The sequence below is a fragment of the Somniosus microcephalus genome, chromosome 1 (genome assembly GCF_052327205.1).
Source record: "Somniosus microcephalus isolate GS21.2 chromosome 1, FLI_Smic_1.0, whole genome shotgun sequence".
Taxonomy (NCBI): Eukaryota; Metazoa; Chordata; class Chondrichthyes; order Squaliformes; family Somniosidae; genus Somniosus; species Somniosus microcephalus.
Genome location: NC_140987.1, coordinates 109,006,800 through 109,078,888, shown reverse-complemented (window position 1 = coordinate 109,078,888; position 72,089 = coordinate 109,006,800). Strand labels below are relative to the sequence as shown.

General features: G+C 43.9%; 2 protein-coding genes across 8 annotated transcripts in view; both read right to left on the bottom strand.

The window, feature by feature from the left end:
• LOC147124286 (methylglutaconyl-CoA hydratase, mitochondrial-like) overlaps positions 1 to 2,128 on the bottom strand; it is a 610,977-nt gene extending 608,849 nt beyond the window's left edge. For 2 of the 4 annotated variants that reach the window (XM_085984589.1, XM_085984596.1), the window contains exon 1: positions 1,843 to 1,891. Coding sequence is in view for 2 of the 4 variants with exons in the window: in XM_085984606.1 (XP_085840732.1) it covers positions 1,843 to 2,080 (238 nt within the window). In the remaining 2 variants the exon portion in view is untranslated. Of the gene's footprint in view, positions 1 to 1,842 lie in introns of all 4 variants that reach the window. The other 2 variants (XM_085984606.1, XM_085984603.1) reach the window with 2 other exon arrangements.
• A 25,469-nt stretch (positions 2,129 to 27,597) lies between these two features.
• nfil3 (nuclear factor, interleukin 3 regulated) lies at positions 27,598 to 40,291 on the bottom strand. 4 transcript variants are annotated; one of them, XM_085984562.1, is made up of 3 exons: positions 39,462 to 40,009; positions 38,063 to 38,275; positions 27,598 to 29,669 (listed from the first exon to the last, which is right to left on the bottom strand). In XM_085984562.1, exon 3 carries the CDS (start codon positions 29,393 to 29,395, stop codon positions 27,896 to 27,898), a length of 1,500 nt encoding a protein of 499 aa, XP_085840688.1. In that variant the 5' UTR covers positions 29,396 to 29,669; positions 38,063 to 38,275; positions 39,462 to 40,009; the 3' UTR covers positions 27,598 to 27,895. The 4 variants fall into 4 exon arrangements, with proteins under 4 accessions (XP_085840688.1, XP_085840702.1, XP_085840683.1 ...); XM_085984576.1 differs by lacking the exons at positions 38,063 to 38,275; positions 39,462 to 40,009 and adding an exon at positions 40,109 to 40,291; XM_085984557.1 differs by lacking the exon at positions 38,063 to 38,275.
• Between the last annotated feature and the right edge of the window lie 31,798 nt (positions 40,292 to 72,089).

Below are 72,089 nucleotides of genomic sequence, written 5' to 3'. Positions count from 1 at the left end.
GTCAGGAACATTATACCAGGTAAAGTGTAGATTTGTGTCCCTTAAGACTACAAAGTCTAATTGCTATTAATTTGCATTCTTTGGAACTGAATTTTATTTAAGAGACTCCAATATTTTGCATTCCTGGAGAAATGCTTTTTGCTTTTCTTTGAAATGTGATGCATAAATTTGAATGATGCAAAGTGTGACATAAATGTGATGGGCAGAAAATTGCACTAGAGGTACTGTTTTTTATAACATTATTAGTTGATCTCCAGTAGTATTGCTCAGAGGACACCATGTTTTATAAAGAAGTGAATCTATTTTGGCATTACTCACAATAAATGAGCTAATATGTTATTTGGGAGAAAGGTACTTGTTTCTAAAAATTTAGGAGGAGGACGCGTCGGAGCAATGAAGGCAACTGGGAAACTGAGCATTTGTTGGGGGGAGGGGAGGTGCTGCAAGGGTAACTGGGAAAGAAGAGTAGCAAAGGTTTCAGGGTTAGTGGGTACATAGGAATACATCAAGTCACAAAGGTCTGGGAAAAAAAGTTGCCATGGGGATAAAGAGTACTGGGACTACTGAAATAGTGAGCACTTGGAATAGGGACATGGGGTGGTGAGAATTCAGATTGGTGGCTAGGAGCAATGAATATTGGGTTTGGAGTAATTGGGATTGGAGGAAGGTAGTGAGCATGGGAGTACTGAGGGGAGTCAGTACTGGAAAATTGAGTGAAGCATGCGGAAGATTGAGAGAGTGAGCAACTGGGAAAGTGAATAGTTGGAAGCTAAGCAATGGGCATTGGGACAGTAAGCATTGGCAGGTTAGTGGGTACGGGAAAGTGTATTTAAGCAGAACCTACTGATAGATCATTTGGGGCATTTATTCCGAATATCCTTCCAAACTGGAATAATAGTACACACCTTCCAGTAATTGCTACCTGTTTATATGAGTTATAGTTTTTAACTTCTCAGTATAAACAAGTAAAAGACAACTGCTGTAACCATTTCTAACACATTAAAAGCACTATAAAAATACAAGTGTTATTATAAAATAGAAGAACTCCACTTTGATGTGACAATATTTAATATTTATTTGGTCAAACATGTAACATACTATAAACAATCCTTTCAATATAGCAACTGGATGATCTCCAGAGGTTGTGCTTATTTTAAATCTTCCTGGATAGCAAAAACAAAAATCACTATCCCTATGATTTCCTCTAATAAAAGAACTGACTGATTGCGCCGGGCGGGGGAGGGGGGGAGGCGGGAAGATGACATAAACTAGATTTATCTTCAAAGGCACTCTAATACAAGATGGGCATTTTTGAACACCTGCTGTAAACAAAAAAGTTGAAAAATTCGTGATTTACCTAATTTTTTAATGGTTTTTACATTTTCTTTAAATCTAATTACTTCCATGGTCCTATTTCCAAAATCTTACTTTAAGGGCATAGATAGTGGAGTAAGGAACGATCAGGGTGGCTGTATCTTTTGCTCCAATGAGATTTGACATCATATTTTGAGGATGGAATGCGTGTGGGAAGAAAATGTAAATTTAGGGAAATAGTTTTGTTCAATTAAGATTGGTAAATAATAAAAGTAGAAAATAACCAATTAGAAAGGAGAAACATTACAGACTGAACCAATGAAGAAGAAACGGCGACAAACCTTCCCCGCAAACATAACCGTTTGTGTGAAGCCTGTACACACTTACAACCTTGGATTCCGATCTATCTCACTCTGCAAATGATGTCAAGCCCATCTGATCATAAATGTCACTCCTGGCGTGCAGCGGTATTGAGATCTCCTACTCCTCCCTCACCCCCCACCCGGGCAATGTAACCCCGTGTGTTACCTGCCGAGTCCTCCTGCTCCAGGTGATACACCAGCAGCTCCGCCCCGGGCCCAATTGCCGACCCCGAGGCGCTTTCACTGTAGCATTTCGCTACAGGCACAACCTTCACAGCCTGGCTCTTAAATGCAGCGGACCCTCTCCCGGCTCCCGAGTAGCGGAGCGCCGAGCAGCGAGTAAAGAGAGCACCGACTGCCCGACACAGGACCCGCGGCCTGGAAACAACCATCAGCGCCGCCATAGTAACCGCCCGTCAACTCTAACCTCTGTGCGTCATCAGCAGCATCTGACTCCCTGCCACACCTCCCACAATCCCCGGCATCCCGTCCCACGCAGAGAGAAGGGCAGGTGCAACGCGGCAATGTTACACTAACAGTACAGGACACCGGTCCTGTTATAATTCACAGACACAATGTTGCATCACGATATTTACATCATAGCAATTATTTTGATTCGTTTCTGGGATGTGGACGTTGCTGGTTTATTGCCCATCCATAATTGCCCTTGAGAAGGTGGCGGTGAGCCACTGCAGTCCTTGTGGTGAAGGTACTCCCACAGTGCTGTTGGGGCGGGAGTTCCAGGATTTTGACCCAGTGACTATGAAGGAACGGTGATATACTGCCATGTCAGGATGGTGTGTAACTTGGAGGGAAATTTGCAGGTGATGGTGTTCCCATGCGCCTGCTGCCCTTGTCCTTCCAGGTGGTAGAGGTTGTGGGTTTGGGAGGTGCTGTCGTAGAAGCCTTGGGGAGTTGCTGCAGTGCATCTTGTAGATGGTACACACTGCAGCCACAGTCACCGGTGGTGGAGGGAGTGAATGTTTAAGGTGGTAGATGGGGTGCCAATCAAGCGGGCTGCTTTGTCCTGGATGGTGTCGAGCTTCTCAAGAGTTGTTGGAGCTGCACTCATCCAGGCAAGTGGAAAGTATTCCATCACACTTCTAATATGTGCCTTGTAGATGTTGGAAAGGCTTTGGGGAGTTAGGAGGTGAGACACTCGCCACAGAATACCTAGCCTCTGGCCTGCTCTTGTAGCCACAGTATTAATGTGGCTGGTCCAGTTAAGTTTCTGTTCAATAGTGACCCCCCAGGATGTTGAAGGTGGGGAATGTCAAGGGATGGTGGTTAGACTCTCTCTTGTTGGAGATAGTCATTGCCTGCCACTTATCAGCCCAAGCCTAAATGTTGTCCAGGTCTTGCTGTTTGCGGACATGGACTGCTTCATTATCTGAGGAGTTGCGAATGGAACTGAACACTGTGCAATCATCAGTGAACATCCCCGCTTCTGACGTTATGATGGAGGGAAGGTCATTAATGAAGCACCTGAAGATGGTTGGGCCTAGGTCACTGCCTTGAGGAACTCCTGCTGCGATGTCCTGGGGCTGAGATAACTGACCTCCAACAACCACCTTCCTTTGTGATAGGTATGACTCCAGCCAGTGGAGAGTTTTCCCCAATTCCCATCGACTTCAATTTTACTAGGGCTCCTTGATGCCACACTCGGTCAAATGCTGCCTTGATGTCAAGGGCAGTCACTCTCACTTCACCTCTGGAATTCAGCTCTTTTGTCCATGTTTGGACCAAAACTGTAATGAGGGCTGGAGCCCAGTGGTTTTGGCAGAACCCAAACTGAGCATTGGTGAGCAGGTTATTGGTGATTAAGTGCCGCTTGATAGCACTGTCGATGACACCTTTCATCATTTTGCTGATGATTGAGAGTAGATTGATGGAGCGGTAATTGGCCAAATTGCATTTGTCCTGCTTTTTGTGGACAGGACATACCTGGGCAGTTTTCCACCTTGTCAGGTAGATGCCAGCGTTGTAGCTGTACTGGAACAGCTTGGCTAGAGGCGTGGCTAGTTCTGGAGCACAAGTCTTCAGCACAACAGCCGGGATGTTGTCGGGACCCATAGCCTTTGCTGTATCCAGTGCGCTCAGCTGTTTCTTGATATCATGTGGCGTGAATAGAATTGGATGAAGACTGGCTTCTGTGATGGTGGGGACCTCAGGAGGAGGCCGATATGGATCATCCACTCAGCCCTTCTGGTGGAAGATGGTTGCAAACGCTTTAGCCTTGTCTTTTGCACTCGCGTGCTGGGCTCCACCATCATTGAGCATGGGGATGTTCATGGAGCCTTCTCCTCCCGTTAGTTGTTTAATTGTCCACCACCATTCACGACTGGATGTGGCAGAATTGGTAATATATATTTAAAATTGTTTTATAATTTACTGCTACATTGTTACATTAAATGTTAGTTGTTTCATATTTCACTGATACATTGTTACATTATACCTACAGTGTTTTATCTATAATTCATTGCATTGTTCTACTATACACCTTAATGGAATAATTAATTTAAAAGAATGCACTATTAAAATAACCTAGCGACGTAAATGCATATTTGGTTTTATTACAAATACTGCTTATCTTTTGCAGTGATCGAGGCTATAATGATCGGGGAAAATAAATAACTCATGATACACTTCTTCAATGGAAACACGCACACCACATCACGCGTAATAACGGCGAAAAATAGTCAATTTTTAGAATAATACCTGATGTTTTAACTCATTAGTAACAGCACTCATGAGATATACAATCGACACAGCTTTGTGGTATTTTTCGATAGATCCCTGTGAGTTCCTTTATTTGTTAGCAACTTCGGGGTATTTAGATCTCTACATTCAGTTATTTGGTGCATGCCCAATTTTTAGATGTTACTTTTAGGAGATCAAATTTACATGGAATTTGCAGCATAGAAACAACCATTCCGGCCAACCGGTCTGTGGTCTGAGCCAGTGTTTATCCTCCACACTAGCCTCCTCCCACTCTGTTTACTTTTTTTCAGTCTATCAATATATCCTTCTATTCCTTTCTCCCTCATGTACTTATCTAGCTTCCCCTTAAATGCTGCTATGCTAATTGCCTCAAACACTACATGTAACAGCGAGTTCCACATTCTCGCCACTCTCCCAATAAAGACGTTTTTCCAGAATTCCTTATTAGATTTATTAGTGACTATCTTATATTTTTAGTCCTTAGTTTTGGACTCCCCACAAGTATATTTAGAAAGAAAGACTTGCATTTATATAGCGCCTTTCACGACCTCGGGACGTCCCAAAGTGCTTTACAGCGAATGAAGTACTTTTGTTGAAGTGTAGTCACTGTTGTAATGTAGGAAACACAGCAGCCACTTTGCGCACAGCAAGCTCCCAGAAACAGCAGTGAGATAATGATCAGATAATTTTTCTTTAAGTGATGTTGGTTGAGGGTTAATATTAGCCCAAGATACCATGGAGAACTCCCCTGCTCTTCTCCCAGTAGTGGCTGCAGGATCTTTTATGTCCACCTGAGAGGACAGACAGGACCTCGGTTTAATTTACATTTGATGTAAAGTACTAAAGTCATAAAACCTGTTAAAAAATATCACTAAAGGTATCTCTCTGGGAGCTGATATTGGTCATGCTGCAGGTTGTAAAGCAGCTCATGAAGACTTGCCCTGTCACGTCTAACAAGTCACTTTTATGAAGTATCCAATGGATCCCTTTCCAGCCAACTATTATTGGGAGAACTGGGATCAACATTCTTTGTACTACTTATAGTCATTCCTAGTGCATATCTAAATATTTAGTAGCAATGGAGAAACTATCCAATGGGTATCAAATCTTTGATGTGCATTTTAGTGCTTATTAGCATCAAACAACAGAAAGAAAATGATTTTCAACTATGCTGTACAGTAGCCCATTAAAAGGGATTCATCAGACATACCATCCATGCATGTCTCTTTGTGCAGCTCATCTGACATGACGAGTCTCCAAGGGCATATTCACATTTCAACTGTAGCATCTGTGGGAAGCAGCTTGGCTTTTCATCAATGCTGCAATTGCAGTGTAAATGCCGTCAGACATCAGCAGGAAGCTGAATGAGACTCCCTGAAGGAAGTCAACTCACTGCTTCACTTCAGTCACTTCAAGCTTTGGGACCCAGGGATAGTGCCCACTTCAGGCCTTGGGACTCAGGGATATTGCCCACTTCAGGCCTTGGGACCCAGTAATATTGCCCACCACTTTTCCCTTCCCAATGTCCCTTGCCCACGACATCTTCACCTTACCTTTACTCCCATCATGTACCCAATCACTTAACCTTTGCAATACCCCTTCAAGCTCTCTACCCTCCCTTAACTCTCACTGCTTTGTTATGTCTCATTCCACTCACCCCTACATTCCCTCTTCTGATCTCCTTCACCAGGAATTTCCTCAGGACTTCTGCTCTGCCACCTTAACTTTGAAGGAAGTTCAGTGGAAACCCCTTTACACTTTACACATGTAAGTGAGGTTTCTGCCAAACTTAGGGTGGTGGAGTGAGAGAAACCCAGAGGAAATTCCTGGTTTTTGTCTTGCATCTGCCATCCATTTTGCATCTTGCTCATCCATTCCCTTCTCATATCCCCTCAGCCAAAATCCTTCAATTGATAAATCAGTACTCCTTCATATAAAACACCATTTGAAGGGAGCATTGAGGAAAGCAAAGGTATAGAATGTACTCTGGCTTGGGGACTTCAATGTCCATCACTAAGAGTGGCTCGATAGTACCACCACTGATCAAGCTGGCTGATTCCTGAAAGATGCAGCTGCCAGACCGGGCCTGCGTCAGGTAGAGAAGAAACTAACAGGAGGATGTAACCTCTTCGACCTCACCAGTCTACCTCTGACAGACGCATCTTTCTACAATAGCATTAGTAGGAGTGACCACCACACAGTCCTTCTAAAGACAAGTCTCACCTTTGCAGTGAGGACATCTCATTGTGCAGTGTGTCACTACCACTGTGCTATGTGAGACAGGTTAAGGAGAGATCTAGCAACCCAAACTGAGCATCTATGAGGTTGCTCTAGGCCATCATCAGCAGCAGATCTGGATACTACCAAAATCTGTAACCTCATGGCTCGGCACATCCTTCACTTCTCAATCACCATCAAGCTAAGAGACCAACCCTGGTTCAATGGAGAGTGTCGAAAGGCGCACCAGGAGCAGCACCAGATATACCTTTAAATGAGGCATCAATTTAGTGAAATGACAACACAGGGATACCTAGATCCAAAAACAACAAACTATAGACTGAGCTAAGTGGCCATACAACCAACAGATCAGAGCAGAGCTCTGTAGCTGTACCACAGCCAAATGACAACAATGGTAGATAATCAAGCAACTAACAAAAGGAGGAAACACTATGAACATCTACATCTTCAAGTATGGTGGAGCCCAGCATGTGAATACAAGAGACAAAGCTAAAGTGTTTGCAAGCATCTAAAGCCAAAAGTACTAAGTGGATAATCCCACTTGGCCTCCTCCCGAAGACTCCATCATCATACAGTAGATACCAATATTCCCCCACATTGGTTTACTCCAGATAACATTAAGTAGCCGAGTGCACTGGCCACACTTAAGGCTATAGGCCCTAACAACATCCCAGCTGTAGTGTTGAAGACCTATACACCAGAACTAGACACCTAGCTAAGCTATTCCAGTTATGACACTAACAACTACCTGAACATGGAAATTTGCCCAGGTATGTCCCATTCACAAAAAGCAGGATAAATCTAACCTGCCCGACTTTTCCTATCAATCTCATTCCAATCATCAGCAAAGTGATGGAAGAAGTCATCAATAGTGCCATAAAGACAAGTGACATCTCATCATCAATAACCTGGTCTCCAACACTCAGTTCGAGTTTTGCCAGAATTATTTAACTGTAGACCTATTCACAGCCTTAATCTAAAAATGGACACAAGGATTAAATGCCACATAAAGGCAAGTGACCTGCCCTAGAAATCAAAGAAGTATTTGACTGAGGATGGCGCCAAGAAGCTCAAGAAAAGCTGGGGTCAATGGGGGTCAAAGAGAAAACCCTCTAGTGGCTGAAATCATACCTGAAACACAGGAAGATAGTTGTAATTGTTAGAGGTCAATCATTGTTACCTAGGACATTGCTGCAGGAGTTCTTCAGGACAGAAGCCTGAACCCAATCATTTTCAGCTGCGTCATCAATGACCTCTAGGGTTGCCTTGGGGTCCACAGGAATTGAAGATTAAACTCCAGGACACTGTTGCAAGCAAACAGGGGGAAAAAATCATAAGGGCATTAAAAAAGGGGGTCTTTTTAATTTTCTTTTGAACATTTTCATTTATTAGTTGTAAAAATATTGGCGATGGGGGAAAAAAGGCTGTTTCACTAACTGTCAAGATTAATCCAATTGGCTAACAAAGAGTCTGTTCCCTTTCCAATTGGCGTGAGAAGGCAGTGCACCTGGAGGATGGACCAATGGTGGGTGTGTGAGGGAGGCATGGTTTGGAGGTGCGAGGTCATGTGATCAAGCCTTCAGGAATACACCCAACCAGAGCTGCAACCCTAATGAACTCCCATCTATCATAAGGTCAAGAGTGGGGCTAATGGCTGACAATTTTACAGTGTTCAGCTCGATTCACAACTCCTCTAAGATGAAACATCCCAGGCCATCCTTCAGCTGGACCTGGACAATATCCAGGCTTGGACTGACAAATATCAGCTAACATTCGTACCAGATAAGTTTCAGATTTTCAACATCTCCAACAACAACAACAAGCCTAATCTTCTTCCCAGTGCCTTCAATGGCACCACCATTCAATGTGTTCCCCCCACCATCAACATCTGGAGGGGTCATTATTCACCAGAGGTTTAACTGGACCAGCCATATCAACAACAGCAGGGCAGAGGTTGGATACTGTGCAATGAATAGCTCAACCTTTGTCCCTTCAAAGCCTCTACTATCTACAAGGCTCAAATCGGGAGTGTGATGAAATACTGACCAGTCATCTGGAAGTGCAGGGGGGTACTTAAAAAAGAAATTAGGAGAGCGAAGAGGGGGCATGAAAAAACACTGGTGAGTAAAATAAAGGAAAATCCCAAGGTGTTTTATAAGTATATTAAGGGCAAGAGGATAACCAGGGAAAGAGCAGGGCCCATTAGGGACCAAAGTGGCAATCTGTGTGTAGAGCCAGAAGATGTAGGTGAGGTTTTAAATGAATATTTTGCATGTGTTCACTATGGAGAAGGACGATGTAGGCTTAGAAATAAGGGAGGGGGATTGTGACATACTTGAACAAATTAGTATTGAGAGGGAGGAGGTACTAGCGGTTTTAGCAGGCTTAAAAGTGGATAAATCCCCAGGCCCAGATGAGATGTATCCCAAGCTGCTGTGTGAGGCAAGGGAGGAGATTGCAGGGGCTCTGACACAAATTTTCAGAACCTCTCTGGCCACAGGGGAGGTGCCAGAGGACTGGAGGACAGCTAACATAGTACCATTATTCAAGAAGGGTAGTGGGATAAACCAGGGAATTACAGGCCAGTGAGCCCAACATCAGTGGTAGGGAAATTATTGGAAAAAATTCTGAGGGACAGAATCAGTCTCCACTTCGAGAGTCAAGGATTAATCAAGGATAGTCAGCATGGCTTTGTCAGGGGGAGATCATGTCTAACCAATTTGATTGAATTTTTCAAGGGGGTGACTAGGTGTATGGATGAGGATAGTGCAGTTGATGTAGTCTACATGGACTTCAGTAAGGCTTTTGACAAAGTCCCGCATGGGAGACTGGTCAAGAAGATAAAAGCCCGTGGGATCCAGGGCAATTTGGCACATTGGATCCCAAATTGGCTTAGTGGCAGGAGGCAGAGGGTGATGGTCGAAGGTTGTTTTTGTGACTGGAAGCCTGTGTCCAGTGGTGTACCACAGGGATCAATGCTGGGTCCCTTGTTGTTTGTAGTGTACATTAATGATTTAGATATGAATGTAGGAGGTATGATCAGTAAGTTCGCAGATGACATGAAAATTGGTGGAGTGGTAAATAGCGAGGAGGGAAGCCTCATGCTCCAGGATGATATAGACGGCTTGGTCATATGGGCAGAACAGTGGCAAATGGAATTTAACCCTGAAAAGTGCGAGGTGATGCATTTTGGGAGGACTAGCAAGGCAAGGGAATACAAAATGAATGGTAGGACCTTAGGAAGGACAGAGGATCAGAGGGACCTTGATGTGCATGTACATAGATCCCTGAAGGCAGCAGGACAGGTAGATAAGGTGGTTAAAAAGGCATATGGGATACTTGCCTTCAATAGCCAAGGCATACAATATAAGAGCAGGGAGGTTATGATGGAGCTGTACAAAACGCTAGTTAGGCCACAGCTGGAATACTGTGTGCAGTTCTGGTCACCACACTATAGGAAGGATGTGATTGCATTAGAGAGGGTGCAGAGGAGATTCACCAGGATGTTACCTGGGCTGGAGCGTTTCAGCTATGAAGAGAGACTGGACAGGCTGGGGTTGTTTTCCTTAGAGCAGAGAAGGCTGAGGGTGGACCTGATTGAGGTGTACAAAATTATGAGGGGCATAGATAGGTAGATAGAAAGGAACTTCACCCCTTAGTAGAGGGGTCAATAACCTTGGGGGCATCGTTTCAAGGTAAGGGGCAGGAGGTTTAGAGGGGATTTGAGGAAAAACCTTTCCACCCAGAGGGTGGTTGGAATCTGGAACTCACTGCCTGAAAGGGTGGTAGAGGCAGGAACTCTCACAACATTCAAGAAGCATTTAGATGAGCACTTGAAACGCCATAGCACACAAGGCTACGGATCATGTGCTGGAAAATGGGATTAGACTCAATGGGCCGAACAGCTGTTTTCTGTGCTGTATAACTCTCTGACTCTAAGAGTGTAGCCACAACAACACTCAAGAAGATTGAAACCATCCAGGGCAAGGCAGTTCACTTGATTGGTACACCTGCCACTAAACTGAATTTTTATCCCTGGAGCACTGTGGGTGCATTATGTACTTTCTACAGGATATACTTCAATAATTCAAGGTCACTTCCCACCCCTGCAAGCTCTTACAACCAAGCAGGACAAGTGCAGCAAGATCTTGTAAGCACCATTACCTGCAAGTCACACACCATCTTAGCTTGGGCATATTGCTGTTCCTTCATTGTCGCTGGGTCAATATCCTGGAATTCTCTACCCAACTTAAACTCTGTGGTTTATAGTTTCTAAGTCTCTGTGGTGTAGCGGGGACTGTTTGTAAACCAGGGCCCTTAAATATACCATTTAACTGCAGTGGGATTGATTTGATTTAATTTAATTGCAATTAATTAAAGGGTAAGTCATGGCAGGACAACCCGGTGCCATGGTATGCTCCTCCTGCGCTATGTGGGAACTCAGGGACACTTCCTGTGTCCCTAACAACCATGTGTGCAGGAAGTGTGTCCAGTTGCAGCTACTGGCAGACTGCATTGTGGTGCTGGAGCAGCGATTGGATACATACTGGACCATTCGCGATGCTGAGGACGTCGTGAACAGCACATTTAATCAGTTGGTCACACCGCAGGTAAAGGTGGCACAGGCAGAAAGGGAACGGGTGACCAACAGGCAGAGTAGTAGGCACAGGCAGGTAGTGCAGGGGTCCCCTGTGGCCGTCCCCCTCTCAAACAGATATACCGCTTTGGATACTGCTGGGGGGGATGGCTTTCCAGGGGAAGGCAGCAGCAGCCAACTTCCTGGCACCACGGGTGGCTCTGCTGCACAGGACGGGAGGAAAAAGAGGGGTAGAGCTATAGTAATAGGGGATTCTATTGTAAGGGGAATAGATAGGCATTTCTGCGGCCGCAAACAAGACTCCAGGATGGTGTGTTGCCTCCCTGGTGCAAGGGTCAAGGATGTCTCAGAGCGGCTGCAGAACATCTTGGAAGGGGAGGGTGAACAGCCAGTTGTCGTGGTGCATATAGGTACCAACGATATAGGAAAAAACAGGATGAGATCCTAAAAGCTGAATATAGGGAGTTAGGAGGTAAATTAAAAAATAGGACCTCAAAGGTAGTAATCTCAGGATTGCTACCAGTGTCACGTGCTAGTCAGAGTAGAAATAGAAGAATATTTCAGCTGAATACGTGGCTAGAGGAATGGTGCCAGGGGGAGGGATTCAAATTCCTGGAACATTGGAACTGGTTGTGGGGAAGGTGGGACCAGTTCAAACCGGACGGTTTGCACCTGGGCACGGCCGGGACTGATGTCCTAGGGGGAGTGTTTGCTAGTGCTGTTGGGGAGGGTTTAAACTAAAATGGCAGGGGGTTGGGAACCTGAGCAGGGGGACAGAGGAAAGGGAAACAAGGATAAAAGCAAAAGACAGGAAGGAGAAAAAAAAAAGTGGCAGTCAGAGAAATCAACGGTTTAAATCAAACATGGCCACAGTAAATAATAATTCTAATGGGTCTAAGAGCATTAAAAAAACAAGCCTGAAGGTGTCTTAACACGAGGAGCATTCATAAAAAGGTGGATGAATTAGCTGCGCAAATAGAGGTAAACGAATATGATTTGATTGGGATTACGGAAACATGGCTCCAGGGTGGCCAAGGCTGTGAACTCAACATCCAGGGGTATTCAATATTCAGGAAAGATAGGCAAAAAGGAAAGGGAGGTGGGGTAGCATTACTGGTTAAAGAAGGGATTAACACAATTGTAAGGAAGGATATTAGCTCTGATGATGTGGAATCTGTATGGGTAGAACTGAGAAATACCAAGGGGCAGAAAACGTTAGTGGGAGTGGTATATAGACCTCCAAACAGTAATGCGGAGGTTGGGGATGGCATTAAAAGGGAAATTAGAGAAGCGTGCAAAAAGGGCACAGCAGTCATCATGGGTGACTTTAATCTACATATAGATTGGGCTAACCAAATTAGTAACAATACTGTGGAGGAGGAATTCCTGGAGTGTTTACGGGATGGTTTCCTGAACCAATATGTCGAGGAACCAACCAGAGATCAGGCCATCTTAGACTGGGTATTATGTAACGAGAAAGGATTAATTAGCAATCTTGTTGTACGAGGCCCCTTGGGTCGGAGCGATCATAATATGATCGAATTCTTCATTAAGATGGAGAATGAAGTAGTTGACTCAGAAACTAGGGTCCTGAATTTAAATAAAGGAAACTACGATGGTCTGAGGCGCGAATTGGGTAGGATTGATTGGGGAATGTCACTCAAAGGGTTGACGGTGGATAGGCAATGGCAAACATTCAAAGACCGCATGGATGAACTACAGAATTTGTTCATCCCAGTTTGGCATAAAAATAAAACAGAAAAGGTGACTCAACGGTGGCTAACGAGGGAAATTAGGGATAGCATAAGATCCAAGGAGAGGACATATAAATTGGACAAAAAAAGCAGTAATCCAGAGGATTGGGAGCAGTTTAGGATTCAACAAAGGAGGACAAAGGGATTAATTAAGAAAGGGAAAATAGAATATGAGAGTAAGCTTGCAGGGAACATAAAAACTGACTAAAAGCTTTTTATAGATATGTGAAGAGAAAACGATTGGTGAAACCAAGCGTAGGTCCCTTGCAGTAAGAATCAGGGGAATTTATAATGGGGAACAAAGAAATGGCTGACCAATTAAATACATATTTTGGTTCTGTCTTCACAAAGAAGGACACAAATAACCTCCCAGAAATGTCGGGGAACATAGGGTCTGATGAAAGGGAGGAACTGAAAGTAATCAGTATTTGTAGGGAAATGGTGTTAGGGAAATTGATGGGATTGAAGGCTGATAAGTCCCCAGGGCCTGATAATCTACATCCTAGGGTACTTAAGGAATTAGCCCTAGAAATAGCAGATTCATTGCTGATCAGCTTCAAACATTCGATGGAATCTGGAACAGTACCCGTGGATTGGAGGGTAGCTAAAGTTACCCCACTATTCAAAAAAGGTGGTAGAGAGAAAACGGGGAATTACAGACTGGTAAGCCTGACATCGGTAGTGGGGAAAATGCTAGAGTCCATTATAAAAGATGTAATAGCAGAGCACTTGGAAAACAGTGACAGGATCGGACAAAGTCAATATGGATTTACAAAAGGTAAATCGTGCTTGACTAATCTACTGGAATTTTTTGAGGATGTAACTGGTAAAATAGATAAGGGAGAACCAGTGGCTATGGTGTATTTGGACTTTCAGAAGGCTTTCGATAAGGTCCCGCATAAGAGATTAGCGTGTAAAGTTAAGGCACATGGGATTGGGGGCAAGTTATTGACTGGGATAGAGAACTGGTTGGCAGATAGAAAGCAAAGAGTTGGAATAAACTGGTCTTTTTCCGAGTGGCAAGCAGTGACTAGTGGGATACCGTAGGGATCGGTCCTTGGACCCCAGCTATTCACAATATATATTAATGATCTGGACAAGGGAACTAGATGTAATATCTCCAAATTTGCAGACAACACAAAGCTGGGTCGGCGTGTGTGCTGTGAGGAGGATGCCGAGAATCTACAGGATGATTTGGACAGGTTGGGTGATTGGGCAGAAGCATGGCAGATGCAATATAATGTGGATAAATGTGAGGTTATCCACTTTGGTGTCAAAAACAGGAAGGCAGATTATTATCTGAATGGCAATAGATTGGGAGAAGGGGAAGTGCAACGAGACCTGAAGTGTCCTTGTGCACCAGTCGCTGAAGGTAAGCATGCAGGTGCAGCAGGCGGTTAAGAAGGCAAATGGTATGTTGGCCTTCATAGCGAGAGGGTTTGAGTACAAGAACAAGGATGTCTTGCTGCAGTTGTACAGGGCCTTGGTGAGACCACATTTTGAGTGTTGTGTGCAGTTTTGGTTGCCTTATCTGAGGAAGGATATTCTTGCCATGGAAGGAGTTCAGCAAAGATTCACCAGGCTGATACCTGGGATGGCAGGAATGACGTATGAGGAGAGATTGGGTCGATTGGGCTTGTACTCGCTGGAGTTTAGAAGAATGAGAGGGGATCTCATTGAAACTTATAAAATTCTGGCAGGACTGGACAGACTAGATGCAGGGAGGATGTTCCCGATGGTCGGGGAATCCAGAACCAGGGGTCACAGTCTAAGGATAAGGGGTAGGCCTTTTAGGACAGAAATGAGGAGGAATTTCTTCACCCAGAGAGTGGTGAACCTGTGGAATTCTCTACCACAGAAGGCAGTAGAGGCCAATTCATTAAATGTAGTGGTAGGGGATAGTATTGTTTGGGGGATAGATAGATTTCTTTGCAGCCGAGAGCGAGAGTCCCGAAGGCTGTGTTGCCTACCCGGTGCCAGGGTTAAGGACATCTCCTCTGGGCTGGAGAGAAACTTGGAGTGGGAAGGGGAGGATCCAGTTGTCGTGGTCCATGTTGGTACCAACGACATAGATAGGACAAGGAAGGAGGTTCTGCTGAGGGAGTTTGAGCAGCTAGGGGCCAAATTAAAAAGCAGAACCACAAGGGTAATAATCCTGAGCCACGAGCGAATTTGGCTAGGACAAATAAAATTAGAGAGTTAAATGCGTGGCTCAAAGACTGGTGTGGGAGAAATGGGTTTTGCTTCCTGGGACACTGGCACCAGTACTGGGGCACGAGGGAGCTGTTCCGTCGGGACGGGCTTCACTTGGCCAGTGCTGGGACTGGAGTCCTGGCGGACCATATAACTAGGGCTGTAGAGAGGGCTTTAAACTAACTAGTGGGGGGGAGGTTCCTAGAGAGCAAATAATAAAAATGACAACAGAGAAGGTCATAGACTTAGGTAGCAGTGGGGAAATTAAAAACCAGAGCGTGTCAGGAAGGGGCAGAAGGTATGGAGTAAAAGGTAAAGTAATAAAAAGGGCAAAAGCAGGAACTAAGTGTCACAAAACATCTTTGAAAGTTCTCTATCTGAATGCACGTAGCATTCGTAACAAAATAGACGAGTTAATGGCACAAATAACTACATATGGGTATGATCTTGTGGCCATTACAGAAACATGGCTGCAGGGTGACAATGCCTGGGAATTAAACATACCAGGTTATTTAACGATCAGGAAGGACAGGCAGGAAGGAAGGGGAGGTGGGGTGGCTATGTTAATAAAGGAAGGAATCACTGTAATACAGAGAAATGATATTGGGTCAAAAGATCTGGATAATGAAACAGTTTGGGTGGAGGTAAGGAATAATAAGGGGAAAAAAACACTAGTGGGCGTAGTCTATAGGCCGCCGAACAGTGGCAACTCTGTTGGACAGTGTATCAATCAGGAAATAGTTGAGGCTTGTAATAAGGGAACATCTATAATTATGGGGGATTTTAACTATCATATTAATTGGACAAATCAAATTGGGCAGGGCTGCCTTGAGGATGAGTTCATTGAGTGTATTAGGGATGGGTTTCTTGAGCAGTATGTAACTGAACCGACCAGGGGGCAAGCAACCTTAGATCTGGTCCTGTGTAACGAGACGGGATTAATTAAAAATGTCCTAGTAAAGGATCCCCTTGGAATGAGTGATCATAACATGGTTGAATTCCATATTCAATTAGAGGGTGAGAAGGTTGGATCTCAAACAAGTGTGCTAAGCTTGAATAAAGGAGACTATGAAGGTATGAGAGCGGAATTGAGTAGAGTGGATTGGGAAAATAGATTAAAGGGTAAGACGATACATGATCAGTGGTGTACATTTAAGGAGTTATTTTACAACTTCCAAAAAATATATATTCCACTGAGAAGAAAAGGGTGTAAAAGAAGACAGCCATCCGTGGCTAAGTAAAGAAATTAAGGATAGTATTCGACTAAAAACAAGGGCATATAAGGTAGCCAAATCTAGTGGGAGGATAGAGGATTGGGAAAACTTTAAAAGACAGCAAAAAATAACAAAAAGATTGATTAAGAAAGGGAAGATAGATTATGAAAGTAAATTAGCAAAAAATATAAAAACAGATAGTAAGAGTTTTTATAGTTATATAAAAAGAAAAAGGGTGGCTAAAGTAAATGTTGGTCCCTTAGAGGATGAGACCGGGAAATTAATGGTGGGAAATATGGAGATGGCAAAAACACTGAATGAATATTTTACATCAGTCTTTACAGTAGAAGACACTAAGAATATCCCAACACTGGACAAACAGGGGGCTAAAGGGGGGGAGGAGCTAAACACGATCAAAATCACTAAGGAAGTGGTACTCGGTAAAATAATGGGACTCAAGGCGGATAAATCACCAGGACCTGATGGCTTACATCCTAGGGTCTTGAGGGAAGTGGCGGTAGGGATTGTGGATGCATTGGTAATAATTTTCCAAAACTCCCTGGACTCAGCAAAGGTCCCGGCAGACTGGAAAACTGCTAATGTAACACCCTTATTTAAAAAGGGCAGTAGACAGAAGGCTGGAAACTATAGACCGGTTAGCCTAACATCTGTGGTAGGTAAAATTTTGGAGTCCATTATTAAGGAGACAGTAACAGGACATTTGGATAATCATAATTTAATAGGACAAAGTCAGCATGGTTTTATGAAGGGGAAGTCATGTTTGACAAATTTGCTGGAGTTCTTTGAGGAAGTAACGTATAGGGTGGATAAAGGGGAACCAGTGGACGTAGTGTATTTAGACTTCCAAAAGGCATTTGACAAGGTGCCACACAAAAGATTATTGCTTAAGATAAAAAATCACGGGATTGGGGGTAATATTCTGGCATGGATAGAGGATTGGCTATCTAACAGAAGGCAGAGAGTTGGGATAAATGGTTCATTCTCAGACTGGCAATCAGTAACTAGTGGTGTTCCGCAGGGGTCGGTGCTGGGTCCCCAACTCTTTACAATCTATATTAACGATTTGAAGGAGGGGACCGAGTGTAACATATCAAAGTTTGCAGATGATACTAAGATGGGAGGGAAAGTAGTGAGTGAGGAGGACATAAAAAACCTGCAAGGGGACATAGACAGGGGCTAAGTAAGTGGGCAGAGATTTGGCAGATGGAATACAATACTGGAAAGTGTGAGGTTATGCACTTTGGCAGGAAAAATAGTAGAGCAAGTTATTATCTTAATGGCAAGAAACTGGAAAGTACTGAAGTACAAAGGGATCTGGGGGTCCTGGTGCACGAAACTCAAAAGGTTAGTATGCAGGTGCAGCAAGTGATTAAGAAGGCCAATGGAATGTTGGCTTTCATTGCTAGGGGGATAGAATATAAAAATAGGGAGGTATTGCTTCAGTTGTACAAGGTATTGGTGAGACCGCACCTGGAATACTGCGTACAGTTTTGGTGTCCATACTTAAGAAAGGACATACTTGCTCTCGAGTCAGTACAAAGAAGGTTCACTCGGTTAATCCCGGGGATGAGGGGATGGACATATGAGGAGAGGTTGAGTAGATTGGGACTCTACTCATTGGAGTTCAGAAGAATGAGAGGCAATCCTATTGAAACATATAAGATTGTGAAGGGGTTGGATTGGGTGGATGCAGGGAAGATGTTCCCGATGATGGGTGAAACTAGAACTAGGGGGCATAGTCTTAGAATAAGGGGCTGCTCTTTCAAAACTGAGATGAGGAGGAACTACTTCACTCAGAGGGTGGTAGGTCCATGGAATATGCTGCCCCAAAAAGCTGTAGAAGCTACATCATTACATAAATTTAAAACAGAAATAGACAGTTTCCTAGAAGTAAAGGGAATTAAAGGTTACGGGGAGCGGGCAGGAAATTGGACATGAGTCTAGGTTCGGATCGGTCATGGCCCTGTGGGTAGCGGAGCGGGCCCAGGGGCCATGTAGCCTGATCCTGCTCCTATTTTGTGTGTCTAATTCTGTTAGATTCAGGAGATGGTTCTGGGATAGTGGATTGGCGGTTAGGATCAGATCAGCCATGATCTTATTGAATGACGGAGCAGGCTCGAGGGGCCGATTGGCCTACTCCTGCTCCTATTTCTTATGTTCTTATGTTCTTATATTCAAGAAGGAGTTGGATATATTTCTTAAGGCTAAAGGGATCAAGGGGTATGGGGAGAAAGCAGGGACCGGTTACTGAACTTGGATGATCAGCCATGATCGCATTGAATGGCGGAGCAGGCTAGAGGGGCCGAATGGCCTACTCCTGCTTCTATCTTCTATGTTTCAACACCATTGTGGGAGCACCATCAGCCCAAGAACTGCAGCAGTTCACGGAGAAGGCCTAACGCCACCTTCTCAAGACAACTAGGGATGGGTAATACACCCACATCATGAAAACAAATTTTAAAAGAATACAGCCCTATCAGAAAATCTAGGCTTGCCTGTCTGTCAATCTCTCTCTCTCACTAACACAGTTGTAATTAATTACCGTACTTATATTTCCTAAACACCAACAATACAAAGATGATGGTAACCAAAGTTTTTGTGTTTACTTGAAATGCTTTCAAAATTCAGTTCATTTTTGTTTAGAAAAAAACACAAAAACAAATTATTTGACAACTTGAAGAAAACCACTTTGTCTCAAGGATCTAGTATATGTTTACTGTTAAAATATTAAGGATTTGTTGAATAGAATCTTGATGATTCAATGGAGAAGGGATTCATGGTGACCTAGTGGTAAAAGAATTATGTATCACTAGGGATCTGATACAACAGTCATAATATTTCAGTTTGATTCTTGGCAATGTAGTGGTGGGGGTGCATGTACACGCTCGCTTTTTTTTATTTTCACTCTAATCATGGAGATGTTATGTATCAGATTGGTCTGTAGTTCTTTCAAGGTAGTCAAATAAGAACATAGTGGAGGTTTTGCCCATCTGCACAATAGTCATTTCATGTTCATGAAGGATTCAAATTGTAAATCCTCCAGACACATAATCCAAATTCACTCAATTACTTACCCCTACTAGTCAACTACTGTGCTGTCCTCCAATGAAAGAGCATTATTTTGTAAATAGCATTCGACACTGAGCCCCATGTCAAGTGGAGGTCTTCTTTAAATAAGAAAAATAAATTCAGTTAACAGCATGCATTTTTGTCAGACTCGCACTAACAAAAAGGCCTGCAGATCTGCATTCATAACTTTTTAAACCTATGGCTGTTTCACTCATTATCCATTGTGTTTTGTGTATAGTCACATGGATAGCACTGTGCCAGCAACCACAATAAAGTCTTAGTATATGGAATGTTTTAGAGTGGTCATTTTATAGTTTTCAACTAATGACTTTTCTTCTTTTTCTTTCATAATGAATTGATGCACAATTCACAAAGAAACAAAAGGCCCTTGCATAATTAACATAAAAAATATTATTAATCCTAAAAATCAAACAATTGTCTAACTGGGAAAGGTGGGAGACCATAGATGGGAGACCTGACAAGCAGCCAGTCATAAAGATACTGTGAAATTATCTGAAATATTAAGATCGAATATTTAATTTCCTTAGAAGCGAATTATCCAGACTGGAAATTCAAATCAGCACAAGTTGTTTTAGTTGAAGTGAGGCACAGCCATTTGCAATTAACATAGCAATTCTCCAACACAATTCAGCAGTATCACTCTAACTGCAGCAAAAGCAGCTAGCTTTGATTTTAAATCAGAGTTGCTCACCTTACATCAACACTTCAAGTATAGCAGAGAGCAACAGCTCATGTGATATCACAGTTAAGACAGTGGTATGCAAAGCAGCCTCTGATTGTAAGATTATTTTTTTATCTTCTATTATATCTATATCAAACAGAGACTGGTAAGTGTGAAATACTGGTAATTTTTTTAGTAGCGCCAGGAAAGGATGTCCTTTTCATAACTTTAGATATAAGTGCCTATTGGCCATGAAGATCAGGATTAATAATTATGGTCAACATGCAGAATGATCAAATTTGAAGATTTAAGTTACCCTCTAGATTTGAGATTTATTTTTATTACAATCTAAACATATAGCACTCAAGTGAACTCTATAATATGGAATTACTGATACCATCACTAGCCTACTTCTACAGTACACTTTGGGCTGAAATTCTCACATGTAATACTTGTATCCCTGTTTAGTGGAATTTCAAGAAGGCTGCCAGTGACCTCGGGAGAGAAGTACAAGTTCATTTACTCTCATCAGGATTATGAGTACCTTTCAAGGTACTGCATCTCATTAAAATGAATTATAAATTAAATTAATTTTAAAACAACATTTACAGGGGAAGTGCATTATGTTGAATTAGTCCAAAACCCTTAAATGTTATTACAAAGTAATAGCTTGATTTGAACACCTACTGAGTCTCTCAGTCATACTTGGCCCTTGGCACTTGCTTTTATTCTGCTCAGTAAGTGCAGCCTGGAATAGACATTTCATAATTAATGTTCAGCAGGTCTTTTGCTTGTTGGAATGAGTCTGCCAAAAACTGAAGGCAGTTGATCGTATTTATGTTTGTTATTAAAAACAGACCTCTGCCACTTAACATGGGACACAGTGTAGAAATATGTTTACAAAATAGTGTTTTTCTTTGGAGGATTGCCCATATTATTGAATAACTACCCTGTTGGAGCATAGCCTATTATGTAGCATAACTAACCTGTTAGTATGTCATTAAGTTTTGCTCTAGTTATATCATGAAAGAGGAAGTTGGCTGCAGGGAGAATGCCCATTCTGTATGCCCAACTGTAAGTGCCCTCCATATCCTTGATTCACGATTATAGTCTTGATCATAAAAGGATTAACAATTACAAAGTGATTGCTGCAGTTGATTACAGATGAATTCCATGTTTTATTTTATGTTGTTGCTGGTTTTGCTTGCAGACCTAATACGCAGCATTTCTTTTCTAAATCTATCTACTGTACCAGGAGAGTGCATTTTTTTTTACAAACAGTATGGAACTTCTCGTTAATATCGCAGTTACATTTTTGTGAGTAAAATGTTGGCATTTGCAGCACAAGATGAGAAATAATAATAAACAAAATTACTAAATAAAAAACTCCAAGATGTTCATGCATTTTGTTCTAACCTGTTTACAATACACTTTTTGCACAGTGTTCTATTCCTGGTCAAATTGCTGCTTTCTTTCAATGCTGTGTAACTTCTAATTTTATCAAACTGTACTTTTCTGATAATTAATGCTGTTAAACACATCTTAATTCCAACAAAGCATTTAATTGATTTGAATGGATATTAAAAATAAGTTACTCATTTTCAAAGTATATAACAATTACATTTAGATTTTTTTTTAAAAATAAGTCAGTGTTAATATATTAAACTTTGAAATGAGCAAAGCAATACACAAAAATGATCAATTCTGCCATCAAAATATAGTATTGTAAATTCATCAGAAGTCACTAAGGCTTACTGCTTTCAAATTATTACTTGGAATCATGGTACTTTATAGATTCAGCACTGGAACATTCTGAGCAATTCCACACCTAGTTGCAGAAATGTTTCAGTGTTGATTTAAAACGCTGCCATTTATATAAATACTAGCTGAAGTGCCCGGCGGTGCCGAGGGATTTTTGAGGGCATGCTGTTGTTGGAAGAGAGAGAGAGAGAGAGAGAGAGCGACTGGGGGGGAAGAGAGAGCGCAACTGGGGGGAAGAGAGAGCGCGACTGGGGGGAAGAGAGAGCGCGACTGGGGGGAAGAGAGAGCGCGACTGGAGGGAAGAGAGAGAGCGACGGGGGAAGAGAGAGAGCGACGGGGAAGAGAGCATGATTGGGGGGAAGGGGGGGAAAGGGGAAGGGAGGGGAAGGGGGCGGGAGGGGGAGGGGGGAGGAGGGGGGGAGGAAGGGGAGGAGGGGGGAGGAGGTGGGGAGGAGGGGGGTGGGGAGGAGGGGAGGGAGAGGAAGGGGAGGGGAGGGGGCGAGGAGAGGGGGAGAGGAGGGAGAGGGGGGAGGGGAGGTGGGGGAAGGAGGGGGGAAAAAGGGAGGGGGTAGCCAGCAGACCCTCTCCCCTCTGCTGGCGATGGGGGGGGGAAGGGGGAAGGAGGGGGGAAGGGGGAAGGAGGGGGGAAGGGGGAGAGGGAGGGAGTCCCCGAGCCCCGCCTCCCGATGTCCTGACCCCCAATGCCCCGCCCCCAATCTCCCGATGTCCCGCCCCGATCTCCCGATGTCCCGCCCCCGATGTCCCGCCCCCCGATCTCCCGAGCCCCGCCCGATGTCCCGAGCACCGCCCCCTGCCCTCCCGAGACCCGATCTCACGAGGCCCACTCTCCCGAGCCCCGCCCCCTGATCTCCCAAGCGCCGATCTCCTGAGGCCCGATCTCCGATCTCCCGAGCCCTGCCCCCCCCATCTCCCGAGGCTCGCACCCCACCCCCCGATCTCCCGAGGCCCGATCTCCCGAGCCCCGCCACCACCCCCCCCGATCTGCTGAACCCCGATCTCCCGAGCCCCGCCCCCCACCCGAGCCGGCTTCAAGAGCAGAGAGAGACGCTGCCGCGCAACCTACCGCGTGAGGCCTGGCCGGACTCAAGTCGTGCGCGCTGACTCCTGCCCCACCCGCTTTTACAAAGATGGCGGCGGTGGCGACGCTCAGCTCAGGCCCGCCCCCTCCAGCCTTCACAAAGATGGCGGCGATCGCGAGCCGCTTGTTGAGCGCGACGGGTGGTGCCTAGCTCGGGCGTGGCTGGGCAACAGAGGCCCAGGCTTATAGGCCTGGAAAAACGGTGAAAGGTAGGAAAATTCTAGATGTTAGAGAAAAGATTTACAAATTAATTACCTTTTTTTAAAAAAACAATTTGTGTTTTAAAAGCAACTTTTTTTTGCTGGAAATGTAGATTTGAAAAGAAACACGCAGAAAGTGGGAAAAAGAAATGAAAAGTTTGGAATCAAGATGGCGGCAACTCACCTCGGTTCAGAATGATAAGGCCCGCCCACACACGCACCGATTGGTCAACCGTCAGGTCACTGAACTGTAGGATTGGTCAATGATCACGTCACTCAACTTTAGCCCGCACACACAATGAACCCACCCCCACTCGATGCAAATGAGCAGATAATAAGAGGAATTTTGAAAGTTTTTTGGATACCGTCGGCACAATTCTTTTGATATAACATATGTGTAGGTACGCTCTATAACTTTTGATTGTATAGCCAGCCAGAGAGACAGACAGAGAGACATATCCTTTTATATATATAGATTTGTAATCTGAATGCCAAATTTTAAAGTACTAATTTTAGGATTATGGTTATGTGCTCATAATATCAAAATGTTGAATTAAATTTTGGCTCAGTTTTCATATCATGACCAAAATATATTGAGAACACACATACAGAAATTAAGCTCATATTAAAAACCCATCCAGTAAGCTATGAATATTTTCTTATCAAGTGAGATGGGAAGAACCAACACGTAATTTTGTAATAAATCTTCACTGTACTGCTTGATGGGATGGACTAATCGGACGTATTGACATGATGTTTTAAAGTAAACGGTGTCATACCTTTGTGGCCTTTGTTACACTTGTCCAAACAATCCTTGAAAGGCATTGATTTTAGTACTGGATTAGTTCCAGAGAACTTACAAAGATCCTATTGCATATCTAAGACAACATTTTACTGTTGTGATTAAACAGGAAAAAAAGAGACATTATGATAACAGAACTCAACACGCAAGGCAATATATTTACATTACACTAATCAATCACCAGTGCCATTGTGCAAGGGGAGTCAAGAACAAGCGTGGTCTTGTGGTGAAACAGGGTTAAAAAGGTGGGGATAATTGGACTAGGGCACACTTACATAATTAAGTCCCCATTTTAAAGTCACATTGTCCTTTTATATTATTTATAGTTAAATAGCAAAACTTACAGTAATTTGGGAAGCAGAGAAGTAAAGTTGATTGGAGTATAGGAGTTTCTCTGTAATACAGGCTGAGGAACGGGAGGTGCAAAACTGGAGTGTTAACAGTGCCAGTATTGGTGGATGTGAAATGGCCCAGAAATTTGGGTCTCCACGGGTGAGTACGCACGGGGTTGTCACCCGTAGGCCCAATGGAAGTGCCAGTTTCCTGCATGCACTGCGCATGCGCGGGAAACCGGCACTTCCGTTCCCCTGACAGAAGGGGTTCAGAGGTCGAACGCATGCGCAGGAGAGGCTGCGTGTGCGCATCGAACTTACGTTTTTTTTGCAGGTTTTCTCGGGAGGGTAAGTCTCCAGAAGTTAAGACATGTAAAAAGCAGTCGCAAGGCCTGCTTTTTACAAGGTAAGTGGTGAATTAATTAAAATTAAAACATTTTTTCCACAGGTTTATTATTTTTAAATACTTTAAAGAAAGGTAAGTTTATTTTTAGCCCCATTAGAAATTAAAATTATTTTTTTCAAAAATTTAAATTATTGTTTAAAATAGTTATTTCATGTAATTTATAGTTTATTTAAAAAATGTGATTTAAAAAAAAATTATTTGAAGATTTAGTGATGTTTTGGGGCTTATAGTATTTATAAGTTCGACAGCCCTTCCTGTCAAACTTATGAATGAAGCATTCCCTGCTCCAATTGGCTCCCCATGGCCCATGTGATCCCAGGGGACACATCAAACTAACTGCGCCCCTGGGATACGCAAGCACTGCGCGCCAGCAATTGGAGGCGGCCCAGGATCGCAATTCCACGCGGGCCCACAGCTCAACGGCCTGCACTTTAGGTAAGTGCAGGTTGGGGGCTTGCACCCACGGGAAGCCTCCGACCCGAATTTCTGGGCCAATGTTACAATTATAGCATGACGAGTTTACATTAGCAGTTTCCATTATTAATATGGACAGGAATTTATTTTGTGTTTCAGAACAGGAAGTAAGGTTTTTTAGCCAGGAAGTGTAGGCAGATGCAAGTTTGGATCTGATCTATAGGACTCATCTGTGATATCAACTTATTGAACCTACAAATGTAGCATATAGAGTTGAAATCCAAATATTTTCAGCTAATCATGCTGACATTCAAACACATCAAATATGATACCTAAATACTGTGAAAGTAGAAGTATTAAGGATATTTTATTTGTTTTTGCTTTTTACTCACATCTAATTTCTTGTTAAAATTAGCAAAGACAGAAATTTTGACACCTAGGTTGTGGCCAATATACCTTCTTCTAACGTGTTAATGTAACTACAAACAGGAAGTTTCCACTGCAAGACATGCTTCTGCTAGAAACATTTACTACTTTTTTCTAATTAACATATAGATGCACGTAATCCGCATAACCTCAAGGCGGCCGTGGAGTTTGTTCCAACAGCAGAAATGTATGAGAAAAGTTTGTCATTACAGTAAGTGACCCTTTAACCCTTCTCAAGTTATAATTTAGATTTATTTTAAATTTTCCTAATGGTGCAGACTCTTTCTGGGGTATAGTTCCATGGGAATCGGTAGGCTTCTAATATGTTACCCAAAGAGCCAATCACGTGTAAGTTTAAACATCAAATGCCAGAAAATGGATTGCAAGCAGGAAGAGGAATGGAAATTGGTCTTTCCATTCCCTGACCTATGGAACTAATGGGCCCAATTTTGCTGTAGCAGGGCATCGAACGGTGTCTGCCATTCACTAGACTTGCCCTTGCACATTTAGGTTTTAAAATATTTTGCGCAGCAAGTTGCTGAGAGGAGTAAACCGGAAATCCGGGATGTAAGTGAACAGGGCAACCAACTGTGTATCTCCTTAACAAATCAGACTGAAGGACTGTGAAATTAACAGCGCAAGGACTAAGAAGGAAGTGTAGAGTGGGTAACTTAAATGTCAAATCAGGTACAGAAAGAGAAATAAAGAGAGGGAAAGAAAGATTGAATTAAGAAAAAAAGACAGAAAGGAAATGTTTAAAAAAGTGAATTAAAATGTTACATTTTTTAAACTTCCAACAATTAGAACCTGAAGGAATGAGACTTCACAATTGTAATAGTTAATTTTCAGTGCCAGAGAGGTTGATTGGCTGTAATTAACAATTCTCACATCGTTAAAAGGGTACTTAAGACTGGCATGGACAAGACTTAACTTTCTGTGGCGATTTAAGTTTGTATCTACCACTCAAATACAGCAACTTCACACCATTCAATGCATTTCAATGGTGAGGCAAATCGCAAGATGCTGTTTTCGCGAAGCTAACAGTGGAGTGGCGCAACTTGGACAGCAACTTTTGGATGAGTTTAACTGTGAATCTGGCCCTTGCCTGAAGTTGCTGTACCATGTGCGCATAAATAACAGCGAGCTCAATTAGGCTCACCGTTATTTTGACAGCAAAATATGGGCCGATGTGAATTGTAGAACCCGCTGCTCCATTCTCTCAAACCAGAATGTGCTGAATATAAAATATGCTTTATTTCACTTTCATCTCATCAGCCTGGGATCTGGATTTGAATGTAGACCAAACTGATGTTTCTCTCTCTGCTACTTGTAAGTAAAATATACTATGTGCAGCCTCAATCAAGTTCCTGGTGAAGTGGGTACAGTAGCAAGACTGTCTATAATCCAGTAAAATTGACAAATGTACTCAGATGCCTGCTGTAGGAAATAGAAAATCTCATTTTGGTGCAATATGGGCTGTTCTTCATAGGTTGGGCCTAAGGCACATTCTTCGAGACAGAGTCAAGGGAGCTTTACTCTGCATCCAACCTGTACTATACATATAACTGACCCGAGATGCTGACACTGGATGATAAAAGTGTAATAAGTGTTCTGTTCCCGAGCACTGAAATAAAAAGAAACCCAGTATAAAATGTAAAATTATAAAAGATAAATACATAAATGTTGTCTTTTCACATTCAATTAGATTTCTAAAAAAAAAGATCAGTGCATTCAAGTGAATAGCATTTTGTAAAATATTTTGTAGTGCAAGTTGAATTTGCCTGTCTTCAACTTTAACTTCATAAATATGCTGACTAAAAAATATTCTATACCAAAGGGAATTTGTTTTTAAATTTAGGGTGTTTCCAGCCAAGGCACAGGTATTTAAGCTATTGGATACAAGTGAACATTGATACATTTTAAACTAAAATCCCAGGCATCACATAGGTCTTGACAATTTCCCTCAGACATTCAACAAAAATCAGGCAAGTCTCATTATTCATCAACTGTTTAATTTTTTGTACTTGATATTTCACTTTTTGATGTCCAATAAAACAAAAGGATGAAAGATTCATCCATAGCATTGTATTAGGTTTTTGAATGTACATAAGTGAATGTTCTCATCATACAGTATCACAAAGTCCACAAAAGACAAGGTTCATGATGTACAATTCAGACAATACATGAGCATTTGCAAGAAATTACAATTTAACTACAGTGAAATGACAAAACAGTTCCAGTGAAAACTTAGCATAATATAAAATGTACTACTCTACTTCAGTTGGCAATCTTAGTTGGCAAATCTTTTCTCAGTAGTGCTTTTACCAGAGTCTGAAGCAGCAGCCTGCTGCTTTTCTATGAGCTTTTTCAGTGAAGCAACTTCTGCACTTAAATTTGCAATACCTTGTTTTAAGTACAAGTTCTCTGATTCCAAGTGTACTCCTTGATAAATGTTATTGCAAGCAAAGTCTTTTCCAGCAGCAGGCGATTGGTTTGTTAGTGCAACAGAGGAACATGACCGCCGAATATTTTTATAAGCCCCTTCCAATTTCTCTTCACTTTCTTTTTGACGCCAAAGTTCTGGTTTGTGAGACCAATCATTGATGTTTGCTACTTGAATAGACAAAGGAGCTAGAGAAGGGTGTCCTGGATTTGAAGCATTGCACTTAAACATTGCTGCACTGTCCAATGGGCAAGATCTTTTAGTAGAAATATTACTGGCAGATGGTGGTTGTTTCTCTGGTGTTTCGTAATATGCCTCCACATTCTCTACTTTAATCTGGATTGCTCTAGCCTTGATACGAAGCTTGTGAGGCAGTGCAGAAGAGTTTGATTCAGGGACCTTAACTGTGGCATTTTTCACAATTTTGGGTTCCACAAGAGAAGAGATTGGGCCTTTAGGTACTCGCTGTTCATCTTCTCCATCCTCTTCATATGTATGTTTTCCTAATGTGCCTTCATCAGCTTCTGATGTTCTTGGTGAGTTACTTGATGACCTAGTAATCTGTAGAGAAGGTGGTGAATTGGAATAGTTTCCACTGAAGTTTCTATACACAGTAGCGACATATGAACCATTATCCTCTCTGGGTTCTCTCAAACAGGTCTCAGAGTCAACTTTAAACTCTGGAGGCTCTTGTTTTATAACCTTGAAGGTACTGTTTGAGCTTTTACATGCAACTTGGGGAAGAGGACTTTCCCTGGCATTTGAAGATATTTCTGAAACATCCGACAATGAACTTGGTGGTGAGTGTTTAATGACAGAAATACATCCATTTCCAAGAAAACTACGCTCATGATCAGGTGGAAAAGGTAAATTTATGTTGGAGGGTTTATAGTCTTGAAAACATGGCCCTGGAGCATTTCCAAGATTCTGTATCTCCTGGGCATAAAATGCTGCAGTGATTAATCCAAACTTTAGTTTCAAAGCAAGAAGTTCTGATTTCAGTCGTGCATTCTCTTCACCTAATGCCATCAGTTTGTTCTCCAAAACCATATCATTCAAACGCCGTTTTTCACGAGACCTTTTGGCTGCTTCATTATTTTTTCTTCTCTTTTCCCAGTATAACGCATCTTTTTTCTCATCGGGTATGAATTCCCGTTTTCTGCGGCAGCTTGAAGATTTCTGTTTGAGAGAGCCAGTGCTCAAGTCATCACTCAGCAAACTGTCATCTGCAGAAAAAGATTCTGCCATATTTTCTACAGCAGGAGCTAACACCACCATTTGTTCCCCAGAAATGCAAGATCCAACCAATGCTGGTTCATTCTGGAGCGCTGGCCTTTGGGCTTCCATTATGTCTGCTTTGTTCTTGTATATGTGTATGTGTGTGTGTGTGGCGGGGTAGAAAGATTCTTAACTATTTTCTATTATATGTCTCATGAAAGTTTTGCTTCCATTAGTAGGTTTCTATTTCTATGCTTTCACTGCTTGTGAATCTGAGACCCAAATCTTACACAGATCTTCATTAGTAGTCTTGTTTCAAACAAAGCTGCAAAAATTACTTTTTCACTTGGTAGTTCGAGATGACTGGCATTTCTGTCAATCAGACTGTAATCTCTTTGATAACCTGAAAAAAATAAGCAGAAATTAATAATTTTGAAACAAACAACATTAAACTATGTTTTCTGGACCATCTATCTTGATGCTCATGTTTATTAGGGAAAATGAATAGCAAAGGCAATTTTACCACAGTTACAGAGATTTTTTACAGGTAATATGTTCCAAGCTAATTTATTTAGTTCATCCAATATATGGCTGATCTCTAAACAGCAGATTGAATGATTAAAAAGGGTATTCAGGCAAAATGTAGATTTGTAACCAGTCAAGTTTTATTCATGTAACATACTATTTTTTTAAATCTAAAAGAAAATGCTGCACAAATATATGCAAATTTCATAAGCATGATCTCAAAATAAACACATTTTTACCAAGTGTGCATTCCATCTTAGTACTGGTAGAACAAATCTATTATATGCAAGTTCAGTTAGAACTGACATTTTTGACTGTCACAACTAAATATGGACACTGTTCCTTCTCTGGAGCAATTATCCTTCAAAGACCTTGAAACATAAAGACACCAAGGAACTGGGGAAGCCCTATTGTATTACTAATAGTTACTGATAAGCTACAATTGAAGCTGCAACCTTTTCCTTTGTAATCTCTCCAATTCAATATACAGAGGCCTGGACTCTATAGCAACAAGGGCTTGGGACAGAACACTAATGAGATAAGAATACAAAGATACACAGCAAAAGGAGTAAAGGACTGATGATTAAAAACAGATTAAAAAATAGTTGTTACATTAGATCAAGTAATATATTCAAGTCAATTTGTCTGAAGGACTAATCTGTATTTTTTTAAGGTTTTGCTTCTTGAAAGCTTTATATGCTGAAAATAACCATATACTCAAAAAATATTATTTTTGTTAGTCACTACTTGGAAAATTACTCAGGACCTGGATCCCACCCACCAAGTTAACTCCCAAGAGTGATTGCTAGTGGAAATGATTACTAGCAAATCTTAAAATGACCAACCTTCACATAGAACAAATGGTCAAGTACTGTATCAGATGGAGAATTTTCAAACATAACTTGTTTGAACTTTTCATTAATGACATTACAATAAAGTATTGTACAGCTTCACTGGCCCAAGTATAAAGTACTGACAGCTTCATCGTTTTCTCAGAGAAATAACTGATAAAGAGGGCATTGCACATTTTTTAAAATTAACATATTCTGACTAATCATCCTTTCTTAATGCTTGGGAAAATAAACATCCATCCATCACTGATGAATCCAAAAAAAACAGGAGATAAATTGCCTTTACTAAAGATAGCATTGTGTAGCTAAAAAGGCATTCTGCAAGCAATGTGAATGATACAAAGCATCCTCTCAAACATCTGTAAATACAGGTTTAATTATTTTAAAAAACTTAATAAATTTTAGTAAAATTACTCTTTGCATTTACTTCAGTGAACATAAAAAGTGATATTTTTTCCGTAAGTAAAATATAATTAAGAGATTCACTGTTATCCTGAATCAGGCGGAATCATTTTGGCAGTGAGCTATTGTCACCGCTGCTGACAAAAAAAATGTTGATGAAACCGGGCCAAGAAAAGATACGAAGCAACAGAAAATCTTCTACCTCCACCCCCAACCAAACCATCAATGGAGGAAGATTGCTCCTTCTTTTAACCCCCACTTTGCTTTCATGAAGTGAAACAAATTTCACAAAATCGATAACCACTTTTATGAATTGAAGTTATGAATAGTAATGTAAGCAATTTCAACTACTGAATATATCTAAAGCAGAATTGAACATTTATAAATTCTTAGTCATTAATCTTTTTTCCTCTATCAGACCATCATGGATAGGTATTACAGTAATTGACAAATATTTCAATGGCGATGTTATCTTGCACAAAATACTTGGGAACTTCTCAGAAACTATAAACAAATCGTATCAATGAAGTCAAGAATACCAAAAAGACTCAGATTTTATTCAATTTTCAAAATCTAATTTTAAAGTATTGCTGATGGTTAATTGGTTACTGATTGAGCCTCCATTCACTTTTCTAATAATGTAACTGCACTCCTGCTATGCAGATTTATATAAAAATAGCTGTCTTGACTGGCTCAAAGAACATCAATAATGGATATCTCTGAACTGCTTTTGAAATGGGTGTAAATATCTCATTCGACAATATTATCAGTGGCCCATATAAGCTCTCATTAAACCATTCAACTCTGGAAGAATAGTTCACCAAATTACCATTTTTTTCTTTTTTAAATGTATTTCTTTTAATGCAGATTTTCATTCTTAGTCCAGCATTACTTTTTTTTTTAAATAAAGTAAATCATTTCCACAGAAGCACGGTGGCATAGTGGTTAGCACTGTTGCCTCACAGCGCCAGGGACCCGGGTTCGAATCCGGCCTCGGGTGACTGTCTGTGTGGAGTTTGCACATCCTCCCCGTGTTTGCGTGGGTTTTCTCCGGGTGCTCCGGTTTCCTCCCACAGTCCAAAGATGTGCGGGTTAGGTTGATTGGCTATGATAAATTGACCCTTAGTGTTAGGGGGATTAAATACGTGGGGTTACGGGGATAGGGTGGGATATGTGTTGGTGTAGGGGTTACGGGGATTGGGTGGGATATGTGTCGGTGCAGGCTCTATGGGTCGAAATGGCCTCTATCTGCACTGTGGGGTTTCTGTGATTCTGTGAAGATAGATCTCAGAAACTGTGTTGATTATTTGAAACCATCATAGGTGAAAAAGATTTCCCAATAAATTAACCCGTTTTAGCTATTAAGACATCTGATGAAAATTTAAATCCAGTTACTCATATAACCATAAAACATGAACTAAAAATGCTGGAAATACTCAGCAGGTCAGGCAGCATCTGTAGAGAGAGAAAAGGAGTTAACGGTTCAGGTCGATGATCTTTCGCCAGTTCTGACGAAAGGTCATCAACCTGAAATGTTAACTGTTTCTCTCTCCACAGATGCTGCCTGACCTGCTGAGTATTTCCAGCGTTTTCTGTTTTTATTTCAGATTTCCAGCATCAGCAGTATTTTGCTCTTGTACTCAAAACATACATAGATACATAGATACATAGAAGATAGGAGCAGGAGTAGGCCATTCGGCCCTTCGTGCCTGCTCCGCCATTCGATGAGATCATGGCTGATCCTTTAATTCAGTATCCCGTCCCCGCCTTCTCTCCGTAACCCTTAACCCCTTTTGCCCGTAGAAATATATCTAATTCCCTCTTAAATATATTTAATGAGCTGGCGTACACTGCCCTCTGTGGCAATGAGTTCCACAGTTTCACCACTCTCTGAGTGAAGAAATTCCCCCTCATCTCTGTCCTAAATGGTTTAGCCCTTATCCTTAAATTATGTCCTCTAGTTCTGTTCTCACCCGCCAAGGGAAACATTCCTTCTGCATCCAGTCTGTCTAGACCTGTCAGAATTTTATACACTTCTATGAGGTCCCCTCTCAATCTTCTAAACTCCAGTGTGTACATCCCTAAACTACATAGTCTCTCCTCATAGGTCATTCCCGCCATTCCTGGTATCAGCCTGGTGAATCGCCGCTGCACCCCCTCCATGGCAAGAACATCCTTCCTCAGATGAGGCGACCAAAACTGTACACAGTACTCGAGGTGTGGTCTCACCAGTGCCCTGTACAGCTGCAGCAAGGTATCCCTGTTCCTGTATTCTAACCCTTTTGCTATGAAGGCCAGCATACCGTTTGCCTTCTTGACCGCCTGTTGCACCTGCATGCTCGCCTTCAGTGACTGGTGTACAAGAACACCCAGGTCTCTCTGTACTTCCCCCTCTCCCAATCTATTGCCATTTAAATAATAATTTGCCCTCCCGTTCCTGCACCCAAGGTGGATAACTTCGCACTTGTCCACATTATAGTGCATCTGCCATTTATCCGCCCAATCGCCCAGTCTGTCCAAATCGCTCTGGAGCTTCCTGGTCTCTTCCTCTGAGCCCACCCCCCCTCCTAGTTTAGTGTCGTCTGCAAATTTGGAAATGCTGCATCCGACTCCCTGATCCAGGTCATTAATGTAAATTGTGAACAGCTGGGGGCCCAGGACAGATCCCTGTGGTACCCCACTTGTTACTGCCTGCCATTCAGAAAATGAGCCGTTTATTCCAACTCTCTGTTTTCTATCTGACAGCCAGTTCCCTATCCACGCCAAAACTTTCCCCTTTATCCCATGAGCCTCAATTTTCCATGCTAATCTTTTATGTGGGACCTTATCGAAGGCCTTTTGGAAGTCCAGGTACACCACATCTACTGGCTCTCCCCCATCTATTCTACCAGTTACTCCCTCAAAAAATTCCAATAGATTAGTCAAGCACGATTTACCCTTTGTAAATCCATGTTGACTCTGTCCTATCCTGTCCCCATTTGCTAAGTGCTCCGCTATTTCATCCTTAATGATGGACTCCAGCATTTTGCCCACAACTGATGTAAGGCTTACAGGTCTGTAATTACCTGCTTTTTCCCTACCCCCCTTTTTGAATAGTGGGGTAACGTTAGCTACCCTCCAATCCATCGGCACTGTTCCCGAGTCTAATGAATTCTGAAAAATCATCCTTAGTGCATCCGCTATCTCTAGGGCCACCTCCTTCAGTACCCTAGGATGCATGTTATCAGGCCCTGGGGATTTGTCCACCTTCAATCCTTTTAGCTTCCTTAACACCATATCCTTAGAGATATTGATTTGCGTCAGTTCCTCCTTTGCCAATGTCCCTATTTTTCCCGATATCCCAGGGAGGTTTTTTGTGTCTTCCTTCGTAAAGACTGACCCAAAGTATGCATTTAGTTGATCTGCCATTTCCTTATTTCCCATTATATATTCCCCCGTATCTGACTGCAATGGACCAACTTTGGTTTTCACCAGTCTTTTCCTTTTGATATATTTATAAAAGCTTTTGGAGTTAGTTTTTATATTTTCCGCCAGCTTGTTTTCGTAAGCTATTTTGCCCCTCTTGATCATGCCCTTTGCCCTCCTTTGCTCTATCTTAAACTGTTCCCAATCTTCCGCTCTGGCGCTTTTTTTGGCTATTTTATACGCCCTATCTTTGGATTTTATGCTGTCTCTAATTTCCCCTGTTATCCACGGTTGAGTCACCTTTTTAGATTTCCTTTTATGCCAGATTGGTATAAACAATTTTTGCAATTTTGTCATTCTATCTTTAAATGTTTGCCATTGTTTATCTACCTCCAGTCCTCCCAGGAACGTTGTCCAATCAGGAACATGTTGCTTAAATCTTTTTTAACTCTTAATTGAAGTTCCTCAAGCTTGTCTACTCACTGCAGCAGTTATAACGTGGGAAGTGGAAAGTTTAGCAGAGCTGGTTCTAAGTTTTATTTCACTACATTAGTTAAAGTCTGTGAATGAATAGTGAGTAATGCAACTGAGCTGGGGGCTGCAGCTCAAATGAACAAACACCATTGAAATGATTAAGAATAATTTCCTGATAAACAGAAAGAACATGTTATCCATGTTTTGCTATTTGCATTTCCCAACATCTATGTAAATGGTATGATGAGTTTTATTAAGATTTTGCAGAAATGTTTTTAAATGTTGGAAATATGTAAAGTGCTGGTAAATATTGAACACTAATACTATTCAAATTCAAATCTATTTGTGCTAACCTATGTTGTTGCCTCACCTACTAGCTATAAAATATCTTGAAAGCTGCTGAGATCTGGTCATTTTATTTCAGTGTTCAACTGCATATCAAATTAATGGACTTCACAGAGGGGCTAAACATATAATTTGTTTCAATAATGCATTAAAATATAATGCTTATTTACTGAACTGTTCATTGCTTACTTACTAAACTATTTATTTCTTAGCAATGGTCATACAAATTAAATTTATCAACCTATTACTCAACTGATTACATACCTACATATAACCATTCAATTAACCCCAATACATTTATTTTTCAAGTCATGACAATTGCCTAACCATGTAAAAAGAATACATATTTCAGTAGTTATGTCACAATAGTATGACCAGTCTCTCAACAACTAAAGTATACCATACTAGTGAGATGGATGACAAGATAACTCTTTGATTTTAGAGGTCTATTCAAAAACTGTAAGCAATTTAAGCAGCATAATCCTTGTGTTTATCTTTACACTACAAAACCAAAACAAAAAAAGTGTATTCCACAGTATCCAAAGTGAAATCTAAGTTTGTTGTATTACTCAACTGTAGCCATGACTTTCCTTTTTATATTATTAAAACAGGTTAAACTTGACTATTGGGTTGGAAATATTTGCATTTCAGTTGATTTTTTTGAAAATCATAATAGTTAAGGTCACATAACATATACTGTTATACAATAGATTTGACCTCATTCTGTGTACATACAGGAAATTATATTGTCCTATCAATTTTCTTAAAGACTACCTAATAACTGATACTTGCAAATACTGACTTTCAGTAACAATTTCTCGTCACTGAAGATAAACAGCATTGTAAATTAATTCACAGTACCTAATATGATGTACCGTTTATTGCACATTGTAAGATTCTAATAGCTCATTGGGTCAATTATATATGTATAGTTTGGCAGTGTGCCATAATACCAACTAGGACTATCATAGGCTTATGCGGTTAGCAAATCTTAGTCAGGGTATCAGTGAGAAGCGCTACAACTGGTTTAAAAATAACACTGAATTTTGAACATTACTGATGGTAGTTCATGTGTGTGGGCAATGGGAAAGGACTGGATCAAGCTGGCCAATAGCATGCTGACACTAACTTTCCAGGCTCACATGTGAAGATAAAAACACTTGGGTAAGGTGTTAGAATCCTGCCAGCATGATTAAGGACAGGAGGGGTTAAGGAGAGCAAATGTCTTAATTGGTGCCGGGAAAAAAAATGTACGCAAAATGTTCTTTTTATTCATTCACGGGTAGTGGGCATCGCTGGCAAGGCCAGCATTTATTGCCCATCCCTAATTGCCCTTGAGAAGGTGGTGGTGAGCCGCCTTCTTAAACTGTTGCAGTCCTTGTGGTGATGGTACTCCCACAGTGCTGTTAAGCAGGGAGTTCCAAGATTTTGACCCAGCGACGATGATGGAATGGCGATATATTTCCAAGTCAGGATGCTGTGTGACTGGGAGGGGAACTTGCAGGCGGTGGTGTTCCCGTGCACCTGTTGCCCTTGACCTTCTAGGTGGCAGAGGTTGCGGGTTTGGGAGGTGCTGTCGAAGAAGCTTTGGCGAGTTGCTGCAGTGCATCTTGTAGATGGTACACACTGCTGCCATGGTGCGCCGGTGGTGGAGGGAGTGAATGTTTAAGGTGGTGTATAGGGTGCCAATTAAGCTGGCTGCTTTGCCCTGGATGGTATTGGGCTTCTGGAGTGTTGTTGTGGATTAGAGTGATTATCCCATAATGCTAGGTAAAGCTCATTTGAATTTCAAGCAAAATTTTAATTCATTTGGCCTCTGAAAACGTGGCAATAATTTATGCAGCATCGATGTCAGTATTTTTCCCCTGGTCCATAAGTTTTGTGACTAATTATAACTTGATTCGCTTTTTCCCCCTGATTTCATCGCAATGTCAAATGCATAATGATGGGTGTTATAGCAGAGCAAAAAGTTTCTGTTTTGACCCTGAACAACAATAAACATTGTACACAAACCAAGATGATCGTGGCGCCATCTTTAGAATTATCCCCGTATTACAACTCAACGATCGAGTCCAGCCAGCGCTGTTGATGCCAACATTACTAAGCACCGGGTAAATAAAGCCATTATACAAATGACCTATTTAGCCATCCACACACAATTCAGGTTCTGCTGTCAGGTCAACAATAATAGTGACAAAGCAGAACAAGTGTAACAGAACAAGTATGGTAGCTTGGCCATAAAACCTCCTTTTGCAATGGGGAAAAACATCTGTTTGTATCTTTCATACAGCGATAGTAAAAGACTGAATTGGCCAGAATCAAATGCTAAGGAAATTATTTTTTAAATAATGAGTACATTGATGAATGTATAATGTACGAAATGAACTGGATTTTTTTTTAAACATAAAAAGTCTGGAGCTTTCTCTGAAGTCATTAACAGTCTATCACGTCGCCAGATTTATAAAAATCACAATCCACATTACTTACCATTAGAGAAAAAAACCTAGTCGTACTGAGGATTGGGACATATTAGATGATCACCTATCACAAGAGGAATTGTTACGGGGGGAGGGGGGGGGGGGGGGAACTTTAGCTAAAGTAATCGGCCCACTACGAAAGAACGTCTTGAGAAAGCTGTTCTCATCTTATTTCTGATGAGCGGCAGCCAGTCCCCTCCCCCTCTATCCATGTTATTCAACGTGTTGCTAACGTTAAGGGTGTTTATGGCTATACTGGTGAAATGTTCTGGAAAGCTGTGTCAATCCTGAAGCAATTGCTTCATAATATAATGTACCTATGTGTGTGTGTTTGATTTCTCTCCCTCTCATCGGATTGCGACAGAGTCGGGAATACGTGACTAAAGCAGCATCCGTGCTGATCCTGCGGCTGATTCATCCTCATTCAGCTCTTCGTCTCGCTCTTCACTGCGATCCGCCCCGAACAAAGGAATGCAGCCGCTGCCCTTCACGTGTTCCCAACACCAACGCCTACAACATACTCCTTTGTACTGGGAAAAAAAACAGAAGCCGCGCCATATGGCTAAAAACTTTTCTTTAAAAATAACAAAGCTTTTGTCACTGTTCTTTAAGAGAAAGAGCCAGAGGAGATATCTAGGTCTGCTTACATTCCACCAGACAATCATTCTTTGAATGCTTACTTACTTCCTTAAGCATTATTTCATGGATTCCTGGACATCTACACCCAAAAAACCCTGTTCCTTTTCTAAAACATTGCCGCTTTGTAATAGTTTTATGGTAAGATTATACAATCCCTATAATTGTGCCTTTCGAGTTTCACCTTTTCCCCCCTCCCGATTACGTTACGCAACATTTTTAAAGATGCATGCTCTGCTTCAGAGGGTCAGGACAGTCAGTCGCCACAATGAATGATACATTTGAGCGGATCAATTAACCGATGTGAGTAACGCAAGGTTATGGAAACACATTCGGACTTTCAATTTAAAAAAAAAACAAGGATTGCATTATTCGACAGCGGTGACCGCTTCCAAAGCAATAGGTTACACCTATCTGCTTAGCTATTTCAAAAACAATTTTTAAAAAAGGGGACAAGACAGCACTGCCCCAGTGTCCTCATTTCCCAATACCATGATTACAAAAGCGCCCAGTCAGCCTCTTTATGCAGCCAGCGTTTAATAATGGCTATATTATGCAATGTTTCCAAGAACAAGCCCTACAGTACAAGGCACAGGATGTGCTCTGCAGGCGAACAGCCTATTAATAATAACGCAATAATGCCATAAAAATATACACGGGAAAGAGGAATTTGTCACATAATGAGATAATTAGCCCGTTACACGCACTGCCCAGCACCAACCTGTTCAGCATTACACATATACATGAAATCTATGGCACGGACATCCTAACTCCTGGTTATAAAAAAAGTCTACTGCGTTCTTTTGTTTGTTTTGGGATTCCCCCCCTTTCTTTAGTTTTGTGCCTAGACATAGAACATCTAGATCTTCGTTACAAGGGCTAGCAGCGCTCCTGTGGTTACATAATAAGATGGTGTGGTCAGTGTCTCCTCTATGGATAGATATTATAAATATAGAATTTATATATAGCTGTTCGTCACAGTAAGACGCGCAACGCTGCCGCTGTGGAGCTCTGCGCCTTTAGGCGGAGATTAAATCCATTTTATTACACTAGAAAGCAACACATGAAACTATCCCTTACCTCGCGAAACAACATCAAGTGCAGCCGCTAAATGCCGCAGCAAAGCTCGACGTGAGCATTAAAAGTCCACCTGGGTTTACTTTTTAATCTCTCTCTTTTTCTTCTTCCCCACTTCCCATTGAAACGTCGCCTTGCCTCTCCTCATAGAGCCGCCTGTCTGATGCTGATGGTGCCCGAGATCTGTGTTAGTAGGTCAGCCGCCGAGCAACCTAGCCGGAGTGGAAAAAAAGGAACCGGCTGATTGACAGCGCGCTCGACCGCACAGCGAAGGGGAGAAGCCGGCGAGGCGCAGTGGGGGGGGACGGCCAATGCGGCCGGAACCAAGGCAAAAAGGGGGCGGGTGCTGAGATTGGGCTGGGTTAGGTTGGAAAGCAGCACAGTATAACACGCTGTTGCATAACTGGAGAGAAATAGAACTACGGACGCAGACGGAGGCGGGGGCTGATCTCACTAAACTGCTATTTAGGTAACATCCAGTAGGGACACTGCCAGATCGTGCTTAAGGTGGACCGAAACAATGAAAGGAAGCTGCAAAAGGCAAGAACGGGGGAAATTCAGGTTTTGTGGTTATGGTGTGAATTTAAAAAAAAGGAAAATATAAATTAAAATATTTTTAAATTAGCCAGTAAAAAAATTGTGAACATCACCTTTTAAATTTAGGAACGGTCAGACAATAGCTGAATTAACTTTCCAGACAGAGCTAATAAGCAAAAAAATAAACGGCAAGTCGTTTAAGGTATACTGGCCCGGAATTTCATGCGAATTTGCGCCCAAAGATATACTCAATGGCGGCATAAAGCCAATTTCCCTGCGCAAAAAAAACCGAGGAAATTCGGGTGTAAACGTGTTACACACGTACTTGCGATATGCCCGAATTTCCTCGATCTTTTATGCACTTTTACCGACACCTGCAGCATCCAGACTCATTTCCAGGGCTCCGCCCCGTGGTTGAAAAGTCAGTGTACACAAATTACCTCTGATTACGCTGGTTCGAAACGTCTGTAAATTTACGCCCAAAATTTTAAGCACAGCAGTACCTTAAGACATATTCCTGTTGTTTCATGGTGATTTCTTTTATAAATACACTTCTCCTCACGGTACTTTCTCTTTGAATGCATTTTTGTGGCATCAGAATGAGTTACATTAAAAATTGAAGCGCTCCCACGATTGCATTTTCTTAAACATGCCGTGCCTAATGTGCAAAAATGATGATAATACGGCTTCAAACGTTATTGTTTACACCGATTTCCGTTTGTTTACACTCGTTTTCACGTTCTGGTATCGGCTAGAGTTGCAGAAAATTTCAGCGTCAATTGCCGTCGGCAAAATGGGCATGAATGTTGCAGAAATTTTTGGCGTACAGTTCTAGGTCACTTTTTAAAAATGGCATTCTTTAAAAAGGTAAATGTTTTAGACTGGAGGTTCATTTTTAAATATACTCTACAGTTGGTCTCAATAAGTGAGCAAAAGTAAGTTAGATCTGTCGCAGTTATGTTTTTGGTGACAGTTATTGACATCAGTGCTATTTACAAGCAAAAGCACTCGTCTTCTATTGTCACACTTCCAGCACAAATGTTAAAAATACCTGGTATAAAAAGCAATAACCTTTTTTGCCGTTGTTAACAAAATGACACACAATATCCACAGTGATTATTGACAAAGACAACTGTCTCACCAGAAATGAGAAAGATACCACCATCAGGGAACAAAAAGCTTCTGAGTGAAGGTGAAAGGTCAAGATGCATAGTGTGGGGCACAATAATAAAATAGGTGAGTTAAATTAAGGAGGAATGATTAGGTAATGTTAAATTCTGGTTTTAAAACCGGAAGACTGTTAGTGGAAGGAATAACTGTAGTAAGTAAAGAGTTGCACAGTTTTGAGATTCTGTGAGAAAATGGGTTAGTGTATTGAGTCTTGATTTTGTCACACTAGTATGTAGGGAGGAGGCTGAGAGTGTGGAATAGCATATTTGGAGTTTGACTGCACAACTACCCTTCTTTGAACCACAGTTAACTGACATCATCAATAATTTGGTTTGCTGTTCCTCCACCACTATTGCCACCCCTTCCTCAAAAAGCCCATTTTCAACCATTCTGTCTCAACTGTGTCCCAGTTGTAACCTCCCTTTCCTCTCTAAGGTCCTTTTAATATGTTGTTGCCACCCAGGTCTGTGTTTACCTCGGTCTTCATTCACTGTGCAAATTCCTTCAGTTCTGATTTCACTCTACCCACAGCAACAAAGCTGCTTTGATCAGAGTCCGAGCAACATCCTCTGTCTACTAATTTAACAAAGGCTAATTAAAGAGGTGAAAACACAATCTGGTGTTCATTTTAAATGGGGCAATGCCTTTGTTAAAATATATCAGTGCAATTTCATCCCATGAGAGTTACTGTTGAGTCAGTGGACTCCACCAAAGTATAACATGCTTTCCTCGTATTATGGGTGCCTATAATTGCTTGCCGTGAAAGTATTAAGCAGATCAAGGCATTGGCAGTGCTTGTTGGGAGTGTCATCAAAATTTAACTTGAAGTGTTCATTAAATGGATACAATTACACATTTAAAGTGTTTTCTTAATATATGTAATTCATGGTAGGTGTGGTTTGATAAATTCTTTCAGAGGTAAAATCACAAAATAGTAGCTCTTAACATTGTCTGGAACATGTTTGAAAGGAAAGCTTTTGAATATTAGCAAAATTTGAATTTGTTTCTGTTCATGTGTGAGAAGACTATGTTCATTAAATCAGCAAAACAGTTATTGTAATAAAGTATTAAATGAATGTAATATACAAGAATGCCACATGATTGCTCATTGTGTTTAAAGCACAACAGGCATAATGGTCACGTTGTCATGTATATAATTTTACTAAAATCAGCAAAAAATGTTAAACTAATTTCAATTAGAAAGGAAGGAAACGATTGCATTACAGAATCTTTAGTGGTCAGCTGATCAGAATGCTGGCACAAACTGTTCCTTGCTATTTCAGGAAATGAACGCACTTAAAAACTCCTCACCATTACAACATAACTCCTTTACAAATCACAATTCAAATAAGGGTGTTCCAGCAGGTCGTGTTTCTGATGGGTAAAATTGTAAATAGCAGAGATCTGGAAATAGCATTAAGGTGATCTGACTATAGTGACAAGAAGTAATGAGGACATTTTATTTTACTTGCAACTTTGGCGCAATTAATGACATTTTCTTATGACAAGCAGTGGTGCCTATTCCTTTGGCCAGAGGAATATGTGATTGGAGCCTACATATCAATTTACTGTCCAGGAATCCAAATTAGTCTTGGTCTAAGATCAAGGATTGAGGTGAGAGTTTCAAGTCCTTGCGTAATTTAGGAGTTTAGACTCTTACTGAGGAGTTTAACTGCCAATGGCAATTTTAACCACCGGGTCTGATTAACAAGCTGCAGTCCACTTCTCACCCAGAATGGGTGGGAAGTGGATGGGAAGCAGCTGCTGGCCTCTGGAAAATTAGGCAGCTTTTGGCCGCCCACCAGCTCTCAGTTAAGAGTGGGGAAGGGGGGTCTGAGGGGGGTCTCATAGTAGGGAAGGGGTGGGGAGTCCAGGGAAGGGGAAGCCTAACCTTTCCTTATGGGGCCTGGAGGAGTAAAAAAAACTTACCAGGAGGGCCCTTCAGCTTCCTGATCCTCTGCATGGTGGCTTCCATGCCCAGTGTGATGAAATATGCCATTCATCAGGCACGCTGTATTCTCTGTGTTTGATTGTGACTGTGACAAGCAGGGGAGTTTAGTTTCAGTTTCATTTCCTTACCTGTATTGTATTGTGTGTAGGGCTCCGCCCATACCTGGCCCCTACTTAAGCAGGCCCCAGCGTGTCTCACAGGCAGTACAGCAGATCTCTGGATGAGAGACACTTCTCCACTGTGTATTACTTTCTGAGTTAATAAAAGCCTTGCTTTGCTCCGTTAACGTTGAGTCTCGGATTCATTGAGGCACATCAATTTTATTAACTCAATTTTCAACGCAATGGATCAACTCTTGAAACCCGAACGTTTGGATTTGGACCCGCATGCTTCGGACGCATCGGCACGATTCGGACACTGGTTTAAGTGTATGGAATTCTTCCTGGACAATTCCGCAGCCATCACAGACGCTACGGACGCTGAAAGTATGAAACTCGGAATCCTGCGGAATTGGGTAAGCCACCGGGTTTACCCCCTCATCCAAGACGCCGACACGTACCCGGCCGCCTGCGACATCCTAAAGGCGCATTACCAGCAGCCTACGAACGAGGTGTACGCTAGGCATCTGCTCGCTACTCGCACACAGCGACCTGGGGAATCGCTGGATGAGTTCCTAGTCACCCTGAAAGTGCTTGGCAAAGACTGCAAGTGCCAAGATGTAAAAGCCGCAGTGTACACCGACGAGCTTGTTCGTGATGCCTTTATCACAGGCATCAGCTCCACTTGCATCCGGCAGAGACTACTGGAAAAAACGGGATTGGACCTGAAACAGGCTGTGGACACAGCGCGATCCCTGGATGTGGCCCAGAAAAACTCGGATGCCTACTCTTCAGCCCGCGCCACCCACGCCGCCACGTGTGCACCAAGGGCGCCGCCATCTTGGAAGGCATCTTCCCCGCCCGGCAGCCCGACACTGTCGGGGCCCCGCTCTCCCCCCAGAAGCCCTACGACAGCCGCGACGCGTCGGGGCCCCAACTGCTACTTCTGCGGGCAGCCGAAGCACACCAGAAACCTGTGCCCGGCGAAAGGCACCACCTGCTTTAAGTGCGGTAAGAAGGGGCACTTCGGGAAGGTGTGCAGAGGGAACCCCGCTGGAAAACCCGCCACCGCCGCGTGTGCACCGTGGGAGCGGCCATCTTGGACGCCATCTTGCCCGACCTCGTGGGGTCCGCCATCTTGTGAGCAGACAGCGTGGGCGCCATCTTGTCTCGATCAGGGCCCTACAGTGGCATCGGTCACAGTGGACCAGACCAGACCGCACCCGCTATCCAAATCAATGGTGGACATTGAGGTAAACGGGTGCGGGGTTAAATGTTTAATTGACAGTGGAAGCACGGAGAGTTTTATTCACCCTGGACTAGTACAACAACTCTCTCTAACGGTGGTCCCTGCTCGGGGCACCATCTCTATGGCTGATAAAACCCAGACATCGACCATTATGGGTTACTGCGCGGTACAATTGTCCGTTAACGGAACTGTATATGATAATTTTAAATTACTAATCATGAAGTGTCTATGTGCGGGCGTGATCTTGGGCCTGGACTTCCAGTGCCACCACCAAAGCATCACGCTCAATTACGGTGGGTCCCAGCCGCCCCTCACAGTGTGCGGTCTGGCTACCCTGAAGGTAAAGCCGCCTTTGCTATTCGCGAACCTTACTCCCAATTGCCGGCCAATAGCGACCAAAAGCAGGAGGTACAGCTGGGAGGACAGGCGGTTTATCGCGACCGAGGTGGACAGGCTGCTGAGGGAGCGCGTTATTGAACGCAGCAACAGCCCGTGGCGCGCCCAAGTGGTGGTGGTGAGGGGTAGCGAGAAGAAACGGATGGTGATCGACTATAGCCAAACGATCAACATGTACACCCAACTAGACGCCTACCCGCTACCCCGCATATCGGAAATGGTGAACCAAATTGCCCAATACCGGGTGTTCTCCACCATCGACCTCAAGTCAGCGTACCACCAGCTCCCTATCAGACCAGAGGACCGCCCATACACCGCCTTCGAGGCGAACGGACGCCTCTACCAATTCCTCAGAGTCCCCTTTGGGGTGACGAATGGGGTCTCGGTCTTCCAGAGGGAGATGGACCGCATGGTCGATGACCACCACTTACAGGCAACCTTCCCCTACCTCGACAACATCACCATCTGCGGTCACAACCAGCAGGATCACGACTCGAACCTCGAGAGGTTCCTGAAAACCGCACAAAAACTCAACCTCACTTACAACGAGGACAAGTGCGTTTTCAACACCACGCACCTCTGCATACTAGGCAGCGTGGTGGAGAATGGGGAAATCGTACCAGACCCCGACCGATTGCGCCCCCTACGGGAGCTGCCCCTGCCCAACACTCCCAAAGCCCTGAAAAGGTGCCTGGGGTTATTTTCTTATTATGCCCAATGGTTCCCCAACTACTCCGACAAAGCCCGCCCCCTCTTGAAAGCATCCTCTTTTCCGCTCTCTGCTGAGGCCCACGCCGCCTTCAAAAGCATTAAGCGGGATATTGAGCGGGCCACGCTACAGGCAGTGGACGAGAACACTCCCTTTCAAGTGGAAAGTGATGCGTCTGACTTTGCCTTGGCGGCCACCCTCAACCAGGCGGGGCGGCCCGTAGCTTTCTTCTCGAGGACCCTCCAAGGGCCCGAGATCAGACACTCCTCCGTGGAAAAGGAGGCCCAAGCCATCGTGGAGGCAGTGCGCCACTGGCGCCACTACCTAGCCGGCAAACGCTTCACCCTACTTACCGACCAGCGGTCGGTAGCATTTATGTTTAATAATAAACAGAAGGGGAAGATTGAAAATGATAAGATTCTCAGGTGGCGGATCGAGCTCTCCACCTTCGAGTATGACATCATTTACCGGCCAGGGGCCCTTAACGAATCCCCCGACGCCCTCTCACGAGGGATGTGTGCCAGCGCCACCGGGGATCGGCTACAGACCCTCCACAATGACCTCTGCCACCCAGGGGTCACACGGCTGTTCCACTTCATAAAGTCCCGCAACTTACCCTACTCGATTGAGGAAGTTCGGTCTCTGACCAGGAACTGCCGCACTTTCGCTGAGTGCAAGCCTCGGTTCTACCGCCCAGATAGAGCCCACTTAATCAAAGCTACACGGCCCTTTGAGCGGCTCAGCTTAGATTTCAAGGGCCCCCTCCCGTCAGCCAACCGCAATGTTTACTTCCTGAACATTGTGGACGAATACTCCCGTTTTCCATTCGCCTTCCCCTGCCCAGACATGACCAGCGCCACAGTCATTAAATGCCTCAACAGCCTGTTCTGCCTGTTCGGTATGCCGAGCTACATCCATACGGATAGGGGGGCGTCCTTCATGAGTGAAGAGCTACGCCAGTACATGCTGTCCAAGGGGATCGCCACGAGCCGTACCACCAGCTACAACCCCCAGGGTAACGGTCAGGTGGAGCGAGAGAACGGGACAGTATGGAAAGCAGTCACTCTAGCTCTAAGGACCAAGGGCCTCCCTACCTCCCGCTGGCAGGAAGTCCTCCCAGATGTGCTCCATTCGATACGGTCGCTATTGTGTACTGCCACTAATGCCACGCCTCATGAACGAATGTTTGTCTTTCCCCGGAAATCCACCTCCGGCGTATCCATGCCGTCATGACTCTCCACCCCAGGTCCGGTATTTGTACGAAGGCATGTGAGGGGCCACAAGACGGACCCTCTCGTGGAGTCAGTGCACCTACTCCACGCCAACCCCCAATACGCGTATGTCCGGCACGCTGACGGAAGGGAGGACACCGTGTCCATAAAAGACGTCGCCCCAGCCGGTAACGACAACAACCACGACAACAACAGCAACAACGATCACAGCAACTCTTACCCACCCACTATTCTTTCATCACCCCCGGAAGAACATAGACCAATGGTGCCCCCACCAACTACCCCTTCAACAACCCTGGCGGCGCCCCCGGCAGAGACCCAGGAGGCCACCGGGGACACCCAGCTGACACCCGCGGCACCACAACAGCTACGTCAGTCACAGAGGACTACCAAACCCCCGAACAGACTAAATCTGTAGAAGGGGTGAATGTGATGAAATATGCCATTCATCAGGCACACTGTATTCTCTGTGTTTGATTGTGCCTGTGACTGTGACAAGCAGGGGAGTTTAGTTTCAGTTTCATTTCCTTACCTGTATTGTATTGTGTGTAGGGCTCCACCCATACCTGGCCCCTACTTAAGCAGGCCCCAGCGTGTCTCACAGGCAGTACAGCAGATCTCTGGATGAGAGACACTTCTCCACTGTGTATTACTTTCTGAGTTAATAAGAGCCTTGCTTTGCTCCGTTAACGTTGAGTCTCGGATTCATTGAGGCACATCACCCAGACCAATGTTAGAATTGCTACAATTCTATATATATTTAATATGTTTGTACTTTTGATGAGATTTTGTGCTCAAGACGATGGGATGACAGAACTGAGAAAATGGAACAAAAGTAGGGGGTTTGGTAAACAGTATGATGTAAGAAAAAGGAGACTTACCATCAAGTAACTTTAAAGTAAGCTTTAAGTAACTTATAAACACACTATATACACAAGAGAGGTCTTTACCATGCCTCTGGTAGAAGCCTCTTACAATACTGAACAGACCAGTATTTATACCAGTCCAACAGGAAGTGACATATGACAGGAAGTGAGGTATGTACTCAGTTCATAGTTCATAGTTCACAGGAAGTGATGACATAACTTCCCGGAAGTTATCATTTTTATCACACAGTATAAAAGACTTCAGGAAGACATGGACAGGTTAGCAGAATGGGCAGACAGGTGCCAGATGCAAGTTAATGTGAATAAGTGCAAAGTAATACATTTTGGGAGGAAAAGCAAGGAATGGGGATTTACACTTAATGGAAAGTTGCTCAAGGGTGTGGGAAACTGAGTGATCTGGAGGTTGAAATATATAAATTCCCTAAAAGTGCAAGTGTAGTTAGATAAAGCCATAAAAAAGCCAGCAGCATTTAGAGTTTATACAGAGGGGTATAGAGTGCAAGAGTAGTAAAGTAATGATACATTTGTACAAAACATTTGTTAGGCTGTAGTTATAGTGCTGTAAGCAGTTTTAGGCACTCCATTTTAGAAAGGTCATGAAAGCCATTGGAAGCACACAGAGTAGATTCACCAGGATGATGTGACGGACAGTAAATTAAAGCCCCGATTTTAACTTGGGTGTGAATTGGGAGGGCGGAATGCCCCGATGACATCACCAACGTGAAGCCTGGGCAATTTTAACTCCTGGGCCTCATTTTCATTTGATTGACGGGCTGCCCTCCTGATTATGTCAGGAATCGACCAGCTCACCCACATGATGCGTGCAATTTCCGGCGGGCCTCCCGAGGCCTATTTAAAGCAGCGATGCATCTCTTAAAGCGAGGTTGCATTGCTTAATTTAATTTTTGCTGGAAGTACATTGGACAATATTGTGACATCACAGATGAGTCAAAGAGCTGACCTCCCTCTCCTGAGAGCTGCCCAACCCACCCCCAGTTTTGTGATGCATCCCTGGAGGTCCTGGTGGAGGAAGTCAGGCAAGGAAGGAGGTACTGTTCCCCAGCAGCCGTAGTGACTGGCAGGGTCAGTGCCACCAGCATCACCCCTTTCACCAGCATCATCAATGCAGAAAGAGGTTCAATGTAAAGCATTATAGGTTGATCACTTGGGTGAGAAATGAATGGAAGGCAATATTACGTTTGCTATTAAATTAATCACTTATTATAATTGGTACTTTGGTCTGCATTGTAGTTTAATAGCAGCTTCTGATTCTGCATCATCAGAATGCCATTGATCTAGAAGTTGTCTGAATGTTTTGAATGTTGTTAATACAGCATGAGGGATTGGTAAAGAATGTAACAAGGACTGTTAAGGAGACGAACTCTGTGTAAGTTTTGAGGGTGGGGGAATGAGTAGGTCACCAGAATTGCTGAGCAATTAGCTGATCCCTCACATCTCTGGCTGCAAGGGGTTGAGGTGGTCCTCCTTCTTCTGATGCGTCCTTGCCCTCCCTCTGATTTTCCTCACCCAGTGAGGATTGCTGCTGCTGCTGCCTCCTCCAAAGGCAGGCCTCTCTGTATGGCAAGGTTGTACAGTTTAGCAGCACACCGCTATGGTGCAGGAGACTCTTTGTGGGGCATTCTGTAGGGAGCACCCAGACCTGTCGAAACATCTGAACCTCAGCTTCAGAATCCCAATGGTGTGCTCAATAATGATTGTGGTCCCCTGGCTTCAATTATACCTCTGTTTCTCAAGTGATGAGGGGTTACAGAGGAATGTCATGAGCCACATCTGAAGGGGGTATCCCCCAGCAGCCATCCTGCCATATTCCTGGGAGTGTCAAATATTGGGGTGAATGGTAGACTGGCACAGCATAAATTAATTGTGACAGCTGCCTGCCTGCGTACTGTGCAGAAACTTGGATGATCCTATTTCTGTGATCGGATCTGGGCATTAATGGAGTGGTAGCCTTTTCTATTGACGAATGCTGCTGGCTGGTGTTGTGGGACTCTGATGGCATCATATGTGCAGTAAATGGCACCCTGGATATGAGGGAAGCCAGCCACTGCTGCAAATCCCTCGTGTTGACAGTTGCGGTCAATAGGGAAGGTGATGCACTGCTCAGACCTGGTGAGCAGGTCGTTGGTGACCTGCTTAATGTAGCTGTGTACTGCAGACTAGGAGATGCAGCTGATGCCTCCTGTAGCAGACTGAAAGGAGCCAGTGGCAAAGAAGTTAAGGACTGTGGTGACTTGCAGAGCCATTGGCAAAGCATGACCCCCTGTTCCAGCAGGCACCAGGTCCTGTTGCAGAAGGCTGCAGAGGTCTGCGACAACCTGCCTAGAGGAGCACAGCCTCCTAAGGCATTGCTCTTTAGACAGATCCAAGAAAATGACTCTCGGCCTATGCAGCCTGTATGTTGGGTATGGTCTCCTACGAGCAGCACCCACGTGCCCCACGCTCACCTGCTATCTTATGATAGACCCAGCTGGTGCTGGTTGCTGAGGTTGTTGCTGCTTTCCTTCTTCCAATTCTTCCTCCACCAAAATTAAACTGGAAATAATCACACCCCTTATAAGCAGATAAAGATTACTGAACATGATAAGGCAAAAAAGGGAGAAAGAAACAAATAATCTGGAAGCTGGAAACTCTCCTGTCAATCCAAATAGCAGGAGGTTACTACCTTTTTAAATAATGCTTTGCTTGGCAATGCCGCCAAGTTTTGCTGGCAGGTCCGCCTCAATTTTTAGTTAAATTGTGTAATAGGACCCCGATTTAAATATACACGAGGCCCCCGTCTGTCTCTGGCCAGTACATCGGCCACCTCCAAAAAGTGCACAGTTAAAATGGCGGTGGGCGGGATTGCATTTGGAGCAGTAACTATGCTACTGCTATTTTGACTACCTGTCCATCCCCTTCCCATCAGGCAGGCAGAGTTAAAATTGGGTCTATATTTATGAAGAAAAAATTGATGCACTTGGACTTTTTCCACTGGAGCAGAGAAGGCTAATTGAAGATTTGATAAGGGTTTTTAAATCTATGAAGGATTTTAATAGAGTGAATAAGCAAAGACTATTTCTTTCAACTGGGGAGTCAATGACAAGTGGTCATCAATTTAAAATTGTCACTAAGAAGAGTGAGGAGAGAGATTAGGAGAAATTTCTTTATGTAGAGGGTTGTTGGAACTTGCAATGCTTCGCTATAGGGGATGGTTGAGTCAGAGACCATTGCATCCTTTAAGTGAAAATTGGATAAACATTTGAAGCAGATGATGATACTGGACTATGGGGAGAAAGTGCAATGGGATTAGTTTTGTATTATTCTTTCAAAGAGGATAGGCATGATGACTAAATAGCCTCCTTTTGTACTGTGAACTTCTATGGTTTTATGGAATACTTTTTGTCAACCAGTGTTAGCATAAAGTATGTCCAGGTGGGGAATGGTGCAGACAGATGCAGACTTCTTTGCATTTTGTCCCAATATTAAGCCTTAATTGCAACCTCAGAAGAAGATGCTCCATGGTACTAGTAGAGATGTTTCCACAGAAAGGTATAGAAGGGTGTTCAGATAGAATTAGATGAAGGGGTGGGCATGGGGAAGGTTCGTGTGGAGCATAAACACTGGCATGGGCCAGTTGGGCCGAATGGCCTGTATCTGTCCTGTAAATACTATGGAAGAACATAGCTCTCTGACTAGGCTACCTTCTAGATTCTTTCAACCAGGCAGAGCCCTGAATCAACTCTACCCAGTGCCTAAGCACCAGGATGAAACTGCTTTCTGCTTACAAAAATAAAGCAATATGGTGACCAAGAGTCCAATGGGATTTCAACCAGCAGCCCCAATACACTAAAGTGATTGGGGTTGATTGGAAAACCTATGATAGTTGTGATCTGTTCTAAAATCATTGCTCATAAATCTTGGATCTTAACGCAGGCCTGAAAAATGTGATACAGGGTACCAATTCCTCTCCATCACCTCCAAACTGTGATGATAGTTTCTGAGTGCCAACAGCGTAATTGGGTTGGTGTAATATAGATCTGATAAATCAGGTTACGTTCTTTTACAATTGATTATTAATTGAGATCTTGGACACTACCAATCAGATGTCTTCCTACTCCTCTAGAATTTCAATATTCAGTTTGGATGCCTGAAAACCCAGGTATATTTATTTCCATTCACTAATGGTAAAGAAAAGGTTAATAAGAGTATAATGCTTGGGAAGGGAGGAAAATATATTTATATATTTGTTTAAAATTAGGAAGGAAAAAGTGGAAATAGAATTGAATATAAGGTGAATATGGTTAAAAGAAAGGAAGATATGCTGTATTGTAAGAGGTAAGATATAGTACTGAGAAGCAGAACATTACCAAACAGGAATGACGGGAAGAGAGCTTACAGAATAACAAATCAAGATTGTTTGAATAACATTTAGGTGTGTAGAGGTTATAGAAAGTGTTATGCAATTAACTCATAGGTCAGGGAATTCAATCTTGGCAGAGTAAAACATTGTTCAGGTTAATTGTCAGGTTGGTTGAATTTCTGTAAGCTAGGAAATTGTGCCATAAAACATATCTATTATGACATACTGGAAAATGGATTGGAGTTATTTTTATATAATTAATTAATGGGTTAATGCCTTGACATTTTGTGCTAATACTGATTGCATTGTGACATAAATTGCAATTATAATGAGTAGGCTTTACTGAGTGTATAATGAGATTTATAGGGTTCCACAACTAACAACTTGGAATGAAATGCAAGGTACTGCAAACCACAATAGACCTTGGATAGATCAGATTGTGTGTTCACTCAATTATAGCTATGTAGCTTAGTGCAAATATTTCTTGAAAACTGACCAGGCTTTGTATTATCTGTGTGCTATGGGGAAATGTACAATATTACTAACCTCTGACTTTGGTTTGAGGTAGTGTCACCATTAATATTTGGTTTCTTGAAGGATTTCCCATCATCCAAATGTGAAAATGTCACAGCCTGTCTACAGCATTGAGATATTAATGATATATGCATAAATAATTACAGGAGGTCATACAAATGTCACCCACTGATAAGCTTATGTCCTGATTTATAATCACTGCTTCATACACTGTTAAGATTAAGATCTGTATTGGGTAGACAAGCAACTAATTAAAATGTTGCTATTCTACATTATGATTTCACCGTCAGTTCTTTTTATTGAAGTGTCACTCAGCTTAGTTGGTAGTGTTCTTGTCTCATTACAATCCGACTTGGAATTCTGCTTCAGATGAAATGCTAGCATTAGTTCATCACTAATAGTGGCTCATTGCATTTAAGCCCAAAATGTATATTTTTAGACATTCTTGCATCATTAATGGCCTACAGGCTGCAAACATCCACCAACCACAATGGCCACCACGCCATCAATGTTCAGCTTGTCTGTAACTATCAACGTAGAACCATGTAGGTCAATGTCCACTTCCAAGACAATGGACATGATAGGGTTGATTTTCATTTTGGGCTCAGATTGGGTGGAGGGTGTCTGCTGTGCCCAGCAGATGACATTGGCAGGATGCTTGATTAAGTTTGGTGATCGGGCCTCCTTTGAATATAAGTGGTGAGCCGCCAGCACTAATCACACTGATTGTAGGCAGCTCGCCTTTCAGGAGGGCAGGAAATCCAAGGGGCCTGCCGCTTCTTAAAGCCAGCCTGCAGTTCTTAAAGGCAAGTTGTAGTTTTCATTGGTGGTTGTGTAGAAAGCATGTTGTGGGGCAGCAGGCACGATGTCAATGGCCAGGGCACCCAAATTTGGTAGGTGTTTATTGAAGAAGTCAAGGCCAGGAAGAAGGTCCAGTTTCTCACAGACAGCAGGAGGGTGCCAGTTCAAATAAGTCAGCATGTATGGAACGAGGTGGCTGAGTGGGTTAGCGCCAGCAGCATAAATCCCAGGACCTGGCTGCAATTCTGCAAAATATTTAATGACCTTACCAGAAATGCTAAGGTAAGGCTCCTCTTCACACCTCTCTTACTTCTGAATACAGCCCTGCAACACCATGGGGTCGATTTTCAGTGTGCCGTGAGGCGGGCTTTTAGGCGTGCGGGGGGGGCAAAAATCCTGAATTCGGGGGTCCCGACACCATCCCGCCCAAAACCCGCCTCCACGTAAGTTTCAAAGGAGGCGGGTACCCGCCCCACACTGGGACCCACCAACCCGAGGCGGGAAGGGATTAGTGCCAATTAACTGCCTGTTAACAGGTAGTTAACAGGCAGTTTTTAGCCTAATCCCTATTTTGAAGGGTGTCGTGTGGGATTCCCGACGGCTCCAAACCACGCCAGGTTAGAGCAGGCGGGCCGTCGGGTTGAAGGACTTGGAGGGGTCGAGATGTCGGTGTTCAGGTGAGTGATGGGTGCATGAGTGCAAAGGTAAGTGTGTTTGGTGTGTCTAAAGTGTGTAAAGAAGTTTAAATTACCTGTACTTACCTCTACAGCCTTTCTTGCTCTAGGCTTCGGGAGTCCATCATTCAGCCAGCACTGAAAGCAGAATGGCCGCGAGCTGTCAAAAGTGACAGCCTTCAGCTTTCAGTGCCGGCGAGAGTTCTAACTGAGTCTGCGTAGAAGGACTCAGGTTAGAAGTAAGACTGTCAGTGTTTGACAGCTTCAAACAGCTGTGAAGCACTGATATTTCATCTGTCAACACGTCTTGACAGATGAAATTTCAGACTGTGACGTCACCTGTTGCCAGCTGGCCCTTAATTGGCCTGCTGAGCCCACTGGGCGGGCTCAACAAGGTCAATCAAGGGAAAATCACGTGGATTGGCCACATCTCGATGGAGGCGGGACTAAAACCCGAAAGTTGTAGTCCCGCCTCCTTCTCGACTGCTGAATGAAAATCCAGCCCAACGTTTCGGGTGAAAACCCTTTGTCAAGACTAAAGAAGCACAGGAAATGAAATAGATTAAGAGGCCAGGCTGGGAGAGAACAAAAGAGAAGAGACATTAAGAGGTATTCAAAATGAGACGAGATGGTGATAGGACTAGTGGAGACAAAAGACAGCTCTAGATTAGGTGTGAAATGCACTGGCAGAATGGGAGACAGCTGCCATGTGGGAGAGAGAGAGAGAAAAAAAAGAAGTGTTGGGGGGAATGCCAAAACAAAGGAGTGGATAAAAAATATAAGTAAAAATGTAATAGGGGCCAAGGTTATGATCTGAAATTGTTGAACTCGATATTGAGTCCGGAAGGCTGTAAAGTGCCTAATCGGAAGATGAGGTGCTGTTCCTCGAGTTTATGTTGAGCTTCCGTGGAACAATGCAAGAGGCCGAGGACAGTGAGGTCCGAGTGGGAATGGGGCGGTGAATTAAAATGACAGGCAACCGGAAGCTCGGGGTCACCCTTACGGACTGAACGGAGGTGTTCCGCAAAGCGGTCACCCAATCTGCGTTTGGTCTCCCTAATGTGGAGGAGACCACATCGGAAGCAGCGAATACAGTATACTAGATTGCAAGAAGTACAAGTAAATCGCTGTTTCACCTGGAAGGGGTGTTTGGGGCCCTGGACAGTGGGAAGGGGGGAGGTATAAGGGCAGGTGTTACATCTCCTGCACTTGCACGGGAAGGTGCCAGGCAAAGGGGAAGGGGTGCTGGGGGTGATAGAGGAGTGGACTAGGGCGTCTCGGAGGGAGCGGTCCCTACGGAATGCTGAAAGGGGAGGGGAGGGGAAGATGTGTTTGGCGGTGGGATCACTTTGGAGGTGGTGGAAATCACAGAAACCCCACAGTGCAGATAGAGGCCATTTCGGCCCATCGAGCCTGCACCGACACATATCCCACCCGATCCCCGTAACCCCTACACCAACACATATCCCAGTAACCCCACTTATTTAATCCCCCTAACAATAAGGGTCAATTTTTATCATAGCCAATCAACCTAACCCGCACATCTTTGGACTGTGGGAGGAAACCGGAGCACCCGGAGGAAACCCACGCAAACACGGGGAGAATGTGCAAACTCTACACAGACAGTCACCCGAGGCCGGATTCGAACCCGGGTCCCTGGCGCTGTGAGGCAACAGTGCTAACCACTATGCAGAGGATGATCCGTTGAATGTGGAGGCTGGTGGGGTGAAAGGCGAGGACAAGGGGAACCCTATCGTGGTTCCGGGAGGGAGGGGCAGGGGTGAGGGCAGAAGTGCGGGAGATAGAACGGACACGGTCGAGGGCCGTGTCAACCACGGTAGAGGGGAATCCTCGGTTGAGGAAAAAGGAAGACATGTCGGAAGCACTGGTGTGGAAGGTGGCATCGTCGGAGCAGATGCGGCGGAGACGGAGAAACTGGGAGAATGGAATAGAGTCCTTACAGGAGGCAGGGTGGGAGGAAGTGTAGTCCAGGTAGCTGTGGGAGTCAGTGGGCTTGTAGTGAATGTTGGTCAATAACCTATCCCCAGAGATGGAGACGTAGAAGTCGAGGAAGGGAAGGGAAGGGAAGGGTCAGAGATGGACCATGTGAAGGTGAGGGAAGGGTGGAAATTGGAGGCAAAGTGAATTAAATTGTCTAGTTCAGGGTGAGAGCAGGAAACGGCACCGATACAGTCATCAATGTATCAGAGAAAGAGGTGAGGGAGGGGACCCGAGTAGGACTGGAACAAAGAGTGTTCCACATATCCCACGAAAAGGCAGGCATAGCTAGGACCCATGCGGGTACCCATAGCAACACCTTTGATTTGGAGGAAATGAGTGGAGTCAAAGGAGAAGTTGTTCAATGTGAGAACAAGTTCAGCCAGGCGGAGGAGGGTAGTGGTGGATGGGGACTGGTCGGGCCTCTGTTCAAGGAAGAAGCGGAGCGCCCTCAGGCCATCCTGGTGGGGGATGGAGGTGTAGAGGGATTGTACGTCCATGCTGAAAAGGAAGCGGTTGGGGCCAGGAAACTGGAAACTGTTAAAGTGGCGGAGGGCGTCCGAAGAGTCATGGATGTAGGTGGGAAGAGACTGGACAAGGGGAGAAAAGATAGAATCGAGATAGGAAGAGATAAGTTCCGTGGAGCAAGAACAGGCTGAAACGATGAGTCTTCCAGGGCAGTCCTGTTTGTGGATCTTGGGAATGAGGTAGAAGCGGGCTGTGCAGGGTTGGGGAACTATGAGGTTGGTGGCTGTGGAGGGAAGATCTCCAGAGGAGATGAGGTCAGTGACAGTCTTGGAAACGGTGGTTGGGTCATGGTCCAGGTGGAGGTAGGAGGAGGTGTCGGAGAGTTGGCGTTCAGCTTCCGCTAGTTAGAGGTCAGTTCGCCAAACAACAACAGCACCACCCTTGTCAGCAGGTTTAATGACAATGTCAGGGTTGGATCTAAGAGAATGGAGTGCTGCAAGTTCAGAGGGAGGTAGGTTGGAGTGAGTGAGGGGAGCAGAGAAATGGAGACGACCGATGTCACGGCGGCAGTTAGTGATAAAAAGATCTAGAGAGGGTTAGAGGCCAGGGGGAGGGGTCCAGGTAGAACGGGAATTCTGAAAGCGGGAGAAAGGGTCAGCCGTGCGGGGGGAAGACTCCTGGCCAGAGAAGTGGGCACGGAGACGAAGGCGGCGTAAAAAGAGCTCAACATCGTGCTGAGCTCGAAATTCATTGAGGTGGGGGCGTAAGGGGATGAAGCTCAGGCCTTTGCTGAGGACTGATCATTCGGGGTCAGAGAGGGGAAGGTCAGAGGGGATAGTGAAAATGTGGCAGGGGGTGAGCTTGGGAGAAGGGGGGTCAGAGGAAAGTGAAGGGGAAGAAGGTTCCGGAGGGGTGTTGGTGTTTAAGAGTTGATGAAGCTTGCGATCCTTGACATCGGAAAGGAAGAAAAAAAGTTTTTTGTTGAAGCGTCGGATGAGTCGAAGGATGAAATGGAACTGTGGACCTGGACAGCTTTGAGATAGAGTGGGTCAGTGCTGCTGGAGAGAGAGGTCGAGAGTGTTCATGTGGCGCCACATGGTGTTGAGCATGGATCTCACTAATCCTTCCCTTCACCACAGCATAAACCTCTCCTCCAGTCAAAATAGGACACTTCAGTACACTATTTTCTGTTTACACTCACACACTCAACACCTGGTATTGTCCTCAAAACAACATTCTGCTTTTATTTTGTTTGGGCTTGAATTAATTCACCCCTTTTTATTACGTTCTCTGATACTTCTCCCACTCCCTGCACACACTTGCTGCTTCTTCCTCCAAGCATGCTCACTATGCTGGGCTATCTCACAAATCTTCACAACTCTGGCAGGGGACACAGCAAGCCACTCCCTCTCTTCTTACAGGTCAAGTTTGAGCACAACAGAAATGATTCTGGTAGAATTGGGGGGAGGTGCAGCCATGTTGCAAACTCTTACACCAATGGAGGACGCTCCCATTGACATCACTGGTAGAGGGAGGACACACAGCGTTGGAGTTGATGAGGCTGGATGCCATGCACAGCTGTGTGTTTGGCCATTTTCCTTTCCATATAACTCTCTAGCTCATACTTGAATGTGGAAGCAAGTCAACCTCGGTTCCGAGGGACTGCCTAAGAGAGAGAGAGAGACATGGGCTGGATTTTCATTGAGGAATCGGGTAGGAGGTGGGACTACAACTTTCAGGGTTGTAGTCCCACCTCCATCGAGTTCTAGCCAACCCACGCGATTTAGACTTGATTGACCATGTTGAGCCCGCCTAGCGGGCTCAGCAGGCCAATTAAGGGCCACCCGGCAACAGGTGATGTCATAGATTGAAATTTTATCTGTCAAGACCTTTTGACAGATGAAATATCAGCGTTTCACAGCTGTTTGAAGCTGTCAAACACTGACGATCTGTATTCTAAGCTAATTCCTTCCTCTCAGGATGATTTAGAGATCTCCCCGGAACAGAAAGCTGAATGCTGCAATTTTTGACAGCTCGCAGCCATTCTGCTTTCTGTGCCAGTGAGCTGAGGGACTCCCAAGACCTGAAGGAAGGAAGGCTGTAAAGGTAAGTAAAGCTATGTAAAACTTCTTTAAACACTTTACACACACCAAACACACTTATCTTTGCGCTCATGCACCCATCACTCACCTGAACACATAGAAACATAGAAGATAGGAGCAGGAGTAGGCCATTCGGCCCCTCAAGCCTGCTCTGTCATTCAATGAGATCATGGCTGATCATCCACACTCAGTACCCTGTCCCTGCCTTCTCCCCACATCCCTTGATCCCTTTAGCCTTAAGAAATATATCTAACTCCTTCTTGAATATATTTAATTAATTGGCCTCAACTGCTTTCTGTGGTAGAGAATTCCACAGGTTCACCACTCTCTGGGTGAAGAAATTCCTCTTCATCTCTGTCCTAAATGACTTATCCCTTTTCCTTAGACTGTGACCCCTGGTTCTGGACTCCCTCGCCATCGAGAACATCCTTCCTGTATCTAGTTTGTCTAGTCCTGTTAGAATTTTATTTTATAAGTTTCAATGAGATCCCCTCTCATTCTTCTAAACTGCAGTGAGTATAGGCCCAATTGACCCAATCTCTCCTCATACGTCATTCCTGCCATCCCAGGTATCAGTCTGGTGAATCTTCGCTGCACTCCCTCCATGGCAAGAACATCCTTCCTCAGATAAGACGACCAAAACTGCACACAATACTCAAGGTGTGGTCTCACCAAGGCCCTGTACAACTGCAGCAAGACATCCTTGTTCCTGTACTCGAACCCTCTCGCTATGAAGGCCAACATACCATTTGCCTTCTTAACCGCCTGCTGTACCTGCATGCTTAACTTCAGCGACTGGTGCACAAGGACACCCAGGTCTCGTTGCACTTCCCCTTCTCCCAATCTATTGCCATTCAGATAATAATCTGCCTTCCTGTTTTTGCCACCAAAGTGGATAACCTTGCATTTATCCACATTATACTGCATCTGCCATGCATCTGCCCAATCACCCAACCTGTCCAAATCATACTGGAGTTTCTCAGCATCCTCCTCACAGCACACACGCCCACCCAGCTTTGTGTTGTCTGCAAACTTGGAGATATTACATCTAGTTCCCTCACCTAGATCATTAATATATATTGTGAATAGCTGGGGTCCTAGGACCGATCCCTGCGGTACCCCACTAGTCACTGCCTGCCACTCGGAAAAAGACCCGTTTATTCCAACTCTTTGCTTCTTGTCTGCCAACCAGTTCTCTATCCAAGTCAATACCTTCCCCCCCAATCCCATGTGCCTTCATTTTACACGCTAATCTCTTATGCGGGACCTTATCGAAAGCCTTTTGAAAGTCCAAATACACCACATCCACTGGTTCTCCCTTATCTATTCTACCAGTTACATTCTCTCAAAATTCCAGTAGATTAGTCAAGCACCGGACATCTTGACCCCTCCAAGCCCTTCATCCCGACGGTCCACCTCCTCTAACTTGCCGTGCTTTGGAGCCGTCGGGAATCCCACACTTCAACATTAAAAATAGGGATTAGGCTAAAAACTGCCTGTTAACTACCTGTTAACAGGCAGTTAATTGGCACTAATCCCCTTCCCGCCTCGGGGAGGTGGGTCCCAGTGCGGGGCGGGTACCCGCCTCCTTTGAAACTGGCATGGGGGCGGGATGGGGTCGGGACCCCCGATTTCAGGATTTTAACCCCACACACGCCTCCAATCCCGTCTCCATGGCCCAATGAAAATCCTGCCCATAGAATGGCAACCTGGGGCTGCATTACATTGTCACTTGTCTGCTACGGTTTACCTTTCCATTTTTTCCTAGCCCTTGTTTCTCTGCCTTTTTCCTAGATCCTTCTGAGGACGTGCAGATGAAGGGGAGGAACCATCCTCCCAAAGATGCACTGTCACTTGCTCATACCTTGCAATACACAATAGGCTGCGCTTCTCCAGGGAGGCTCTCACAGATCTGTGTTGCTTCCTGCATCCCAGAGTCATAGGACTCTCATTTAAATATATTTAATAGACTCCCACCTGTTAGAGCCAGGTGAGAGCACTAGACATGTAAATCGAGACCCACTTGAAAATCGCACTCGCCTTTGGTGGAAACTTTTTTCACAATTTTCATCCTGCTACCACCCTGTTCACAGTGAAAAATAGGGCGTGAGGCAATTCACGTCCTCATTATTTGATCCACAAGGAGGAATGCCACCTCTCTGCTGATGTGGGGAACCAAATTTGGGATGGATGGAGCTTCTGCTTCAAACAAGTCCCACCTGAAATTAGGTGCAGATCGGGACCTGGCTTCTCAACCTAATTTGTGGTTGCATTCCCGCCCGATTTACACCAGGAGTGCACCAGAAGGGCTGCGGATTTGTGGGACCTGTATATCTTCAGTAATTACACACTTTTACTAACCTCGAAATGTCAAAAATTACAAAGATACATCTTCCGTGCTAACCTTCAACATATGACTGGCTCATGAAACATTACTTGCTACCACAGAGTTCTTTAAGTGGACTTACCCCATCGACTTCAGACTGGCCAGTGAGCTAAGCATTGGTAGCCAAATATAAACCTACAACCTATAGCTCCTGATTACAAAGCCCTCTGTCAATTGATTTGTAAAGAATCATGGCCCTGCCTCTCCCACAAAGCGGACTCAAGTCTTCAATGCAAATATATTACTTTAAAGAGATCCTCAGGTTGTTGATCATATAGGATATTTGAACTGAATGGAATAGTTTGACCCATTGATCAAGTCCAAATACTCTAATGATCTGTTAGATAGGCAATGGCAAAAATGGGGAATGAACCAGAGTAGATAAAAGAAGTAAAAGTAGGGGAACATATAGGCAATAGTGACCATAATATAATGGCTCAGAAATTCGGGTCGGGGGCTTCCCGCGGGTGCAAGCCCCCGATCTGCACTTACCTTGCGCGCCGGCCGTTGAGCTGTGGGCCCCCGTGGAATTCCGATCCTGGGCCTGGACCAGCTGCCGGCGCGCAGTGCTTGCATATCCCAGGGGCGCAGTTAGTTCGATGCGTCCCCTGGGATCACGTGGGCCATGGGCAGCCAATTGGAGCAGGGAATGCTCCATTCATAAGTCTGACAGGAAGTGCTGTCAAGACTTATAAATACTATGGCCCCAAAACAGCACTAAATCTTCAAATACATTTTTTTTAAATCACATTTTTTAAATAAACTATAAATTACATGAAATAACTATTTTAAACAATAATTTAAATTTTTCAAAAAAATAATTTTATTTTCTAACGAGGCAAAAAATAAACTTACCTTGCTTTAAAGTATTTAAAAATAATAAACCTGTGGAAAAAATATTTTAATTTTAATTAATTCACCACTTACCTTGTAAAAAGCAGGCCTTACGCCTGCTTTTTACATTTCTAACTTCTGCAGACTTACCTTCCCAGGAAAACCTGTAAAAAAAAACGAAGTTCGATGCGCACGCGCAGCCTCCCCCGCGCACGCGTTTGACCTCTGAACCCCTTCGTTCAGAGGAACGGAAGTGCCGGTTTCCCGCGCATGCGCAGTGCATGTAGGAAACCGGCACTTCCATTGGGCCTACGGGTGAGTACCCCGTGCGTACTCACCCGTGGAGACCTGAATTTCTGGGCCAATATGCTTTAAGATGATAATAGAGAAGGACATAAGTATGACAAAAACCAGGTTAATAGATTGGAGAAAAGCTGATTTTGAGGGACTGAGAATAGAACTTGGGAAGATAAAATGGGCAACAATATTGGCAAACAACTATGTAGAATGACAATGGGAAGCATTTAAAAAGGTGTTCAACAGAGTGCAGGAAAAATATATTCCGCTAAAAGGAAAGAACAAACTAAACACTAATAAGATGCCATGGATGAATAAAGACATAAGGGAACAATTGAGGGTAAGGAAAGAGGCATACATTAAGTACATAGACAGCAGAGGAGTGCATGATAAGAGATAATATGAAGGGATTAGGAGAGAAGTCAAAAAAACAATTAGGAAGGCAAAGAGGAATTATGAAATTAAATTATCAAGGAACATAAAACAAAATAGTAAAATATGTTACAGGCACATCAATAAAAAAAGGAAAGTTGGGATGGGAATCGGGCCATTAAGAGATAGACAGGACAATACCACAGGTAACGATAGGGAGATGGCAGAATATTAAATCATTATTTTGCTTCAGTATTTACCAGGGAGATAGAACAGGTGGACATAACATTGAATGATGAGATGAGTAATGATATAACCGCATTTAAAATAAAAAAGGGGATATATTAAATAAACTAATCAAACTCAAAGAGGATAAAACCCTTGGTCTGGATGGATTGCATCCATGCATTTTAAAAGAATCTAGGGAAGAGATAGCAGAGGCATTACTACACATATTTAATCATTAGAAAAAGGTGTAGTGCCAGAGGACTGGCGGACAGCTAACATAATACCTATATTTAAGAAGAGGGATAGAACATGTCCAGGGAATTATAGACCAGTCAGCTTAACATCGGTGGTAGGAAAAATAATGGAATCCCTACTAAAGGAGAGAATAGAAGAACATCTAGAAACAAAAAGTATAATAATGAATAGTCAGCATGGATTTCAAAAGGGAAAATCTTGCTTGACCAACCTTTATTGAATTTTTTGAAGAGGTAACAGAGAGAGTAGACAATGGTAATGCAGTAGATGTAATTTATCTAGATTTTCTAGAGACCTTCGATAAGGTACCCCATAATAGACTAATGAATAAGGTCAGAGAATGCGGAGTCAGGGAACAAGTAGCAGAATGGATAGCTAGCTGGCTTCAAGACAGAAAGCAGAGAGTTGGAGTAAAGGGCAGCTATTCACAGTGGCTGAAGGTGGGTAGTGGTGTTCCACAAGGATCTGTGCTGGGACTACTGCTGTTCACAATTTACATTAACAATTTAGACTATCTGAACCACGAGTGTGAGCTGAGACCAAGAAAGAATCCAATAGATAATCCATTATACACGGAAAAGGACACATTATTGTCTATGATGGATTATTTAATAGATTGTTAGAATTCTCACAATCTGATCTCCAATCCTGTCAAAGCTGGACAGAGAGTCCATTCCACACTGGAGCCCGAGGCATCTATGGCAATCATCTTACTCATAAGAGATGCTATGGCAAGCCTTAGGATCTATGCCACTGGTGGGGGCTCTGCTGCCGATGTCTCTGGTGTTGTGACATACTGCTATACTGCAAATCTGTCCTTCACCAGAAGTAGGTAGTGGAACCTTATGACCACCCTCCTCTGTTGCAGATAAGGTGTTACCATCGCTAATGATTGTATTAGTAATCTGTGTTCAGAAGGCATTCTTCTTTTAAGCACTGGCCCCATAATGTTGAGATCCTTGAGCTCATCATAGAAACATAGAAAAATAGGAGCAGGAGTAGGCCATTCGGCCCTTCGAGCCTGCTCCGCCATTCAACACGATCATGGCTGATCCTCTATCTCAATACCATATTCCTGCGCTCTCCCCATACCCCATGATGCCTTTTGTGTCTAGAAATCTATCTCCTTCTTAAATATATTCAGTGACTTGGCCTCCACAGCCTTCTGTGGTAGAGAATTCCACAGGTTCACCACCCTCTGAGTGAAGAAATTTCTCCTCATCTCAGTCCTAAATGTCCTACCCTGTATCCTGAGACTGTGACCCCTCGGTCTAGACCCCCCAGCCAGGGTAAACAGCCTCCCTGCATCCAGTCTGTCTAGCCCTGTCAGAATTTTATACGTTTCAATGAGGTCCCCTCTCATTCTTCTAAATTCTAGTGAATACAGGCCTAGTCGACCCAATCTCTCCTCATACAAGAGTCCTGCCATCCCAGGAATCAGTCTGGTTAACCTTCGCTGCACTCCCTCTATGGCAAGTATATCCTTTCTTAGGTAAGGAGACCAAAACTGCACACAGTACTCCAGGTGTGGTCTCACCAAGGCCCTGTATAACTGTAGTAAGACATCCTTGCTCCTGTACTCAAATCCTCTTGCAATGAAGGCCAACATACCATTTGCCTTCCTAACTGCTTGCTGCACCTGCATGTTTGATTTCAGTGACTGGTGTACAAGAACACCCAGGTCCCTCTGTACATCATCATTTCCCAATCAGTTGAAGATGGACAAGAGCTGGACGTCCAGAGAGCACATTCTGCTCCTCTTCTTCAGGTACTGCACCTGCACCGCTCCCCTCCATTCAAATACTGAAGCTAAATTGATGTATATTTTATTTTCAAAAAAATAGCTTTGATAAGGTTTGCTGGCAATCACAGAATCACAGAAACCCCACAGTGCAGATAGAGGCCATTTCGGCCCATCGAGCCTGCACCCACACATATCCCACCCGATCCCCGTAACCCCACGTATTTAATCCCCCTAACACTAAGGGTCAATTTATCATAGCCAATCAACCTAACCCGCACATCTTTGGACTGTGGGAGGAAACCGGAGCACCCGGAGGAAACCCACGCAAACACGGGGAGAATGTGCAAACTCCACACAAACAGTCACCCGAGGCCGGATTCGAACCCGGGTCCCTGGCGCTGTGAGGCAACAGTGCTAACCACTATGCCACCGTGCAATGTCTCTTGTAGCTGAATAGTTTGCTAACATTCACTATCTGGACTCATATATGAAGAATAGCTATTTGGGCATGGGCAGCCAGTGCCCATAGATCTGTACACCAGCACAGGTCAGTGCTTTCAGAAGAGGAGTGATTTAAAAAATATATTAAATGCAAACAATAGAATAGCAAAAATAGTCTTTCATGTGTTTATTGAGAAAAATGGAAATTGTTTGACAACATGGAATCTGTGCAGGACATCGCACCACAGTTTGATGCTTCATTCACACTGGCAGTTTTCCAAGAAATTGCTCATAAGCTACCCAGAAGGTAAATTCAGACTGTAGTTAAAACTAGGTCAAGCAAAAAAAACCAGAAAAGTAAGTCAAGCAGTGCTACAAGTAATAGCAGTGAATTACAGTTGGCACATTGGCTGGGTCGCTTGCCAAAATGAGGCAATGTCATCCCATTTTTCAAATAATAAAAAAAACAGAGACAGAGAGTGCTTTGTTTGAAACAATACCTGCACACTGTCAATTTTGTGGCTGACTCCAGACCCAAAACACCACCTGGGATATCTCCCATGGGCACCCACATACAAACGATTACTCAGAAACAATAGCCCCAAGGCATGCTAGACCATACAAAGGTCAGGGATTTGCTATTACTGTACATTCTTGTGGAAACAGATAAGAGCGCTGATTTAGAGTTAGGACTGCCAGGAGCCTAAACCTAGTAAAATGGCATACCTGTGTCATAGTGCAGCAATGTGGCCTTCGAAGGAAACATTTTGTCTAAACTTGTAGGAACTTTTAACTCAATATATTTATATCCAAATTGACTAAATTACCAAGAGTGATTTTAGTGGAGTGCATATTCTGGAAAGTTCCTGGATGCTGTCATTTTTGGCAAATAACAGAGTAAGAAACCAACGGAGTACATGTACAGTAGAAACTCTTTCTACAATGCTAGATTTGGGATTCATACCTAAAGCAAGGGAGAAAGGAAAACTTATTTTTGTGTCAGGGGATAAACAAAATGTAGCTGAACTGTCCCACTCTGCAACAACTCCTTCTGCATGGTTAATGCTATCTCCGAAAGTCTGACTCAACTGGAAATTAGATGGGGAGCACTTTGACTGCTGCTGCTAAAGTTCTTCAAGTTGTGCCAACAAAATGAGTGATTGTTCATTAGTGCTCTTGCAGCAGTGGGAAAATATTGTTCAATGTGTGTAATATAATACATTATATTTCCTTAGAAAGTGTTGCAGTGAATGGCTACTGTACTCGGCATGCAATTTTATTTCCTTGAATGAAAAGGTTTAACTGAACAGTCTTGGTCTCTTACTTGCTTTAAAGGAAGCGAATGGGAGACATCTTTTAGAGGTATATAAGATACTAATTAGAACAGAAAATTCAAATCCAGAGCTCTGTTTCAATTTAAACCACATCTATATGACAAGAAGAAATAGGTACAAACTGGTAAAAGTCAAAGGAAAGTTCAGGACTAAAGTCAGGAACTAATTCTTCACTAAAAGTGTGATTAAAACTGGGAGTAGTCTTCCAGATAGCGTAATAAGAGACACGGGGGGGGGGGACAAAATTCGCCTCCTTTGCGCCTGCCTCCAGGGGGCACCAACGGGATGCAAATGGGTTATAGCGCCTCACGAGAAATTCGGTGGGGCACTACAGAGGCGCTAGCTGATAGCGCCGCGCCCCCGCCGGTAGCGCCCTGGGCCGCTGCGCTGCCTGCGATGACGTCATCACCGAGCAACACAACCTGCTACGACCCCTTACCACCCCATGGCAGAAATTCGGCTGCACCCTGCAAGGCAGCCACAGGCGATGTCAGCACCAGCCTCACGGGTCACGAACCAGGCTGACCTCTGCTCGCGGGACGGTATTTAAAGGGGAGGTGTGGCTGCGACTCACGCTGCCATTTTCTTATTTTGAGGTTGGCCCTTTGTGGCAGCCCTTGGCGTGGTCTGTGGCCGCCATCACGCAGCCCGGCACCATGTCTTGGTGCTGGGCTGCGGCCATGGCACCACGCCGCCCTAGTGGGCTAGTGTGGGCCATCGGAGACCCTGCAGAGCTCGCAATGTCCCTCTTTAATGGAAGGGGAGGGGCGGTGAAACGCGTCAGTGCTATGTGGAGCATCCCTGACACCGCCCGAGATAGGGCGGTAAGCTGAATTTAGTGGCCGGGGCGGTACTACCGTGCCGGGTGCTAAATGTCTGGTGCTAATTCGATTACTGTCCCCAAATGGGGCATAACCGAATTTCACGCCCACAATCTCTGGAATCATTCAAGAGGCAGTTAGATGCTGTGATGGGGGGACAAGTGCTAGGAGCTCATGGATTTCTTTGTCATTGAGATAGAGACCATCCGTTCAGCAGCCTTTACTGTTTCCAAGGCTGCTGTCTCAGGCTGAACCAGACTCTTTGCAATCTCGGCATCCAATTCAACACTGAGCTGAGCTTCCAACCACATATATTCTCTATCAAAAAAGACCACCTACTTCCATCTCCATAACATTGCCCACCTCCACCCTTACCTCAGTCTATCTGCTGCTGTTTTTTAATGGTTTTCTTCCCTGTCTACTTGTGCCACTTTCAAATTCCTTCTGTTTGATTTCTGCCTTTTCTTCTCCTGCCCTTTCCACCAGCAGCACTAGCCAATAGCAGTTACAGGAACTTTCACATCCAGATTCAAACCCCGCAAGTCAAAAATTAATAGGAAGTTGTGTCTACAGACCTCACACCTTGTTATTTTTAAAAAAATTCACTTTTACCTCTGAGTCAGAAGTTTGTGGATTCAAGTTCCACTCCAGAGACTTGAGCACATAATCTAGGCTGATACTTCAGTGCAGTGCTGAGGGAGTGCTACACTGTTGGAGGTGCCGTCTTTCAGATGAGACGTTAAACCGAGGCCACAACTGCCATCTCGGGTGGACGTAAAATATCCTACTATTCGAAAAAGAGCAGGAGAGTTCTCCTGGTGTCCTGGCCAATATTTATCCCTCAACCAACATCATTAAAAACAGATAATCTGGTCATGTCCCACATTGCTGTTTGAGGAACTTTGCAGTGTGCAAATTGGCTGCCTTGTTTCCCCACATTACAACAGTGACTACACTTCAAAAAGTACTTAATTGGCTGTAAAGTGGGACATCCTGAGATTATAAAAGGGTTATATAAATGCAAGTCCTTTCCTTACCATTATTCTCAGGATGTGGCCATCGCAGGTAAGGCCAGCATTTATTGACCATCCCTGCATACAACTGAATGGCTTGGTGGACCACTTCAGTGGGCACTTAAAAGTCAACCACATTGGTGTGGGACTTAAGTCACACAGGGGCCAAACTGGGTAAAGATGACAGGTTTCCTTCCCTAAAGGGCATTAGTGAACCAGTTGCAGTTTTACAACAATACAATAGCTTCATTGTCACTTTTTTTTTACTGATACCAGCTTTTTATTGCCATTCAATCCCTGGAATAATTTAAGTATGGCTTTAATAGGAAGATATTACAGGTTCTAGCTGTCAGCCTAAGATATATGTTACAGGTGGTGTGCTTCCAGAAGATGGTACAACTCTTCATCTAACTCTGCTGACTGTTCAGACATTTCCCCACAGCCGTTACCAGGTAGGCGTGATAATGGCTGGAAATATGGTTGGTGGCATCTTGATAGGTGCAGCAAATCAGGTCTTGCTGGCTGATGATCACCCTGGCATGCCTTCTTTCATGTGGTACCATGTAAAGCATGCCATGTTGTAAATTGGATGCTTCTGAAGACCCACCTAGCATAACAGTTAGTCAGGTCTTCACACATATCTGTCTCATTAGGCCTGCTATTACAACTTACCTTGAGTTGAAGTCTTTGCATGCATTTATTGTCTGCCAAGCTGATATCTGGTCACTTGTGTCTGCAGATCATCTGCAGATACTGGCAAGTATGCTCAGAGGACCTCTTGACTTGCTTGGTGCACATTGAAATCAAATGGAGAATAATATTGGGCGGCATGTAAAATTGGTATTCCAGCCAATCCCATTGGTTTCCTGTCTGGCGCGTTTGGTTAAAATTACCCCCAGAGAGCTCAGCCAGTCAGTTGTTGAGCCATACAGATCTGGAATGTTACAGGTTTGATTCTTAGTCTGTGCTAAATCAGCTGACCTCAGCTGGGGCAGAGCAGGCTTGAAGGGCCAAATGGCCTACTCCTGCTCCTGCTCCTATTTCTTATGTAATGTATTACAGTTGTCCTTAGCAACCCTTAGTTAATGAAAGGAAAAATCTGCCAGGATTCCCACTTCTGATCACCATCCAGTGACATCTGCCAGAATCATGCTGTGTAGGTGTCGGTGAGCACAGGATCAGGCTTGGCTATGATGCCCCTCATGTTTGAGTAGTTTGCCAATACACTGTCAAGGCTCACACTTGAACAATGGCCATTTGGCTGATGTACCAGAGGTCAATGGAAGGGAAAATTGGACCGGGCGTATAATGAGTGGCCGATCCACAACCACCTGTGCTACAAGTGAAAATTACCCCCAATGTCTTCAGGGAAGGAGAAAAAAACCCGGCAAAGAAAAACTGATGAGGAAAAGAAAAGAAAACTTTGTGATGAGAATATTTCCACTATTTATGAACCTAAACTAACGTAAGTGAATTCTGGATTTTGTCACTCATTGGCTATGTGGCTGAATTCACTCAATGTGTAAATTGCTGTCTAGAGTCATGTGCCCTTTATTTAGTCTACAGGTTGTGCAGCTCCTGATGAAACCCTAAGCAGATCATCTGATGAACTGTGGGTCACATTATTAAATATTATTTCTTGCAAATGGATTTCCACAGCTACATGAGCAGAGAACTCACCAATTAATCCCAAAGAAGAGAGTGATTGTAAGATATTTGCTGATAAACCAGAAGCATCATTAAAAAACTATGATATACATAGAACATATATATATTATATATATGAAATAAATTTAATCAAAAATATCAAAGTCTTGTTTTATATTAAATTAGAAACTGACATATATTACTTCGATAATAATATGCTTTTCAAAGGGATAATAAGTGCCTTGAACTGAATCAGATGTAAATTTTTTGTCATAAACATCTACTGTCAACAGGAGATTAATTGTCATACCACAGTGCTTATAATTCTTGCAGGTATTTGTTCAGAAACTCCAAACATCTCTTCTTAGGAACATTGCATTGTATAAAGTTCTCTCAATCGTGATAATGACTGTGTCAAGAGATGAATAACAGTCAGCATCATAATCTCTTCAACACATAAGGTTTTTATACATCTCTCAGCATAGGTATTCTGTCAGGCCTGGGCAGACTAGATGCAGGAAGGATGTTTCTGATGGCCGGGGAGTCCAGAACCAGGGGTCATAGTCTAAGGATAAGGGGGTAAGCCATTTAGGACTGAAATGAGGAGGAATTTCTTCACCCAGAGAGTGGTGAACTTGTGGAATTCTCTGCCACAGAGGGCGGTGGAGGCCAGTTCATTAAATATATTCAAGAAAGAGTTGGATATATTTCTTAAGGCTAAAGGGATCAAGGGATATGGGGAGAAGGCAGGGACAGGGTACTGAATTTGGATGATCAGCCATGATCTCATTGAATGGCGGAGCAGGCTCGAAGGGCCGAATGGCCTACTCCTGCTCCTATCTTCTATGTTTCTATGTTTAGGTACTGCTCCCCTAATAACTGATGTTTTTTTTCCTGATAATATATATAGGCCTAGAAATTCAGTTGCGTTCGCCAGCTGTTAACGCCATAAGAGGGGTAGATTTCCAGCGCTAGGCACTTAGCGCCCGGGCGCAGGCCGGTCTGCGCCAACGCCCAACTTCAGTTGACATTTAGCGCCGGCGCAAAGTGTTTGCGCCCGCTCAGCTGCGCGCGCAGCTTATGACGTCATTTCGTCGTGCAACGCTGTTTGTGCGCCCCAAACCGGAAATTCAGTGGCGCCCGCCCAATGTGGGTGTGGCGCTGTTAAGAACTGTGAAGTGGAACGCAGCAGAGGCCCTGCGGGCCTCGGGGAGCGCTAATTAAAGGGCACTTACACTGAACTATAAAGGCCAGCCATTTTGCTGCAATGACTTTAGTGCTTTGGATTTCTGGACAGAGACCAAGGAACAGACCTTACTGATTTGGGACAACATAGGAGAGGTATTTTTGGCTTCTGGCCAGAGCTTGGAAATTTGACTCTTTGTGATTTCACTGTTTGCAAGTTTATTATGGGGGCTGCATGGGGTTCCAACCCTCAGTTCCAGCATTATGTGCGAAGGGCTCGCAGACGCTGTGTGAGAGGGCCAGCCATGCCTAGACGCAGAGGGGCCATCAGGCGTCGGCAACGTAGGCCTTACCCACTCAGGGAATACCGGCAGCAGGTGTCCTACTTCACCATGACTGCCGCGCATTGTGTTAAGAGGCTGTGCTTCAGAAGGGAGGTGGTTGCAGAGATCTGCCAGCTGCTTCACAGAGATCTGCGTCCACAGCTGATGTGCAGGACGTCTCTGTCGGTGGAAGCGAAGGTCACGGTGGCTCTGAACTTTTATGCAAGCGGCTCCTTCCAAGCCGCTGCTGGGGACATAGCAAACATCTCCCAGTTCGCCGTGCATCGCTGCATCCGGCAGGTCACCGATGCCCTTTTCGCAAGGAGACACCAATTCATCTCCTTCCCCATGACCCTAGAGAGGCAGGAGCAGCGTGCAGTCGGATTTGCCAGGATCGCCGACTTCCCCATGGTGCAGGGCGCCATTGACTGCACGCATGTGGCTATGCGGGCACCTATCGACAATGCCGAGGATTACCGCAACCGGAAGGGCTACCATTCCCTCAATGTACAGCTGGTGTGTGACCACAGGCAGCGCATCCTAGCTGTCAATGCCCGCTTTCCAGGAAGCAGCCACGATGCATTT

Coding starts and splice junctions, on each gene's coding strand:
- nfil3 (XM_085984576.1), bottom strand. CDS start 29,395: ATGGAAGCCCAAAGGCCAGCGCTCCAGAATGAACCAGCATTGGTTGGA.